Genomic DNA, 71,299 nt, shown 5'->3' on the forward strand with positions numbered 1-71,299 from the left:
TGTGTAGTCCTTGTCACATCTGAGGATTAATGCAAACATATATAATTTTTGTTTGTTTGCTGAATTCCATGCAGCACAGCTCTTTGGTGGTTACAGTACAGCATTGCAGGTGATCCAAAAATCAAAGCATTTCTACGTGTTTTTTTTAAATATACTTTAATCCTCTTAATGCCCCACAGTCTGAGGCATACCAGCCCATATCAGCTCGTAGTAAAGCCAGTATGTTTTACACATGCGTGCCAGACCTCACACGATCGCTTTCAAATTTACACTTATTACTTATGACAGCCGCACACTGCAGACACCCTGTCAATAAGGAAGCCTTGTCTTCAAAGTCATACCGCTAATCCCGCCGACAGTGAAAATCAGGCTGGAGTTCGGAGAAGCAAGAAGGGCGTAAGAAGAAGTGGCAGGTAAATAACCATCCAGAGCTGAGCAACTGTGTTTTTGTTTTTTTGGTTTATAGCTTCTTCCCTTCCTTTGTTTTCCTTAAGCCATTCAGTCTTCTTTTATCACTTATCTCTTATTCATTCATCTCAGGCAAATGTTTGCAGCAGCCAACACTGTCACAGAAATGCTCGGGAACTTTGAAAGAAATCATGTGCAGCAGCTAATCACACACAATAAGGAACATGTGACTGCAGCTTTCATTGATGATGTGTAGTAGAAAAGAATGGCTGCAAAAAAAGCATCACTTTTTCAGTCTTTCCAAAGCATTTAACAGCAGTCTGCTTCAGCGTTTGCTAAAACTGTTGCATGTCTTCGCTTGAGTGTCAGAAGTGTATACGACAGATCAAATAGCTTAAAGACTGCATAAAGGTGACACGGCAAACTCCTTTTTTGGATCTACAGTTTCACACTCTGTAAAAAGTTGTAAGCTGTAAATGACTTTCAAAACTGAAATCATACAATTTTGACAAATTTTGACATCAATGTAAACAATGTAATCAATCACATTATATAACAGAAAGCATTAAATCCAATTAAATATAGCTAACGATGAAAATGAGAATGATTAGATGGAGACCATAAATGGAGCTAAAATGAGAATTTGATTAAATAACAGTTATTTGAGTAAACAAACCCCTAATGCGTCAGGAGTCTTTAAAACTGTTTAACTTTAGCTGTCAGTTATTGCATAATCACTTGTTACCTGTTTATGTTTTTTAACAAGCGTGTAGGCTGATGCTTTACAGCTACCACATTAATCATTATCATAATCCGCTGCTTTAGAAACACCATGATTGGAACCTGCTTGGGAGCTTTGATTCAAAGTTTCTAATCCAGGTCCATAGCAACACTGCAGGAGGATCTGCGGTGTTCCAGAGAGGGCTTTGTCTCCCGGTATGTCAGTGGGCAAACCTGGGCATGTCACGGAGGAGCGTCCGGGCTCAGGCAAGGACAGCTTGGAACTGGAAAAAAAAAAAAAAAGATTGTGATGCTTCAAACGTAGAACAATGTGCTTCCACCCACACAGTACGCTGTTGGTGCTGCGGTCACATGTTGGACCACAAATGCAGATGCTTCCATGTCAGGAAACAGCGGTGCATTCAGGAGTGGTTCAACAGGAAATGGTGTGTCAGGAGCTTATAAGCTTTGCTTGTTTTTTGTTTGGTTTGGTGGACTTCCAGCTGCTCCATGTGCACAACACGGCAGAGAAAGATAGAGGCTCTCACTGATACCTTAATTTGGTAATTATAACATCTCAATGTTAAGCTCAGTGGAACAACATGTGTCCTGTTTCATCCAGTTCGCCTTCCCATTCAGCCTCGTCTGTCTGACTCCTGCTTTATGGGTGACAGCCCCCTCCCTGTCCTCACATCAATTATTCAAGCTCCTAGTAACCTGAGCATCATTGCAGTCCACCTGCTGCTGCAGTTATTTTGAACCTGATCTTGAAGGAAACCTGAGAGTGATCGACACACTTTGGGTGTAACTGAGCTGGTGACAGCATTTCAGCCTTTCAGTGGAGTACTGACATCATGTCATTTGAGCTTAGCTCACAAGAAAAATTATGAGCTTAAAAACACTCGTCCCATATTCCACTCCAGCTCTTTGTGCATTCTTTTAAAACTTTCTTACACTGATGAGTGATTAGTACTGTAGTCAGTGCATTTTTCAGAAGGTCCTATTGCCAGCCTCCAATGAAGACCTAATTATCCTTAATGAAATACATGATGTTGAATTACATATTTTAACATGCTTCATAATAATCGGTTCTCCCGGCACTTTATCATATTTAAAACCAACAGTTTGGCCACAGCCACTGACATGAAAACCATCTTCCAAATAATGCATATTGCAATGTAATATAGGTCCAAAAAAGACACAAATAAACAATGGGTCATTTGCATTGACTCAGCTGGATGTCAAGTGCCTACATCGTGTTTTATGTCTTTTTACTCAACAAATTAGAGAATTTCTTGTATTTTTTAAGTGCAATTTTAAAAATAACAAATAAAAACAACTACTATCTTTTTCTTCTTCTCATGACTACAAGCCTGCACTGAATTTAATTCCGCTTTGAAATATTTACTTGTTGAAAGTAACAAACAATGCTGTTACTGAAGAATACACTCAATGTGCCGGAAGCTGTTTGGGCGTTCATTAACCACAACACAGTCATTTCATCCTGTTTACGTAAATATGTTTGCGTCTGCGTTTCACCTGGTTCCCACCTGAGAAGTCTGAAAAATGAAACCCAACTTTTGGGATAACTGCTGCAGGGCCCCTGTTGTAAGCTTTCCGGTTTTGGAAAATCTGGTTTGTCATAGTTTCGATGCCAGAATAATTTATATGTTTAATTCCGGGGAAAGGCCACAGGAGCACAAAGCTTTTCAAACATGAAACAATGGTGCACTGTAAACACGTACTGTGGCCTATTTGAAATAACAGGGAGCTATGCGTCTGTTCAGAGTTTTAATATAGATTAAGTGACTTTAAAATTTAAAAGCAGTGAACCTATAGATTAATACAGCCATGGGAGAAAATTTTATATCGTGTGAATGGGACTAATGGGGGCAGATGGACGCATGAGTGGATATCCGCATATTCTTCTTTTCTGATAATCTGGGTTTGTCTCTGTTTCCCCACTTACAGCTCTCAGTGGTGGCACTCCCTTATCAGGAATGACCCGCCGTGTAGGCTCACACTGTACAGTGACGTCTTAATAACACCTTTATGTCTCATATAGCCGGCTGAATAAATGCTGACATACCTCTGCAGAGGCTCGCTGAGCAATCTGAGAAACTCAATCTGTCCTCATCAGGCTGCACGGCGATCTCATGTCCATCCGTCATAAACGTCTGCTTTGAAAGAAAAATAACAATAATATAAACAGTGATGATGTGTGTTTCTCTTTCCATTAAAACGAGCGCTGTTTTCACTCTATTTATTTGTACTGGTGATAGTTAGAGCGCCGCCCTGTCCCATCTGCCACACGCAGGTCCCCGAGGGGCCCCTGTACCGTACTGGACCCACATTGTCACAATCGTGCACCGCATCACGCTTTGAATTCGCTTTTTTGGAGAGAGAAACAGAGAGAGAGAGAGAGACAGACAGACAGACAGACAGACAGAGAGAGAGAGAGAGAGACACAGTATCTCCCACACACACTCGCTCACACTCGCGCCCTCCCCTTCCTCCGTGCGCAAAGGAGGACTCCAGAGTTCTGCTGAACTTCTCCAGAGTGACGGGCTCTTTCCGGAGTGACGGGCGGGAATCGTTCCAAGTGTGCGGCCGCGAAAGCCATGTAGCAATGTTAGATAAGGAACTATATTTTAATTTATTTTCAGTTTTTATTATCATAAGGTTTCTGAGTCTGGCGACATGGAGTCCGAGACGGGACGAAGCAATGGGATCCTGCGTGCGGTTTGAAGATCGAGGTTTGTTCTTTTGAAGTCATTATTTTCTTCTTCTTCTTCTTCTTCTTCTTCTTCTGCTTCTTCTTCTTCTTCTTCTTCTCAGCGGGTTTAGCTGACAAATTGGCTGCTTTACTGTACAGCCTACTAATTACAGCCATGAGCGGTCGCCTCTTTTACCGGATAGGATCGCACTTCACAGCTGATTATGCTACCGAACCCGGAGGAAGGCTTATTTTCTTTAAGCGATCTCGTACAGGTGTTTTATCCAATATTCAAATTTTTATAGCTCATAAACCATTGCTTTCTTCTTCACTTTATTTTAATGTTATCTGTTTCTCTTTTTTATTGGTGCTTCATTACAAAGCAGTGATGACACGCACGTTTCATGCAGTTTATGCTCTGTGCAAAGTCTGGACGGTATGGCTAAAATCAGATGAAATTTATCTGGACCCATACTAATGACATAATATTTTAATATGATGCTTGCATGGATCCACATGCAATCCTTGTATGTTATATCTACAGTATCTACTCTCATGATAATGACTAAATAATTAGGCTAATAACATAAGGTTTCTCTATAGTTTTTTCTTGGTAAAATTTAAACTGATACGCTGAGAACTCATCAGATTTTCTGCTTGTATAGTCAAATTACTTCCGTTCTCAGAGAAAATATACATTTTGATGAATTGATGTCTCTATAAAATATATAATCCAGAACCTCCAAAAAAAATGGATGATGTGCCCAGAAATGGCCTGAGGTGGGATTTTAGTGCCAGTAATTGCGTTCTAAATCAGCTTAGGGAATAAACTTATAAACGGATTACTGGCTATGAAGGAATGTTTCAATAATGGCCCCTGAACCAGGCTTTACATCTGATGGTTACAACACTCTAATCTTAAAAGATGAACAGAGTGATTGACAGAAAAATGAATGGGCTTTACTCCAATTTTTAATAAGAATTAAGAATTTAAGAAAATGTGTCCCAAAGGGAGGCACAGTGGTACACCCCTGTTACCAACATTTAAAGACACTCACTTTATTTTATTTGTTTATTTATTTTAAGGCAGCGAAACTGCGATGATTCTTAAATTATTTAACCTACGGCTCTATAGTGTCATTTACAGATTAAGCTTACAAATTAAACATTCCCGAGTCGATCCAGGAAGGAGATATAAATCCCTTTGGGGTTATCAGGAAGGGAATCTGGTGTAAAAAGAAATCTGCCAAATTAAACATGTGGAACTACTGGCTGTGGTTTTCTATTTAGTTTAAAATGCAAGAAGAATAAATATAATTGTAATAAATATAATTTTCAAACTTGTTGCTTTTTTTTAAATGGAGATGTCATAAAATACATTTAAAAAGGATTATCCTGTAACAACAAAAGACTTAGAAATAGTCCTCAACATAAAGTGAGGAATAATTTTTGAATTTCATTTTCTGTGGTGCATAAAACTATGAAACAATTCAGAGAATAGAGAGAAATCTTTTCACATAAAGGAAAAAGCCAAAAGTGATGATTGGGCTTTTGGACATTTGCATTAAACAAGAAAAAGAAATATGGTGGAAATCACTTCACAGCTCAGAAACACTGCTAACAACCACTGAGAGTGAGCACAGTTTTTGCTGCATTCAGAAATACAAGTGAAAGTTTTATTATGCAAAGACAATACCATAAACACTATATGCCTCTCTGGGTCTGAGTCATCTAAAACAGGCAGGTGCAGAGACTATCATTGCACAGATACAAGCCACAGTCTGTGAAACTTGCCATGAAGGAACCATTAATACTAAACAGCATATACAGTTTTTAGGTTCTGAGCAATATTTTCCAGCTAAATCCTTTCAACCACAGACCCTGTAAGAATCTGGGTGCTGAACTGGCCTGCCTGGAGTCCAGTGCTGTCAATCTCTGAAAACATTTTTGTCATGAAATTGGCTCTGAAATTTCAATCTGCTGGCATATCAAGCACACCTGGGGGGGAAATGCCATTCACAAGAGCAATTTGTCTCTGTAGTTCCCAAAGGTGAGAATGTTATGAAAAGAAGAGGTGACACAACACAGTGGGAAACATATCCCTGTTCCAACATCTTTGAAATGTGTTTTTGGCATCCATTTCAAACTGTCACGTCCCAAAATGTGCTGTTATTTTCCACAAAGCAATGTTTCTCAATATCTGATACGTTGTCTATGAAGCGAGTCAAATGCAGGGTTCAAATGATTTGCAAATCACTGCATACAGTTTTTTATTTATTTATTTATTTTTTAAGACAAACTTATAAGTACAAAAGTGAAAGCCCCGCTGCAGGCACATTAAGCCCATTAGGCCCATCCCATGTTTAAAGTAAGACAATCAAGGCTACAGGTAGCTCAGGTATTACTTGCGGTTTAGCCTTCAGGACTTCAAAAGACACTCCTCATGATTATTCTGAACTGTCAAAACATGTCCATAAAACCAAGCTCAGCTTGGAGTCTAGCACTGCTCTCCCTGCTTACACTGTGACCCCCTCACAGTTGGATGTTGACCTCTGCAGGGGGGTGGGTTTTGGCCTAAGCTGAAAGCTACAGAGGCAGGATTCTGAGAAAAAACTTGCGGAAATGCCTCTCGCTGACGGCTTTTCCTGCAGGAAGCAGAAGAACTGTGATCTAAACTTGGAAAGTGACAAAAGGATATGAACAGGAACTCCAGACATTTCCTAGATATATTGAAAAGATGGCTTCTTTGTTCAGAAAACACCCTTAATATTTGGAAATGCCTTATACTTTACATTACTGTCAGCCCTGCTTAATCATTTTCACTCAGGAGCTTGCAAATGGGATGTTTTTATGCCACACTGCTACACTACACTATTTCTGCACAATTCCCCCTTTCATTTTGATTGATCCCATAACTGAACAGCCCCAGAGCCTTTCAGGTTACCTTAGTCATTCTACAAAGGCGAGACGTGTGATGCCTAATAGCACTCTACTCACATAAACACCCACCGGTCTGCCAATTTGTATCGATACAAGTAGTCTTACATCGTCTTAGCAACATGTGGCTGAGTCACAGCAGCGATTACAACGATCAGACTCTCGTCTGTCCTAGTTACAGCTCACAGTATCATGTGAGACCATGCCGCATAATTAAACGTGCAACATGTCAGTGCAGCCCAGAGCAGCCTCATAAAAATTCCTGCGGCAAGAGTGACAAACTGTTGTTTGGCATTAAAGTTTACCTCTTCAGTTGCAGATGCTTTAAATTAAAGGTATAATTGTGAATTGTTTGGCTGTCGGGGAAATCTTAACCCTGAAATGTTAACTTTGATATGCTAAATTAGCTCTGCTGGTCCTTTTTCTTTTGCCTGGTCAATGTGAAAATGTGTGTTGTCACAGGCTGTGGTCCACTGTTTGCTAGTTTACCTCACAAGGTGATGGTAAAAATTGAGGATAAGCAGAAACAGAGTTCCTGTTGTACATGTTTATTATTTTAAAGTTGGAAATACCACTAATGCCTAATAACATCTCTTATTTATATTCTAGTAATTCTAATATTCTTGTCTGTTTAAAATGCCTGTTTCTGTTTGGGCTGCTATCTATGCAATGCACAATCACTGTCTCTGTCCCTGTCACTCCTCGTCTCAGAGGTTTCTGTCAGAGCACCACACTGTGGTGGCTTCAGGTCCTACAACTGTCAGGTGAATCATAAACCTGGAAACAGAAGCAAAATGCCACTACATGTGTTTTCTTGGTCTCTAGTATCTTGTGGAATTTAGTACATTGGTCCATTAGTAAGATAAATAATTATACAGTAAAAATGTTATCGCAAAACAGGAATAAGTGATTTTAGTGTTTTCGGGTTTTTTTCACAAAGAGCAGTGTGTTTCTTCTGTCCGTTTCATCACATCTATCACATCATCAAATCTATTGATTGCTTAACAGGATGTTTTTGTGATGGTGGACGGACTGGTGCCAATCATGGAGCCTGAGCTGAACTGCAGCTCCCAGTGTGAGTCCCCATTTTGCTTCATCCAATCTGGAGTCAGCAGGCAGGACAGCCTCGACGTTCTGCAGAGGCTATGCAGTCTCAGCACGGTAACCTCTCTCTGTCACTCTCTCATGTTAATATATATACTTATAATGAAAAATATAACAATGCCAAGCACATACTGTATACTCATGGGTGAGAAATTAAAGGAAAAGAAACTCAGAAACCTATACTTCCAAAAGATATCCCTTCATTCTTGGTTTTGATGATAGATGATTGAGTCTAAAATCTCCCATAGGTGTTCAGCTGGTTGAGAGCTCTTGACAGGAAGGCCATAGAATATGATTCATGTCGTTTTAATGTACATGCAGCCACTCAGCAAACCCTCAATGTTTCACCAGAGTATAAAGGTGAGGGTGAACAACTTTGTCCAGATTTACAATTACTCTTACAATGCCAGTAAATTACTCTTACAGCATAATAAATCAACAGGATTTTTCTTGTGGTCAGCTCAGCTGGCCAAGTTAGTTTTTCCTTTAATTTGTCACACATTTGTGTATCTAGACTATCCAGATGTCACATGCACATGTTCCTGCATTTACACAGTAAACAGATTCTTTTTACATCACAAAGTGCTGGCACACTGGCATGTCTTGTGCAGTTGACCTTGTGAAAGGGTGAAAAGGGTGAAACTACTTCTGATTAATTCGATTAGCAAATTACTTTTAATCGAGAGATGTTCACTCAAAGCCTAAAAAAAACTGTTTTTTCAAATTACTTTTAAATGCAGATTTTAAATGTTGGTCGGTTGGTCAGTGGAACAAGTGAGCCGTGTAAATAAACACACCAAGCAAGCTAGGAGTGTGCTACTATCCTACTCGAGGAGCTATTTGAATGGTACATATCCCGAAAGGTAATAGGGGTGGACTACCGAAGCTATGTTTAGTATCGTCTCAGTCACTGGTGCCCTTAAGAGACGAGTCAGCGGAGATCAGCACCGTGAGGCAGGCAAAGAAAGTCTAATAAGACTTTCCAAATAGAAGCTAAAGTAGCCGAGACGCTGTGTCAAAGGAACACAAACAAGCTTTTCTCTTCGTGCCGTGCCACAACGAGTTGAGGTGAGTTATCGCTTTGATTTCTTTCACTTTCGGATGTTAATTTATGCATGGGTGTGTCTCAGAGTGTATAGCATCCTCACCCAGGGGAGGGAAGAACAGCGAACTGCGGTTTTCTTTGTTATGGTAATTTTTAACATGACAAAATAGTATTGAAACATAGTATTATCCTTTAGTTCAGTGTCTTTATGGGCTCTCTTTATTATTTTCTAATGACCTCAACTGACATAAAAACTGCTCAGCTAAAGTGAAATACTCTTTGATGAAATCTAACACCATGCATTTGTTGCTATTTGTGGATGTGGACAGCCCACCAGGCACCAAGTGTTCCTATCCCTAGCGCTATAGTGGAAAGACAAAAATACAAGAAGCTGAGCCAACTTATTGCATAAAACACCACCTGTTTTTTCTCTCTCTGTGCTTCTAGATATGGCCACAGCTGGCAGTGTGCTGTCCAAGGAGCAGCTCCTTTGCCCCATTTGTCTGGATTTGTTCAACCAGCCAGTGTCCACTCCTTGTGGGCACAACTTCTGCAGGGAGTGTTTACAAAGATATTGGCAGACCTCTAACATGCCTCAGTGTCCCATGTGCAAGCACAAGCTGTACATGCGGCCTGACCTCAAAGTTAACACCTTCATATCGGAGGTGGCTTCTCATTTCAAGGAGTTGGTGGAAAAGAAAAATGAAAATGAGAGCAGTGCTATGGATCAGTCAGAGGGCCACAAAGGAGAGGTTTCATGTGATGTATGCATTGGAAAAACAGTCAAGGCTTTTAAATCCTGTCTGGACTGTTTGGCCTCATTTTGTGAGACTCATCTAGAGCCCCATCACGTTCTAGGCACCTTCAAGAAACACCGCTTGATTAAGCCCATGATAAACATGCAAGACAGGGTTTGTAAGCAGCACGAAAAGCTGCTCGACCTGTTCTGTAACACTGACCAGGTGTACGTGTGCCAGATCTGCATTACGAAAGACCACACGGCTCATCAGACTGTTCGTATAGAGGATGAGAGCCGGAACAGAAGGGCTCAGATCGGGAGCACAAAAAAAGAGGTGGGAGAAATGATCCATCGCCGACTGCAGAAAATCTGTGACATCAATAAAATCATTCAAATCAGCAGGAGAAACACAGAAAGGGAGACTGAAGAGAGTCTGCGCGTCTTCAGCAAGCTGTTCCAGCTTGTCCAGAGAGGCCAGGCTGAAGTGGCCGAGGTGATTGGCGCAAAGCAGAAGCAAGTAGAAAGCATGGCCAGCAGGGTTATCTTGGAGCTGGAGCAGGAGATTGATCAGCTGAGCTGCAGGAGAGATGAACTGGAGCAGCTCTCGTTCACCGACGATGATCTCTATCTTCTCCAATACTTTCCAGCTTTTGCCACAGTGCCAGCCACCAAAGACTGGTCCGACACCTGCTTAGAGAGTACTGAATATGTGGGCATAGTGAGGAGAGCGGTGAGGAGAGTAATGTGTCAGCTGGAGGAGACGGTAAAAGCTGAGGTGAAGAGGCTCTGCGAATCCGAATTTCAGAAAGCTCAGCGATATGCTGTGGATGTGCATTTGGATCCCGATACCGCTCATCCCAAGCTGGTGCTGTCTGAAAACAAGAAGCAGGTCTATCACGGTGACGTATCCCTCGGCCTTCCTGACAACCCAGAGCGATTTTACCCTTGTGTGAGCGTTTTGGGAAAGGAGGGCTTCTCTGCTGGAAGGTTCTACTATGAAGTCGAGGTGAAAGGAAAGACAGAATGGGATATTGGAGTTGCGCTTGAAACGGTGACCAGAAAAGGAGGGAATGTGCTAAACCCCGACAGGGGCTACTGGTCGCTGGGGATGCGAAAGGATGAGAGCTACTGGGCGCTCAGCAACAGCCCTGTGTGTGTCCCGCTGATTGAGAAGCCCCAGAGAATTGGGGTGTATGTGGATATGGGCTGGGGACAGGTTTCATTTTACAACGTGGACTCTCATTCTCACATCTACTCCTTCACTGGGTGCACCTTCAGTGGCAGACTTCTCCCCTACTTTAACCCACGGAGGAATCACGGCGGGGTCAACTCAGCACCTCTCATCATCGTGCCTGTTAACTAAAACTTCGTAACGTGCGATCTCTACTTGAATGCTTCGTTTAGTTTTCAATTTAACGTTTCAACTGTGCAAAAAAAAGTTCCAAGTCTGTAGGGTAATTCTTGCTGTTTAATAAAATCGTGTTTGTCCAAATGAATCGTGTTTCTTTTTTTATTATTATTGTTTTGTGTCTGTGATTTCAAAAAATGAGAGTTTCAGATGCACAAGAGCAGCATCTGAAATAATTTGGATGCATGTTTGCATGTTGCATGTATTCGTTTGCAGATGGTAGCAGAGCTCCCGAGGCGCTCTCTCTCATCGGTGCTAATTGCTGTGGTATGGACGCTCCTCTCCTGTGGAATCCTGTTGGCATTTTGCTTCCTCCTTTTCACCCTGCGCTTCAAAAACAACAGGTACAGTGAAGCATACGCAGTATATAAACACAAAGAGAGGCTTACAGAAGTCATTTAACATAATGTGTGTCATGTCATTAGGATAGTAAAGATGTCCAGCCCCAACCTCAATGCCCTGACTCTCTGTGGAAGTGTCCTCACCTATAGCAGCGGTTTCCTGTTTGCCGTCGAAGAAAGTGGAGCATCTATAGCTGTTCTACAAGTGAGTCCAACTTCCCTTCACCGCTCTGTATTAGCGTTGACATTGTTAGATTGAAGTAATCATACCATGCTCTCTACCGTAGACTCGCATGTGGATGCTTTGTGTAGGCAGTACCCTGGTGTTTGGCCCAATTTTGGGGAAGACATGGAGACTGTACAGGGTGTTCACGCAGCGCGTGCCGGACAAGAGAGTGGTAGGCATGCTCTTCAATTTTCCTGGTGGTTTCCTAGGGTTTGTTGTCAGCATCTAAAGATTTGGACTTTAGGATACATGAAGTATCTTATATAGTACACAAATATGAGTAGATACTTTGAGATGTGAACGAAAAAACAAAGACACTACATAGTCTACAGTCCATATATATATCTATATATCTATATATAGATATATAGATATATATATTTTTGTATATTTGCCTGTAGGTTTGGTGATAAATTTGATCCTCCTGGACTTGGAGGAAGTGCTTTTCACAGATGATTCTTTTCAGCTGCTCCTTGCTGGAGGAATTTTGTTGCTTGACCTTCTACTTTAAAACACTCCAGATGTAGTCTCTTTGAATTAGGGGACATAGTTTTCACTCTTTCCTCCTGTGTCCACTTTGTTAAGACCTCAGGGCAACCTTCCTTCAGTTTCTGGGCACAAACTTGCTATCTCCCCAACATTGTTTGCACTCGTGTTTCACAGCCAGCACTGTTGACCTCCTCTTACTTGAAGTATTATTCTTGCTTTTATTTGGTTGTAACTCTAACTAAAAGTGCTTTCACTAATGGTCACAATGCTTCTTTTCATGATCTTTGGCGAATCGTGCAGCACTGTGCTGTTTTTAAGCTGCTGTTTCCTTCTTTTCTTTCTTTCTGCAGAGGCTTAATTCATTCAGGGTTTTTTTTTTTATTGATGCATTAGTTTCTGCTGATACTCTGTCCACCATCAAACACGCCATCTGCTTTTCAGTCAAATTATATGTAGCAAAAAATAGCAAATTGTGTATTTGTGCTGTATTTAAGGCCGTCCACTGTGCCTGTTTGTGTTAACATGGATCTTCATTTACCTTTTTTACTTTTTAATCACTCCTGGCTCTTTGTTTTAACTTATGCCAAGTAGCCTACTTACACTCTTGGACCCTCTCTATCTTTATGACATCTCACAATCTGGTTTCTTACGTGCTCAGGCAATTGAGCCATGCCAGATTAGACACAGCCAAGGCCAACACATAACAATATAACCACTGTAATATGTTGGTATAGTAGTTTATGTTCAGATAACAGTTTGATTCTGGGATAAGATACAAAATTTGGGGGCTGGTCTGGGATTTGGACTCAGGGCCTCTCATGTTATGGTCCCTAAATCCATGGCTCAAAGAACCCTAACATATGAGATGCCACAACACTGCTGCAGTTCAACAAATGTTTAATATTGCAAAAACAGTTCTTTAAAAAAATAAAACAAATAGATATAACAAGGAATAGGAGCCCAACCATAAACAAACAAGAGAGAAAGAACATGAACAACTACACAATGAGCAATCAGATTCCAGCTTAAACTAATAGTCGTAAACTAAACTAATAAAACCAAGACTGAAAACATGATTTTCACTAACTCCCAACTCAACTATTGAATTGAATTGAACTAGGAATAAATTAAAAACAAACAAACAAACAAAAACAGCAAAAAAGAACAACTGAGCAATAATGCTGGTGCTGGTGAGGAAGAGCAGAGAGAACATCTTTAATAGGTGTGCAGCACTAGGGATAAAGAATAGATCAAGAAAGGGGGGAACAGGTTAATAAAGGATGACAGAAAAAACAATAACGGCCTGGCACATGTGCTGGTGCACAGAGAAGCATGTAACACCCTCAGTGGTCTTTACCATCGGTTTGTGGGATTATCGCCTTTCATCTTTAGTCACCATGGCCACCTCTTGGCTTCATCTCACTTTCAAACCTTGTTGATAAAAATTTCTTTAATAAAAATTTCATGTCCAATTACATTTGTTGCAGAAAGCAACAATATAAGTGATTTGATTTTTGCGCTTTGCTGCTTTTTACATAGTCAGTATGTATTATGTATTTTTCTTTCTTCCTCCTCTATTTACCAGATTCATCAAGCATGTTCTGCCCCAGGTATTTATATTGCTTAGGAGATATTCAGAGATGTTTCTGAAGCAATAACTAGCAGGTTAGGCCATGGATAAGAGACAAAGCTTGTTTTTGCTTAATATAAATTTCTTTACTGTGCATATCCAATCTGATAACTGTGCCACTTAATCAAGGTGTCGCTACATGAATGAAAATGCTCCACTGGTGAAATAATAACTGGGGACTGTGCTCTATGTGTCAGATAATCAGGGACATCCAGTTGATGGGTATGGTGGCTCTGTTGATCCTGGTGGACATGCTGATTCTCACCGCTTGGAACCTCACCGACCCCATCAGGTGCTCACGATCTGTGGGAGCTGTTGTCAAGGTAGGATTATTGGTGACTTCCTGAAGCTGAGCAAAAAGTTGTAAAATGACTTGGTTTCATTAAGAATGATGAAAACTGAAATGCATGGGACTTAAATGTTCACCTGAATGCTTTTTGCTGTCAAATTATGTAAAGTGAAATTGAATGAGATTGCAGGAAAAATTGAATTTGTGACTGGAAAATGACAAACTCATACATAATGATGACAGCTAAATAAATCAACTCTCTGATGGTGTGTTGTTTTCTTTGATGATGTAGGTGATGGAAAGAGATGTTTCCTACTCGTTGTCGCAGCTGGTTTCTTGTACTTCTTTGTACTCAAATCTGTGGATCATTATTGTTGCTGTCCAAAAGGTAACTAGTCTCTATTCAAACTTTATTATACATTTGTATCAGTAAAATGCACATTTTAAAGTTTTGCATTATTTTGATGGCATCATTTATCTTTCACGTGGTGTTTTCTGTGTTTTCTGTATGCTGTACAGTTTTCTCCAGTTTGCATTATGTAAACACACCATTGCAAGTGCTTTACTTAAGTGAATATATGTGAATAAAACTGCTGAATTTGAGAAATCAAATCAAAATGATAGTTTCAGACGTCAAGTGTTAAAGAACCTAACATCTGAAAGACTTTGGTCATTCATTTTTGTATAATATGAATAATTTTTAAACAATAATAATGGTTATTTATCCACCATGTTTCTTTTTTTTTCTCCTTTTTTTTTCTTTTAATGCCCTTTGTCTTTACTTTGTTTCTCTTTAGGGTTGTCTTCTCCTCTATGGCACTTATCTAGCTGGACTGACAAGTAATGTCAGCCATCCCCCAGTCAACCAGTCTCCTACAATCATTACATGCGTCACTTTGGTCACCTGCTCCTCCGCCGTTGCCACCCCCGTGTCCATCTTCCTGCAGACTTGGCCCAACCTGGTCTACAGTACTGTGGCTGGAGCCATCTTCATCTGCACGCTGGCTACAAACTGCATGCTGTTTGTGCCTCAGGTCAGACACTGATGTCATTTTCCATTTTTTAGCATCTGCGTAACAGAAAACTACTTGGAAAATAAACTTTATCGTGTCTAGAAGTATTATGTTTACTGATTGTCCATTTCACTTTTGCGAACACAATGATGCTTCAGTGTACAGAGGGTTTTTTTTTTTTCAAATATGGCAAACGTATTTACTTAAAGTGAAGGATAAACTGATTATATAATAATAGAATACTATGTTTAGAAACCAGCAGTAAATAAACAGACTCAATCAGACAGACAGAAACTAAATACAGACAGATGACAAATAGACACGCGAATGGTAGCTTTGGTTATGACTTTTTCTTTTTCATTTGAATAAAGTAGTAAATCTGTGAGTGATTGCGGTGCTCACACATGCAGTTTTATGTGTGCCAGGTTTCCATGTCTGTCAGTGGAGGGTGACTCACACACAAGGTGTTTATGAGTCAAAACTACGTAGGCTGTCGCAAACAGGTTTATGACTCTCTAAGAGTCTAGCAGAGGACTTTTGTTATGGTAAAGGAATGCATCTCCTCTGGAACGGAAGGAAATAGCTGAACAGTGAGCAGTTTGTGCAAATACACCTGGTGAATATTCCAGATCAAATGACCCTGATAATATATCTTCTTTTTTTGTTAAAAAAAAAACTACATTTTTTTCATATCTCTAAAATATCTCACTTGCCCCATACAGCTGACCCAGTGGCGACAGTTTGAAGAAGATCAGAACAACCCGAGTCAGATGGCCAAGTATTTCAGCAGCCCCAGTAAGAGTCAGCCATCTGTGTACAGTCAGGATGAAATCTTCTACCTGCTGGGGGAAAACAGCTCAATGAAGAAACTCCTTAATGAGGTAACGTTACTGTTTTCTTCTCAGAATTAGCCACTCGGTAAGAAATCATCTTTGTTTCATGTTAGAAATCATATAAAGCTGCAGTAGAACTTTCTCATTTAATTATAAGACACGTAATCTTTATTTTTTTTGCAGATGATTTAAGTTTTCCATTCCTCTCCTGTAGACGAAATGTGCTTTCTTTATAAAGGCCAGTAGGGGGTGACTCCTCTGGTTGCAAGAATATGGGGAACTGACACCACTTCTCTTATTTATGATCTCAGTAGAAACTTCCTTGATTAGTTTATGGTAACAATCACTGTCTTTTTTTAAATAGAGCATAAGGTTTGTGTAGTAAAGAATTGTAACCTTTAGAGTAAAATCAACACCAAAGTAGAGTATGCTTCGGGGCGTGGCTGCAAATATGTCACGTCGCTAAACTCAATTAGGATTTTAAACAATTTGTCATTTTTTGAGTATTGCGGTAGCACATATTGCAATTTAGTGGCCTTTTTTAAAGCGTTGCAAACTGATGCAGACACTTTGCTGTACTCAAATTGTCCTCGACTATATGCTTCACATCTCTCTATATTGTGGGTATGGATGTGAAAAAACTTGACATATCAGGATTCCAGGCTGTTTAACACGTAACAAAAATTTCAATTTCGGTCAATTTTATTTATACAGCATCAATAGTCCACTCAGTGTGCTTTATACAGTAAGGTAAAGACTCGGGTATTAGAAAGAAACCCTAACAATCATATGATCCCCTATGAGCAAACGCAGGAGGACAGGGAAAAAGGCAAAGTGTGGGAGAGAGAGTCAGATTTTAATAAAGGCTCTTGTTATCTGAGAAAAAGGGTTTTGTAAATAAAGTACCGGTAGGTAATGGATTGTGTTACTTCAAACTAAGTGTGTCTAGTCTTTTTTATTTTATTTTAGTTTCTATTTTATACCTAATAAACTTACATGGAAATGGAGCAGCAGAGCACAGTTCTGATAGCGTACAAGGCACTTATAATGTCCCCCCAGCTTCTGTGTTGGACACATCTTTGTTCCTCATCTATAATAATGTGTGTGATGCACTGTCCAAGTACTGGTCTCTATATTAAACACAAAAACAAATTTCAAGAGTTTACATCCTGAAGCTGCAGGTAGTCCTCTTAACAGACTAGTTTACTGTCAAAATTAGGTGACAAACACATTCAGTACAACATATAAAACTGACACCTTCATATTACTTCATTAGTGGTGTAGATGAAACAGGGCTGAGTCAGTGCTGAATCAAAGTGGCACCAGCTGCTTAACCATATGTTTACGACTTTCTGTCACTGCTTGACTGTTCTGTTTATATTGATTCAAAAGGCAGGAAACTGATGCGTGCCAAGTTTTCATAGTGGCAGATTTTTCTAGCAACATTTTCTCAGTATGTGTCAAAATGTTTTCACTTCTCTGTATCACCACAATTTTCAGAAGAACGCCGTGATCGACAGTCTCCAGGAGCAGGTGAACAACGCCAAGGATAAACTCCTGAGACTCATGTCAGCGAGCCAGCACCCTGAGGACCAAGACATGGACTCCTCTGCCACTAACCTCAACTCATCCTCCACTCAGACGACCGAGCTCCAGTCGGAAGGCCCCTCTACTTGTTCTCAATCTCAGAAAGACACTAAATCAACACTCTCGCCCTCTGCTCTCTCGCCTCACCTCACTGCTGCTCATGGTTCATTATCTGCTGTTACACCGTCCTCTGCTCCTTCCTCTATTTCAAACTACTCCGCTCCCATTTCTGTTTCCTCCCCTCTTCCCACCAAAATCCCTGCTTGTGAAACTCAAAACAATGCATCTGCTCTCAAACGGGACGCATCCCTCCCGTTTATGGGTTTACTCAGGACACCAGAGGAGACAGTTCAATTTGTGACCTCTCTACAGTACCGACGAGGGTTGAACCCCTCTATGGCTGAAACCTTTGGTAGTTATAGTGGCCTAAATATTCAGGTGGGACCAAATACTAAACCAGCTGGTTTTGTTAGTAGCGAACAGTTGCAGGAGATCCTACAGGAACTCAGCGTGGATGCAATCACGGAAACCACGCTTCGATCTCCCGATCAGGCGCCCAGGATACCTTCTCAGCAAAAACTGACCAGAGACTCTACACTCTCCCCTCTCTCCCCACGGACACCCTGCTCCCTTCCCTCTCCTGCACTCTTTCGCTACCCTAGCATCTCGCCTTATACCATGAGAAAAAGGCGGCGGCCCTTTCACTCCTCCAGAGGAGGTTTAGCTCCTCCCTGCTTCTACACAGGCTCTGAGGTTCCTGGCTGTGCAAGAGCAAGAGACACATGTGCGCTCCCAAGTCCAGAAGATATTACTGTGGATGATAACTGTATCCCACATCACAACAGTGACCTTGAAGAGGGAAAGGAGGAGGAGGACACGAAAGTGCGTGAAGTAGTGAGAACATGTCAGGGGTGTGTTTCAAGGCTCCCGAGATGTTCGGTCGTGCATTGTGAAGAACAAAACCGTAAAGCTCCAGAGGATGTGGGAGCAGGCGGTGATAACGAGCAGCACCGCAGACACATTCGAGACTCATGTGGGTACTCGGACTCAGACTCCAGCAGCTCAACCGATTACTGCTACTACCACCGTCCTTACTGTGACTCCTGCCTGCAGCGAGGCTCCCTCCTGTACTCAGACAGCTCCTCAGACTCCTCTGACAGCGAGTATGATGACTACTTGAGCCTCTACCGCTCACCACGCCCTGTGGTATTCAAAGAAGACCTCAAACCCACCTTCGTATGAACACGTTTACTGCACTTTACACATTTATCCAGTTCCAAAACTTGAATGAATATTCTCAGAAAGGTTGCTAAAACGGATGTACTTCTGTGATGGGGGACATTCGACAGTAGCTTACAGTATAGGAACTTTACATCCCAGAGATTGTTGTTTTTCTGTGTTGCACCATAGGTCACAGTGACTGATTTATGAGACTAAAACTTTTGTAGCTTAAAAACACATAATGCTGTTTACTTTTTAGTTACTTGTGGCATTATTTGGATTATTTGGATTACTATTTCTACTGTCTGATGAAAACCTTTGACACTTACAGTACTGTGCAAAAGCCTTGAGTTACTCATTTATTTATATTTAGTTTCTTTTAATTCTTTGAGTGGTTCTGAAGGACATTTGTCTTTGGACATTGGCTGCTTTTTCTTTCTTTTTCACATGAGACGCATGTTTTTTTCTGTGTTTGTTTTTTGTTAATCTTTTTAACACTTACCTTTGAATAATTCAAACATAAAAAGTGTTTGATGACAATGATAACAGACAACTTATCAAAAAATTTTTTAAATTGTATGTTTAGGCACTTTGTTACTAGCAGCCGTTCCAAAATGCATAATTTGTTTCCATTTCCTTAATCCATAAAAATAAATGCCGAAGATAACACATTTTCACAGATATAAAACACAGTTTTTGCACCACGAATTGATTCTCAAGGTGCTATCAGCCCACGATATTTCTTATGAATTATAGTTTCAGTTTTCCTCAACATATATGTGGGAGACCAGGAGAGAGGTGCAACAATGAGTGCCTACAGCCATCTGTAAAACACCGCGGAGGCTCTGTCATGGTTTGGGATTTCCTTTCAAGTAGTGGTTTTGGAGATCTTGTCAAAATTGATGGAATTATAAATGCAGAGCCCCAGCTCGGACAGTCTTGGTTGTTGTGTCCTTGTTGTGTCCTTGGGCAAGACACTTCACCTACCGCCTACTGGTGATGGCCAGAGGGGCCGATGGCGCAATATGGCAGCCTCGCTTCTGTCAGTCTGCCCCAGGGCAGCTGTGGCTACAACTGTAGCTTGCCTCCACCAGTGTGTGAGAGTGAATGAATAGTGGAATTGTAAAGCGCTTTGAGGGCCCCAAAAAGCGCTATATAAATGCACTCTATTATTATTATTAAAAAACATCCAAAGAAGAGTTTTTTTGTCCTTCAAGAAGCCCGGAGAACTATTACTGAAGACTACTTAAAGAAATTACAAGAAAGCTTGCCTAAGAGAGTTCAGCATGTGTTAAAGAATAAAGGTGGTCATACTTGTACAAACTCTGTTTCTTTCCTTATATACTGTATTTCTATTTATATTTATGCATCTATTTCATATTTTCCTGGCAAAATATTGTGAACTGAGGAAATCAGGACTTTTGCACAGCACTGTAGACAGGTGCTTTGTTAGTTAACTCATGTAAGTTCTCAAAATATACTGACAGAAGAGACACAATAATGAAAAATGACATAAACAGATGCAACATAAAAGGTTTTCACAGAACAAATGTGCGCTCTATTATCAATTGTGCAATTCTGTATTTATTTCTGTATTTATTTGTTGATGTTTTGGTGCCCAGAATTACTTTATGTTTCTTTTATTATAAACATTCCTTAAAATGTTGTTATGTTCCTTTGCTGACTCTGAGTTTGAATTTACAATGTGCATTCTGTGAATGTGAGTGCTGACTTGATGTTAAATACTAAACCTCACCTTTATATGATTTCCATGTTAAATGCAACATTTTCCCTGAGTTAAAATATTTGCCAGGCTTCCCATCACTTAAATCTCCACCATGATTTCACCACATTTTCATGGGTTTTCCTGAAACACAGACAAAAGCCTTTTCTCCCTCGTATCTTTCATGTCTCTTTTATAGCTTGCCCTTCACTTCCACTCCCTTCTGCTATCTACTCTCTGTCTTTCTCGTATTTTATCCCTCCACTAATGGGAAAATGTATGTTTGCCGGGGGAGGTGTTGCTATGAAGGCAAAACAGTGTCTTGCGTTACTTCTGCTCAGCTGCCTGCTTTTAAGATGCTGCTGCTCTCTGTTCAGCATATGAACCATTGAAGGCCAGCCTGGGAGAAACTCCCTTTGATACGGAGAATAAAACCCACACGCATACACACACACCTGCATAAAAGATACACTAGCAACTGTATCACTGTGAACAGGGAAAGACTTTCCTGCCCTTCTGGATTCTGCATACGATAGACTTTATTGCCATTTCATGAAATGCAGCACACATATAATTAGAGTTCAGTACAGTTAGTGACACTCACATGCATTTGCAGAAAAGAACAAGATACACCTTCAGCGATTTTAGATCACCAGACAAACATAAACTGCACAAATTCCAACCTTTTCGGTGGTTTGTTAACAATAACTGCTTTATAGATCAGTAATAAATCACAGTTCTAGATTATTTAGAATATTTTTGACTCAGTGATACAGCATTCAATTATTAACACCTCATTTAAAATTTATATTAATGGTTTCTTCTTCTTCTTTTGCATGCTCCACGATGGATCATCTGCCTCATTCTCACACTATCCCTAAATCCTCCTCTGTCACATCAGCCATCTGCATGTCCTCTGTCACCACAGCCATGAACCTTCTCTGTGATCTTCCTCTTTTTCCTCCAGCCTCGCAGCTCCATTTTTAAAATATATCTATTATCCCTCCTCTGCAAGTCCTCTCATCCTTGTCTCTCTGACTTTGTCTCCAAACCTACCATCAGCTATCATCTTGTAAACCTTCCCTTTCACTCATGCTGCTTTTGTCACAAATCACCCCTGACACTCATCTCCACCCAGTCCACCCTGCCTGCACTCTCTTCTGCACTTCTCTTCTTCACTGTCCGTTGCTTTGGATTTTTGACTCAGTGTAGTTAAACTCATCCACCTTCACTACCTCTGCTCCTTGCAGCTTCACTATTATTAATTAAAATCGTTCATAAATATTATGTCAGTGGAAATCAACAGCCCTCTCAAGGGTAAGACGAAAGAGAACAGACAAAGAAGATCATCGAGAGACAAGGACAAAACACAATGGCAGAGAGAAGAAAAAAGTTAATGCCATGCTGGAGTGGTATGTAAATGCAGCTGTAGCATAAAGCCATAAGAGGAGAAGAAATGCTCATTGCATCTTAGCAAGTCCCCCAGCAATATTGCATCATAATCAAGACATGGTTCGGGGTCACCTGATCTAGTCCTACCTATAAGCTTAAAAGAAAAAAGGAGTTTTAACCCAAGAGTAAAGAGGGTATCTGTCTCCTCAAACTGGGAGCTGAGTCCACAGGGGAGATTGCTAGCTGAAGGTTTTGCCTATTATTCTCCTTTTAGAAACTATATACATCAAAATATCACCAAAAATTAAGCGAAAAAAAAAAAACATCAGTCAAAGGAATCTTCAGAACCAACTGATCCATTAGGTACCTTTATTAAATAAATAATAACAAAAGCTTTGTTTATCTTGCATCTTTAAAACACACAAAGAGACAGCAGTTTAAATGTGAAATCAGGACGTACGATGCTAAACATGTAAGATAAGGTTATAATAGAAGGATGAGACGCGTGCACGCGCACATTATTACATTACTAAGCAGGATGACACTAATTAAAAGGATGTGCCCGAGGGCCGCGTGTGGTAAAAAGTGTTGGGGAGCGATAAAGGAGAGGCTTTTGTAACTAACATAGCAACAGTGCTGCATGACCACCGGTGCTCCGTGTCCGTGACAGCTGGGTCCATTTGAACTGACAGCCCGGCTTCGGCTCTCCATTGGTGGAAGAAGTCATCCATCCCGGGAACGGGCCCGCCCCTTGTCCCCGACGCGGCACAGGAAAAAAGCCTTTGAAGTCGCGAGGGCGGTGCCGAGCAAATTATGCCATGTGGTGCTCGAGAGCGGGGTTTTCATTGGACGGCGGTGAAATGGTCGCCGCCCATTTTTGTAGGATACCCTCTCTGATTGGCTCAATCGGCCACCCCAGATTCGCCGTGCGCGCGTTCACGGTTTTCCTATTCTCCCTCGCGAGTTACGTCAGCAGCGTGAACGTCTTTCCGTGACGCCGGAGCAATCCCTCGAACAATTTGCGGAAACGGCGTACCTACCATGCGCAGCGACAAAGACTGCGAGCCTGAAACCTATGGGGAAGGAATAAAAAAAGAAATTTCGTATCGTCGCACTCTGTGCTTAAAGACCAGTATTTTCTGAGGAGCTCGCCGGCCTGGGGTCTCGGTAAAGACACCGAAATTTAACCGAGGCAAGGCTGGATTTAGAGTCGGCGTACGGCTAGTGAATTCGCTGAAGAAGACTGTAGCAGCTGGCAGATTTTCCGTTGGACCGTCTGTAGGCTAGGGTAGCGAGGGAGCCGCCATGGCAGTCGGATCATTGAGCCTCCACATCGGGATATGAAGTGGAACTGCATGTGTCCCGAATCGTTAAGAAAACGCCGCATTTGTCACCGATCCGCACCGGATCAGCATCTGAACTAACCCTTCTTCATCTCCGTGAAATCGATTCCGCACCCCGAAAGAAATTACCGCTGGTTTTTAACCGTGGGGCGAGGGAGGGAGAGGCCAGATTCATGACTATTTTAGTCGGATACGTGTCTTCAAAGGCCCGCTGAAAGAAATCCTGGAGCACAAGGAGGAAACGATGCTCTGATAGACCGTCGGTGGAAAAGAAAAGGGTCATTTAGTGGCGATACGAAGTAGTGTGAAGGATTCCTGGGATAAGGGGATCTCTTTCTAGCTGACCTCCCCGTGAATTACAGTGATATTAATTTACTGTCATCCCCCCCTCCTTTTTGGAATTTTTTTTTTATTATTTTTTATTTTTGATGAGAAGGTTCGGCGAATCGATCAGCTCCGCCGTTTAAGCAAGTCACAGTCGAGAGAATCAAGGGGATCGTCGGATCATGTCGGGTCGGCCCAGGACCACATCTTTCGCCGAGAGCTGCAAGCCAGTGCCGCAGCCTTCAGCTTTCGGCAGCATGAAAGTCAGCAGTAAGTACACCCGTGTAATTCTAGAGTGGCAGACTTTTCCTGCACGCACCAGGCCCACCGTGGGCTGCATATGCTCGCTTAAGTGTCCTCTCACTAACTAGACTGGAAATGTGTCAAGTTAGCATACGGTTAGCTCCGGGAAGCTTATCTCTGTCATATATGTGTGTCACAGAGCGAGACAGTGGATGGTGCTGAGCGGCACACACTGCTGCTCGCCCCGATGTTGGCACACAGCGTTACGCGCTCTGTCGCGCCGCCCCGGGGCCGGTCAGCCGGAGCAGGGTTAGCAGGCCGCGCCGGGAAGGGCCGGGCCAGGCCATAGGAAGGTAGTGTTGGCACAGGCCCAGGTCAAAACCAAGCCTCCTTCTTCCACCGCAGATCCGGCCTGATTATTGTCCATTTGAATGTAGATTAGATCGCGTAGAGATATTGCCACACAGCACCAATCACATGCGTAATGAAGTTAAAGCGATAGGTCCGGTCTATTACGCAACTGTCAGAACGGAAGGTGCGCCCGTAGTTGAGTCGGGCAAAACTGACGCGATCCTACGGGGGGTGGTTTATTAGCCCTGTTTCCACTACTTCCACGGGCCGTGTCGCGACGACCGGAGGGAGTGTGACATCGAGTATCCTGTTCATGAAGCCACGGTGGCACGGTGCCGGAGACCGCTTATAGACTGGCTGCAGAGAGGAAGCCATGCGACTGACTAGGCCTGTCAGCTGAGCAAGTGGCGGGGTGGGGGGCTGGCAAAGTGGGTGCTAGACGCCTCTCTTTCGTCTAGTCTATCCATCACCACGACGATCTCAAGGCAAGGCGCACTCGCTCCCATGCTGAATATACTACTGCTGTGTTGGTTATATTTAATGGCCCAGTTAGAGCTCAGTCAGTTTAAATAACATCAAATTAACACTTTACATATCTAAAAGTCTTTTCATTGAAATTAATTTATAAGTATAGCATCTTTATTATTAATGAGTATCGACTGTCATAGATGGACACTTGCACAGTTCCTAGTTACACCCCTGTCTTATCTGACACACAGATGGGTGGGGTGGAGTGGAGTGGGGTGTGAGGGCACGTACCTGTTAAGGAATGCTGATGGAGCCTTAAGGCTGTGATGTGAGCATGATGTATCTCAGGCGGGTGAGGCCTGAGCTCAGGCTCATGTCTGGGCCTTGGTGCTGGAAACCGATTAGTGCACTGTGACACACACACACACACACACTCTCCAAACCCAAGCCTAATTCTTGTCTCGCCCCAGGTGCATGTATGGGTCAGGTCTGCTAAATGTGAGAATTAATTTTTTCAGACAAAAGTTTTGGATCCTCAACTTGATTTCTTTTTCTCTCATAGAGACTCATCTGGTGACTCAGTACTTTTTTTATCAACTAAAATAATAAGCTGAACCTCTAGTTGCTCAATTAAATAGGTGTTTGATAATCTGATGTCTAACAGCAGGTGGTGTTCATCTCCATGGAGGAAAGTAGAGTGGCTGATTGCTCAGATGTCCCCTGTTGTAAAATTTTTCAGTATTTTGTCTAGTGTCAGTTATATCGTTATCGCAAATTTTCAGATGTATAACGTGATAAATATTTTTGGTCATATCGCCCTGCTCTAGTTCCCAATCTTTAACGATCAAGGATGATAGCAAATCTAAATCACTGAGTTTTATTTTTTCTTGTAACAAGCAGCTACATATAATTTAACTTTCTTTTTAGTTATTGTTTTAATCTAAGGTAGGCTCTGTCACACAGAGGTATGTGGTACGCAGTTTCAGTTGTATAAAAACTGTACTTTGGACTGTGTCACTTAACTGGAATCTACCTAGACTTGTTTTTTCATCCGGTCCAGGATGTCATCCACTATTATCCTTTCCTCCACCATCCTATAACACACACACACTTGGATAGATATATGCACTCAAATGTGTGTGTAATAACTTGGCTGATGGTCCTAAACAGCTGTAGCCACTGCGTATGATCCTGGAGAGAATGCTCTTACCCCTCCTACACAGGCAGACGGAAACACACATGCATATACATACATACAGTACATTCACACACCCACTCGAGCACCCTCAGGTTTTGTTTTTTGGGGGGTGAGGCAGCTGGCCAGGAACAATGAGCAGCTTGTTTAGCATCTCAAAGCAGCAGCTCTCTCTTCTTCTTTTCTCCTTTTTCCTGTCTGTCCCCCTCTCACGTTTTACAAGTGATGACGAGAACAAAATGAACTAATTATACTCTTTGATTCCAAACGAAACAGCAGGGCTTACAGACGAGACGAGGACCACCGGAATCGCTCAGGGTTTAGAAGAAAGATGAGATCTATTTTTTTTTTTTTTTTTTTTTTTGTGAGTGAGAGAAAGAGAGAGCGAGAAAGCTAAATAAGATGAGTGTAGTAGTGCAGCAATGGCTCTGCAGGCTGCACGCTACCCTGACATCTACAATCCATGCACCAATATTATGTCTCCATCTCAGTGGTTCTTGGCCAAGTTTGCTTTGCATTAGCTGTAACACTCGTTCCAGTAATGCAGTAAATTATCGTGTCAGCTTTACAACGGGGGGGATTCTGCAAAATTGTTTGTACCTGTGTCTGCATTACAGGAGCTGAGGACTGCGAAGCAGCAGATGCGCGTCTGTCATGAAAGACACGTGAATGCAGCATCAGTGGGGAAAAAAATAAAGAGAAATCTATTAATATTAATAAAAAAATGAAGCATAGCAAGGGAAAAATGACAGTGAAATATATACGGTATATACCGGAACTGAGCCAGAATGCCAAAATTTTGGATCTTAATTGCTTTCAACTTGCTTCTAGGCAGCCACTACACTTTAAAGCAATGTAGACTGAAAAAGAGGAGGCTGGAGAGGTGTAGAAGAAAATGCAAGAGCTGTCACTGCCACTTCCTGTTACCTGTGTGAATGCAAACAAAAAAAGGTATTGAAAAGTAGTAGCGACTCCTTAGAACTGTTTGATCCAATGCGTGGATGCTTCTGCTTGCCAGGTTCAGGCATGACGAGGCCTAAATGTTCTCCTGACTCGGCAGCGTAAAATATGGCACACATATCTTGAGCTAGGTTTAAAATCTAAGCTTAGTGATAAGCCCGTCAGGTTTTAGTTACCCTAAAGGTTATAAAAATATCTCTGCGTGCACTCTTCAGGGCTTGCACCTATGTTTAGTTGGGTGTTGATGCTTGGACCTAAGGTTTCCCAGCAGAACACTGCCTTGTAACGAGTCGTCCACAAATCCCCTGTCAGTAGTTCCCTTGCGTAGCTGATTGGTGTGTGAGCAAGTTATTGTGTGCAATTCTTTGCCAAAATTCAGAAAGCGATGGACACATGGGCTGTTTGGCAGGCTTTGCATTCTTTGACATTCACTTGTAGTGATGCAACATGAATGGTGTGAAAATTATTATTCGCACTGCAATAAATACATGACTAATTTTATGACTGCAGCTTGATTACTGCTGCATATTTATACCCCTGTAGTACTTGGAAAGAGTGTGGCTGATCATGCTGTGGGAGTCGAGTGTAAAACTACAAAGAAAATTTCTTTGTTTAGACTTCCGTGTCAGACAAAATACTAATGCATTAACTTTAGAAGGGGTAAAACTGCTATTGCATTAATAAAAAGAAGCATCTTGTCCAGAACTTGGACCATGGAATAGTGAGCGTGGAGGATTTGTCTTTAGAATTATGCCATGTTATTCTGTTCATCATCAGTGCCAAGGCACTGCTGTATATTAATAGCTAATAACTTATTGAATTATCGTGTACATGCCGCAATGTGAGTGTGGTTATTTTGTGGCTAATCTTCTGTTTTGAGGAGGGACTGACAGATAATTTCAGTGGCAATACAATCTTCTTTTTTAGGGGTAAAATTCTGTTGGGCTGTGATTAAAAGAGAGTTTAATGAAACAATAAAGATGTGATTAATATTTGCCAGCCACAGGAAGACTTGAGAGTCAGAACTCAAAGTTCCTTTACTGACTGTGACTGTGGGGAGACGTCCACACAGGGAGCAATTTGTTGTCACGAGGCGTTTAGAGGCCGTAGAAAGTCAGTGACACTCAACATGACTACGGGCAAAAAAGATCCCACTGGTGACGCGTTGAAGCGACTGCCAGTGAGAGGACAGGATACCGGTGGTTGACATGACCTGGTAGGAAATGCCTTAAAGGGTAACCTCGGCAACTGGAACCTAGAATATCTTCTGTCGACCAACTGTCAGCATCAGACCAGTGATCGCTTCCCTGTGCGGATGCAACCTAACCTGAAAGGGCTACCCTGTCAATCAACACGTCCTTCCCTCTCATTGGTAGCTGCTTCATTTTCTCACCTCGGGTAGATGAAAATTTAACTCAGGATCCGCCCACCTTGCATTGCCAGCAGTTATTTTGCTCCACATCACCTGAAGTTGCTGAATATTGTTGACTATTTATGGTCTCTTGTTGCCAAGATGCTGCTGGTTGCTTCCTTTGTGGATGCCCCTTAAAAGTACTTCATTGCCCTCCACCAGAGAAAAATAAATGACAAAAAGACAGAATAAAAGTGTTGCTTTTAGGCAACACTTTACAAACTTAATCATGTTACTTATCCCATAATAAGCTTCAAATAACTGCAAGTCCTTATTTATTATTCATGTCAGGAAAATTAAGATGATCCACAAGGCTGTTAGTTAAAAAGTTGTTTTTTCCCCCCTTGATTTGATTAAGATGAACACAGATGAATTTATGACATTTGCTCAGGTAGTTTTTCAGCAGCTTTGATAGAAATACAGGGTTACACGTTTTTAACAGCAGCAGCCGCACACGTGTCCTGTGACTGCTCAGCAGCAGTGTTGTTGTGCGCACGCGTTAGCCATATTCAGCCGTGGCCTGAACTAGTCTGCTGACCTGAATCGAATATTGATGCCGCTGGCTAAACGTCGCATTGCAACAACCGTCTCTGCTCTGTCACTTTGTAGATATGTAATACAGCATACGTACATGGAGTGATGCACTGCGATTTATGTATTAACTAGTGTACTTGTTGCAAGCTGACTGATAAGTTAACAATTCCCGCGCATGCTTGAAGATGTTTGTTGTTGCACTGATTTCTCTGTTATTGGTGCAAAATTCATGTTTGGTTATATTTAAAGAACTCTTTACATGTAATAGAAGTTTTTACCAGATGCTTTTGCTTGTTGGGGATAGTTTATTATAGGGATGGACAGATTATTGGTTAAACCAATATTGGCCTTTTTTTACTGTAGAAATATTGGTAGAAATGATTGTTTATCAATGCCTGGATCCATTTTTTTGTCTCCCCAATGTTTTTTAGTTTTCTAAAAGTTAAATGACAAAGTGATTAAGAACTAAACTGCAGTTAAAGCTTTTAGGATTTTTTTTTAAAATTTATTGTAGTAAAGATTTGCTTGTTTTCCTGGTTTATTGTTTACTTATTAGAATAAATAGGTGCCCTTTGCTTTATAGGAAGTTACATTTCTTTTCACATGTGAACTGAAGGTAATTCCTAATTGTGTGCAATTGTAATAGTTTCTCTAGTCTGTGTGAAAAGTCCTGCTTCATGCGCGTCCAGTTAGTCACTCAAATGACATTTGATCGCTTGGTCATTCCTTCCTTACGGCAGTGTGGGTTCCCAGTATGTGTTTGTGAGCAGGCACAGACTTTTCTCACGGTTTGAGGAAGTGCAGAGGCGTCATAGAAATGGCCCTGTTGGAATATATGTAGGCAGAGTCGTATTCCTCTCTCTGTCCACAGTCCTGGAAAGTCTATTTCTGTTGGTACAGAATCCATCTTTAGTTTCCCTTTCTAGACTTGGTCCTGGAGAGAGAAGCTGTCTCTTTTTTCTTTTTTGGTTTCTCAGACCCCTCCACTGTTTTCTCCCATTCCTTCACTATTCTTTGATTGTAATTGCATCTTTGGTAATGGAGCCTCTCGCTGGCCACACAGCAGCAGAATAAGGCTTGCAAACGCACATTAATAATTTTATGTCTGGATTGAGCCCGTGTGTGCGCCGGCGTCTGTGGGGGGACTATTTGCATTGAAATCAATGGTGGTGTTGGAAAATAAACTCAGCAAACCAGTGAAAGTAAGAAATAGGACTGGTTAACCTCCACACCCTCGGTTATAGTTTGAGGTCAAATGTTGATTTGTGGATTAGCAGTGCGGGGTTAATCAGCCCGAGGAAATTGTTGATTCAAAACACACATGCAAACAACCCATGACCTGGTACTTTACTAGAAATCAGCATGACATGCACACCCACTCAATATGGGTGGACGCAGCGGCCTTCCAGAGTCCATCCAACCAGTTGTGTTTGCTGCCTACCGCTGTGAGAAATTCAAAGAAGAATGCATTTGATATTTTTGACTTGTTTAGGCTCCTCCTCTGAAGTCTGGGTTAAGTTCAGACCTGCCCAGTCATCCTTTTTACTGCCAGCTAATGTAGAGTTTCCTCAATTTTACAGCTCTTTCCACTTGTGCTTTTTTTTTGTCTGTCTGAGGCTAAAGCTGATAGGCATGACAGTAACACGGTTCAAATGTTCATCAGTAATACACGGTCCTTGCCTGCGTTGTATGACTTGTGAATCGAGGACCAATTTGACGCTTTGATGACCAAAGACAGCCTGCAGCAGAATTCAGAAACGGTGTCAGAGAACGAGTTCTCACAGTGTGACCCACATTTAAAAGCCAGTCCATCACACATGAATCAATACACCAGTCAACTGTCGTTCTGAATAAAGTTCAGTTTGAAGATTTTTTTTTTTAAATTCTTTTATTTTTTAAATGCTTGGAAGCACTGCTGCAGTGGTCACACAGTGGTCTGGTTTTCTGTGAACTATCTTTGGATTTTCAGACAGGGAGCTCTGAGACTCACCTGAAACTCTCAGGATCATGAGCATTTTTACTCTTCTTTCGTGTATTTCAGACAAAATGATTCGGAAAGAATATAATAAATGGGAAAATCAATGTTTTGATCTAATGTACTCTGATCTGAACGCTTGTGTGTTGCTTGTGTCTTTGTCTGTATCTGCAGGGGACAAAGATGGCAGCAAGGTAACGACAGTTGTGGCCACCCCAGGCCAAGGCCCCGACCGGCCACAGGAAGTCAGCTACACGGACACCAAGGTCATCGGCAATGGCTCTTTTGGCGTCGTCTACCAAGCTAAACTCTGCGACTCTGGAGAGCTGGTGGCCATCAAGAAGGTCCTGCAAGACAAGAGGTTTAAGGTAAAACTTGTTCTGACTGAGAACAGCTGCAGGCGTAATTGATGAGTGTGCATATAAACACAAACTCAATGTTTACCCTCCAAATCACCCTTTTTTCCCTTTTCTTTCTTTCTTTTTTCTTTTTTTTAAAACAAAAAATCCATGCTATCAGAGTCGAGATGTGTGGCATTAATGAATGTTACGGGGTAACCGTGAAAGAGACATGAATGGAGAGATCTTTCACACGAACGGGGAGATCAGAGAAGCTGTGAAACAAAAGAAGAGCAGGAAAGTTTGTCATTCAACACATTCCTACTTTAAAGCGTGTCTTTTCTTCTTCTTGCAGAGAATGTGCGTGTTTGTGTAGTAGTGGAGCGGAGGTCTTTTCTCACACCGACAAACTCAAACACATAAATACTCCGTCATCCGTCAGCTTGCAAATGTCATGTTTCTTTCCAAGTAGAGCTCTGCTGGAAATCTCCTCCTGTGCTTTGAATAGATTTGACTGATGGCTTGTTGTTCCTTCATTTGGGCAACATTGTCTTAGCTCCACTGGTTCATGGCCTCCGCTGAGTGTATATGGGTGGAAATAAGTGTCCCGAGGATCATGTGGATAGGATGTTTACATGAAAGACACAAACTTGATAATAAGATGTATATAAGCAACATTAGCTGGGATTATTTTTGAGTGCTTAGGATAGCATATTTGGGTCTCTCTGACTGGTTAAGGGCTTGTCCTTGTTTCAGAAATCAGGATATGATGATTATGTGGCAAAGACAAAATGGGATGCTTCAAAAACTCATGTTCATATAAACAAACTCATTGTCCCTGCCACTAGACCTCAGAAAGCAACGCTTGCAGAAGAGCTGTTTAGAGTTTCATCAAGTTTAAAGGCTTTAAAAAATGAGCTTCCACAGTATTTTAAGTGTGTGATCAGGCTGGGGTTAAACTGGGTAACAGCTCAAAGTGTTAATCTTGCAGTTGGTTATTTTATACATATGTATAATGTTTGTTAAATGGTTTAAATTCAAACCAGCGCTTCTTAACCTATTTCTGGGATGCTTCACTTCAAAAGCAGCCATAAACTCTAACACTGGGATCAAAGTTTTATTTATTAAAATATACATTACCAGGATACCATCAGTCAACTCGTGTTTGTTTCACTTTCACCAGAAAAATTATATCTGTTAACTTAGCTGGACTCCACATTTTTACCCAGGTCACCTACACTGGTTCTCTTCCTCACCACTGAAGCCAGTGCAGTCTAATTAGGGATGTTATTGGATTTAGTGATACCAATACTATTATTGAGTCTGCTTAAAGGGCTTATTCTTTATCGATTCTCTTATTGATTGTTGATCAATTTTCTGAAAAAAGGAGGCCCATTCTTGTTTTCAGCAGCCAGTATAGCAACAAAATATAAAAATAGCTTATGTTATTAAGTTATTAAGCTTGCAGGTGTGTGATTATGGTGTACTGGACAGTTTAGTAGTGGTTCTTAACTGGAACTTGGTTCTTGAAATATAAATCTATAGTAGTCACATGTTTCAGTTTCTTTAGGCTCCAGTCACACAGGATAGAAATCGGTCGGCAACCAAATGCAAACTTCAATTCAATTCCATTTTATTTATATAGCGCCAAATCACAACAACAGTGGCCTCAAGGCGCTTTATTTTGTAAGGTATACCCTACAATAATACATACAGAGAAAAACGCAACAATTATATGACCCCCTATGAGCAAGCACTTTGACAGTGGCAGTGGGAAGGAAAAACTCTTTTAACAGGAAGAAACCGCCAGCAGAACCAGGCTCAGGGAGGGGTGGGGCCATCTACCGTGATCGGTTGGGGTAAGAGAAGGAAAACAGGATAAAAGACATGCTGTGGAAGAAAGCCAGAGATTAATAACAAGTATGATTCAGTGCAGAGAGGTCTATTAACACATAGTGAGTGAGAAAGGTGACTGAAGAAGAACTACTCAATGCATCTTGGGAATCCCCCAGCAGTCTACACCTATTGCAGCATAACTAAAGGAAGAATCAAGGTCACCTGGTCCAGCCCTAACTATATGCTTTAGCAAAAAGGAAAGTTTTAAGCCTAATCTTAAAAGTAGAGATAGTGTCTGTCTCCCGAATCCAAATTGGAAGCTGGTTCCACAGAAGAGGGGCCTGAAAACTGAAGGCTCTGCCTCCCATTCTACTTTTAAATACAGTGCGAGAGCAAAGTGCTCTAATAGGGTGATATGGTACTATAAGGTCATTAAAATAAGATGGGGCCTAATTATTTAAGACCTTGTATGTGAGGAGCAGGGTTTTGAATTCAATTCTGGATTTAGCAGGGAGCCAGTGAAGGGAAGCCAATATGGGAGAAATATGCTCTCTCTTTCTAGCCTTTTTTTGATTAACTGAAACCACTGTAAGCTACGGGAAATGCTGGTGAGTGGTTGCTACCTCCTTGGAATTCTCTTGGTTACAATAAGACAGCTTGTAGTTTGCAAGGGAGACGCAAACGTGTCCACAAACAGTGCCGCTGTGCACAGACTGGTGGTGAAACAGTGAAAAGTACAATACAAATGGAAACAAATATGCTTAGCCTTGAAAGTAGAAGCTACACCTTTATGAAACATGTCAGCAGTAAAGCTTAATTTAGGCTTCTGCAGGAAATTTACGTCTTAACTTACATAGTAACTCCTTTTATCTCCACACTGCAACCTTTCACACCACTCGAGTGGTTGTGGTCGTCGACCCAACGTGTAGTTACGTTTCTCAGGAGGTGCCTGTCTGGCGTAGAGTTAAAATAGGATTCCGGTTATTGCGTACGTTACAATGTAGATCTGACGCAGGAGTATAATTTACACGTTAGGCTTAAACTTGAACTTTGTGTTTGTGTCAATGCAAACTAAGGGTGACCATGGCTGCCTGCTAGCCACGCAAGGAGGATTTTTTTGGTTTTGTTTTTTGGTGCAGCGCTGTCTTCGCAATCGACAACCCCTAGCGACAGCCAGCAACCTCCAACAACTTGTCAGCCAGGCAGGGAATACACATTTTTCCCGGCAACTGAAGGTTACCAGGGGCTCACCAGCCGACCTCTAGAGTTGCTGCCATTCCAACCACAACTGAAAGTCACACCTTAAAACAAAACGAGTGCACTATTGTCGTGTGAGACTATATATTTGTCATACACACAGACACTCAATACAGTAACAACTACCAGCTGAGTTGGGGTTGGTTTGACTGGGCTATTCCAGCCTAAGCACAGCAATTACTTTGCAGCTCTGAATGGACTCAGACACTTAATTTCTAACCTCACAGGCAAAAATAAGAAGTTTTTGCGATGATTAAAGGAGATACATTTCAACTGTAAAATTACTGGAAAAAACAATTTATACCTCACATCTCTGACCTTGTGATGCTGTAAAGTTTGTGTACGTTCTACCCATAAGCTTTTATTTCACTGTGTGACAAGAGATGCTTTAATTGTAGACATTTGACTAGAGGAAAGGGGGGAAAAAAGCACAGACGTTACTAAAAATAGCAGGGGCTATGTCGTCAGACTATGGTTCCAGTAAACAATGGCTGCAAACCAGGAGAAGCAGTTCACATTTACATGCATTTAAAGTAAAACTGAAAATACAAAATGAAATCTGGCATGAAGAAAAGAGGAAAAAAACGAACTAAAACTGTATTGACAATGATAAATGGGTAGGTTATGTGTCATACTACATACATGCCCCTGTTATAAATAAATAAATGAGTAGTATGTCTAATGGGAATTAAGTCTGTTAATATTTGATTTAAGCTTGGAAGGCAGAGCTATTCCCTTCTCGCTCATCATTTTATGTCCGTTATTCCCAGGAGGAGAACACTCACTGTTGTCTTGTAGACTCCCATCCCGCTGCTCTTTTTCTTTTTACCCATAACTGTGAGAACTGCTCACAAAGTTCAGTCAAATCTATTTGCCTGTAGCGTTTTCACCCAACTGGTTCAGCTAAATGCTTGAGCAACTCAAAACCCTGGGTTTAACCTGTTGGAGATTCAGCACAGTTTTTCTTTTCCTCAGGATGTGCTAGTCCTTTGCTCTGTGAAGCCAGACAAGATGAATGATGTCACTTAATGGTGTAGGGGGTCGGACATCTGCCACCAAATTCGCGGTGCTCGTTGCGGACGCTCACACTGTCTTTTTGTGGCTCTGCGTGCCGGCCCCGGTGAAGTCACATCCTGCTCTTCCTGTTAGCCTGTGGTTAGCATGACGTGCTAGCAGGCCGCCTCCTCTTTTAAACAGCTCAGTGAAGCTCACGCTGGTTTGATTGTTCAGTTTCCTCTTTAGAGAAGACCCTCTGCCTCAGCTGGCTGTCGCTCTTTCCGCCTCGTCTTTCTCGCTGCTTCATCTGCACGTCCTCCTCATGAACAGCTTGTTAGGAAAAATGAAGCAAATGAGGGCTAAGACTCTTCACATGACTGTCAAGCATGCAGCGCACACACACACACACACACACACACACACACACACACACACACACACCTGCGTTCTATTTTCTTCTCCCCCACTTCAAAAGCCTTTTGTCCACACTTCTGCTTTTTTCCTGTCTGATTTAGTGCTCATCTGTGAAGTGAGCGTGGGTTGAGTAAACCATGCCAGTCAACATGTGTGAATGTTTTATTTTCTCTCACTGGCACACACACACACACACACACACACACACACACACACACCACACACACACACCACACAAACAACACACCACACACACACACACACACACACACACACACACACACACACACACACACACAATTCAAGTCAAACAGGGTAATCATGTGAATAGGCTTCTGGTTTAACTGTGAGGCTGCTTTGGTGGGCTCACAGTGTTCTTGTTGTCCATTATGGGATGGGTCCTTCTCCCATCCCAACTGAGGGATCACATATCAGCCTATCGGAAAATGGATGCTCGCATTAGACCTCGCTGTCACACAGACCGAGAGCACGCCTGATGGCAGATACTTGTAAATATTATTAACGAATAAAGAAAAATAACAAATCCTGTAAATACTCTGTAGCTGAAACCTGATCAATTTAACCCCGTAGGTTTTTTTTTTAATTCATAAGTGTCTGTTTGACAGTTTTGAGTAATACACTTAGAGAAACCCCTTTGTTCTTTTATTTTGGATGATTTACAGTTTGAGTGGGCTTGAGAGGGACCGCAGGTCTATTTTAATTGCATTTAACTTATACATAAACAACATTTCTTCTCATTATTTATATTTAAACCACATCAGATTGATCATTTTTTTCATTTGTTTGATTGTACAAGTACATTACAGTATTTATAATCAACTTATGTTCTCCCACAATGACAGCTCCGTATAATTCCCAAACACAATCCAAAATCTACATTGGTGCTGTAGGAAGCCATTTAAAACGACAAAACCAAGGAGCTGGTTGACTCATCTGGAAGTATGAGATGGGAATAACTAGAGTAGGACAGGGCTCGTGTTTGCGAAGGTTGTATTGTTCTGTGGCTTTGGCGTTCTTAATCTTTTTGGGATGCGGTTTGGTTTTGGCAGCATCAGCTGCGCGAGGCGCTCAGGTGTAGTCCTTGCAGCCGCCGCAAATCAAGTCATTTTTCTCTCTTTCCTCTCGGTCTCTGCTGTCTGTGGCGCTCACACTCTGGGGGATGATAGGTCAGCAGGATGGACTGCAGTATAACTGGAGCTGGGTTGGGCTTTACTCGACAGCCTTCCCACTCCTCCTCCATATGCTACTGTCTCTCTCTCTGTCTCTCACACAGAGACACACCCTCGGACACTCCAGCACAAAAAAGACGAGGGCGTTGCCTGCGGCCGGTCTTTGACCCCGTGTGCAGTGATGTCACTCGGTGATGTGGGGGGTTGTGTGTGTGTGTGTGTGTGTGTGTGTGTGTTTGTGGTTGTCGTGGCTGCATAAAGGGTAAAAAAGCAGGGGGAAGACTGTGGGGATGATTTGCATCAGCTTAAGTGAATTAGACTGGGGGGTTGTCTGCAGGAGGCTATTGAGCTACCAGATGCTCTGTTGTGCTGCTGTTGTTTAGGTGGAGAGGACCTAACCCTGCTAACATGGGTTTAAAGCCTTATAAAGACAAGGACAGCTGCAAGCATCATCCCGACCCACGTAAGGGACTTTTCATGAGTCACAGCTTCAGACAGACAGTTCAAACCACGCAGTGTTTTGTCAACCACGTTTATCCATATTTCTTTTTACGAAAACCACTGATTTACAGGCAAAACTATGAGCTTAAAATCTTTTGGTTTGAGGAATTGGCATTTTTTTGTGTGCTGTTGCATATAATGAACAAACTTACCCATTCTGCTATTTTACACTGAGCTGCAAAACCAGTTGATGCCAGTCGGGAGGCTTTTAGAGGCTTTTGTAATGATCGTCTTGACTTGGACTTAAGGAGTTAAACAGTTATCAAAGCCACTGTTAAATAATACTATAAATTTTAGTTAATCATTAGATTAGTCAAAGATTAAATCTCTAGCTGCTGTGTTATATACTAAATAGTAGCACTTATGTTAAGCCTCTTTATTACAGAAGAGCAAAGAGAAGAACCTTCAATAAGTAGTTGTGTATTCCTACATAATGTGTTTTTACTCACAATGATACTAGACAATTTGTGGATGGATAAGTTGCTTAAAAGCACAACAGTCTCTTAACTTCGTAGTTTCAATTGCTCACTCTCTGTTTAAAGTCCAAAGCTCACAAAGTAGTTTCTTTTGCCATCACATGTGCATCCAATTTAAACAACACAAAGATGATTTGCGTGCGGTGCTTCTAAGCCAATCCTGAAACCTGTCTTTAGACAAGTTCAGACATGATGTTGAGTGGTTGACACTTGGTCTGGTAGCTTGTTAGTCAGCTGGACAGTCATGCAATTCTGTGCTTCCTTAATAACTTTGTCTGTGAATTAACTCTGTAACCAGTCTGGTTACAGGGGAATTAGACAGGAAGCTGCTGAGTTTCTTTGAGTGGAAATGTACATCTGATTTTTTTTTTTCATTAAAAGCATGCTGCATACTGATCATTGTGGCTATATTTGCCATCTTTATGTCACCAAAGTCACAGCGCTTGGTTTCTGAATGTAATCATATTTTTCCCAGAAGCTGCTAGCCTTCATCAAATACAAAAAGAAAGTAAATGTGGGCTGCAGTTCTTTTGTACATCTACAAGTGGACAGCTTCACTGAAAACCCACATCACAGCTATAGAATATGCTGCTCTAATACGTTTCTAATTGAAAATATTAAAATGTACTCATTCAAATTGCAGGACTTCTAACCAAAAGTCAGAATATTACGTAAGGAGTCTGCTTCACTGCTACACACTGATGGTGCGTTTCTTTTCCACTTTGTCCCTGTACTGAGCTTTCTTCTCTGATCTCTGTGTTAGTTCTCCATATGCTTGTTACCCTCCATTTCTTTCTCGACACCGGGGCCACACAATGTTACACAAGCACTTTAGTCAACACCGAGCACTGTGGAAAAGAGGAGGAAGGAAAATGGAGAATGGGAGCAAATGTGGACTATAATGGAGCTGTTAAAGCTTTTTGTAATGCTTGAATTCCTGCCCAACCTTTGAGAAAATCCATACGCCCAACCTTTTTATGTATGGAAACACTGTATATGAATACAGATGGAGTGGTCTGACATTTTTTTCTCGGCCTCTGGATTGTCTGACTACAGGGCCCAGAGCTTTACTTGAACCCTTCTGAACATCTTTTTTTTTTTTTTTGGACAACTCTTTTTCTGGGGCCATTTTCTGTAGGTGCTGGTGCTTTAAATGGGAATGGATGGCATGCAACCTTTTTTTTTGTTTGCTTTCTTCCCCTCCCTGTGGAAGTGTTTGTCTTGGTAACGCACTGACCTGCCACAGTGATGTTATTGTGAAACCAGTTGACTAACAGAATGCGTTTTCTGTCATAAGACAGTCATAAGCAATATAAGGTTGATGGTTTATGCTAAACGTTTGGCTTGTCCAAACTGCACTCGTTGCTGTTGAACCCACTGAGGCTGACACGTAACGCTTCTGACATCTAGTTGGTTAAAAAAAGCTCAAAAGGAACTCTCCACAGTGTGCTAAAGGTTCAGTGGAAAGCTTTCATGATCTCCTGACCCTCTTTAGACCAACTGTGTTATGAAAGCTGTCTGAAGCATAAACATGAAGTATCTCTCACGCTTTTTCTGTTTTGTTTTCTTCTTTTGTTCAGAATCGTGAGCTGCAGATCATGAGGAAACTGGACCACTGCAACATAGTCCGCCTGCGCTACTTCTTCTATTCCAGTGGAGACAAGGTGAGTCGGCTCGGTGTGCTTCTTCTAATTCTTCATCTGACCGTGGGAGGATGCATATTTAATTCTGCACAAATATACAGGAAAAAATATTAACAACCATCTGTTTAAATTGACTGTTCAGCATAATCTATTTTTTCCATCCTTGGAAAAGTATTGCAGCTTGTGGCTGAGGAAGCGTATTCAAGGACGAGTGAAGTAATGCATAAAGAAGTCCTTGCTTAGATTCCTCTTTTATGGGCCTTTTTAAGGTATCTTGGGGTCTTCTAAACAAAATAAAAGAAGATCTAAAATTCAGTTTATTGACTCTGATTGCAGTAGCATAACACCAGCCTCTTCTACAGAGTATACACTAAATTTGCTCTGTGGACGCTGTACTTTCAGAAGCAGTTGAGCATTTTCTAGCTCAATCAACTTGTTCTGTGTTTAAAGGGACTGGACTCATAGCTTATTTCACTGAGTCCCATTCACAGGTCGTTTTGTTGTATTTTGGAATCTGTTGTTTTCCTGTTTTTTTTTATTTTTTTTATTTTTTAATGTTTTCTCCTGGCCAGCTTAGCTGTAATAAATACAATAGTACATATCTTGCCTGGAAAGTCCCTCTCTGTGCCCTGCTGTCGGTCTTCGCCGAACATCAGAGGTCCCCTGGAGACTACACGGCTGTGCTATGTCATTCAGCTAGCTTACAACGGGCAAAGGTCTGTGTGTCAAATATAGAACCACGTGGACTTGGCTCACATGCTGTCGGGACTATACCCATGACACGGCAGTTAGGAATGCTTTCCTGTTGCTCACCTAGCGACACCAAGGAAAGCTGTTAAGGTTTGAAGGGAGGGGAGTGGACGGTGAGATGGTCAGAGGGCATCGGCTAATTATAGATCCACTCGAGCTCTCCCTTCCGCGCCGTGCAAGCTCCAAGCCTGTCCCAGGCTCTCGTCACACACCCACTGACCTCTGGGAATCACCTCTAATTCTTGGTATACTGACACAACGCCCGAGGCGACATGTTACCCAAATCACCTTACACGCTGCCAACTTTTTTTTTATATTGCACAAGTTTCATGTGACTGTACCATTGCATCCACCTTTACATCACTTTCTTGTATAAGTCCCCCCCACCACCCCTTCTCTTCGCCCTCTCCTCACCATGTCTAATTATGGAGACCGGCACCATGTTTTTGGTATGGGATTTTACCACCCATAGAGCTGCTGAGAGGTAGTGAAGTAGCCAAAAGGCAATGTGAAAGGGATGGAGAGTTTCAGGCATGTTGATGGATTGATGGCAGATGGGTTTAAAATAAGTACGGGAAGAAAAAAGACATAGACAAAGAGATGACATGAGAAGAGGTCAGGTGTGTAGGTGCCACTGGTGTCCTGAAATGAGGGTTCATGTTGGGTGCAGCTGTGAGACAGGCAGGGACTGTTGCTACAGTAGCTGTCAGTGTGTGCACAGGTAGTCTTATATAAGTGCTGGCATGTGGCGTGCCTGATGCACACAGTGTGCTTTTGCTTTTACCCTTTAACCACTTGTATAATGCTGTGTTTAAACAGAAGGCCACCGGTCCAAACAGCGTAGGCAGGGAAGCAAATAGTCGCTTGACTTTTAACTATGAAATCGCTCAGAGGGTGCATGGAACGTACTCTGCTGACATGTAGCTGCCCTGTGCTGCATTTCTTCTTAAAATCACATATATTTACACACTGATTGCTTTCAGTAACATGAAAAAAATTAAGATAACATTCTTGGCAGCAGATTGACACTACAGTTTTTTTTTCTGTTGTAACAGACTTGAAGACAAAGTTCAGTTCATTTTCAGGTTACTGACTGAACAGTGATTAGAAATATGAGAGGCAGAGTTCAAAAACCAGCTAATTAATTGTTCATAGGTGACGAATCTGCATTAACTTGCACTCTCACTTGCAACTTCCACTGGCACATCTAGCACTAGGACCACCTTTGGTCTTCAGAACTACCCTAATTCTCTGTGTCTTAGAATAAATAAGCCACTTGAAACATTCCTCATTGACTTTGGTCCATGTTGACATGCTGTGGTGTTTTAACAATGCTCAGCTGGTACTAAGGGGCCCAAAGTGGGCCAAGAAAACACCCCCCTCATCTTTACACCATCATCAAGCCAAAACCACTGATAGCAAGCAGGATGGATCCACAGAAGAATCCACTGAGACCTCTCAACAGAAAGTGAGGAATCTTAGACCATCCAGTATTTTTTCCCCAATCTTCTGTTGGCCAGTTTTGTTGAGCCTTTGTCAGCTGTAGCTTTAGTTTTCTGTTCTCAGCTGACACGAGCAGCTCCCAGCGTGCTCTTTTGCTGCTGTAGCCCATTTCCTTCCAGATTTAATGTGTTGTGCATTCAGAGACGCTCTTCTGCTTTTGTTATTTGAGTTACTGTTGCCTTCCTATGAACTCGAAGAAGTCTGGCCATTCTCCTCTGGCGAGGATCAGGATATTTTCGCCCAGAGAACTGCCGCTCACAGAATATTCTCTTTTTTTTTTTTTTTTTCTTCAGACCATTTTCTATAAACCCTAGAGATGGCTGTGCGGGAATATCCCAGGACATCAGCAGTTTCTGAAAAACTCAGCCTGTCTGGCACCAACAACAACGCCACATTGAAAGACACTTTAATCAGTGTTCTCCCCATTCTGATACTCAGTTTAAGTTGGTGCCATATCATTGACTGATTAGAAAAGGTGAAAAGGTGTAACTCTAAAAAGTGTAGGAGTTTATTGAGGACTATGAAATGCAGACAATTTGGTCTAGGCGTATAATTCTCGCTTGGGGTGCGAGAGGTCCTGGGTTCAAATCCCGGACGAGCCCCCAATTATGCCCCCAATTAAACATAAGAATAGACTTGTACATTACAGTGGTGTAAAGAAATGGTAACTTAATGATAGAGCTGTGACTTTGATTAATGTCATACATTAGTGTTGGAAATCACTTTGATCATGTCCAGTTAATTTAACGATGTGCAACAGATGCACTTTTCTAACGTGGGCATTGTAACTTTCCTGACTTCAACAGTGTCTTAAAACTGACATCATTATGTGATTCAGACAGGATTCAGGAGGGATGTGTAACGATGATGAGTTTTGTTAACATGGAACTCATCTGTACCCACTTTAGACTTTAGTTAATACATCTTTTTTTATACTGCAGCTTACAAAGTGAGCAAATCAAAGTACGCTGTGTCACATCCTATTAGATTTTGATTCATGTCGGAAAAATGTTTCCATGTTGGGGAAAATATATTGTACGTAATTAATAAAGCTATTGTTGTGCCACGTGCATAAGTGACGCTGATGGATGAATCCTGCTGCTCTGTGATGTTGCAGATATATAATAAACTCAGAGGAACGACTCCAGCACACACAAAGCTTAAAACTAAATTTCACCCCCTGTTATTATTTTGTCAAAAACCCAAATCATATTTATTGCTCCCACTGAGTTTTGTTAATCTGTTATACTGAATGATACTGAATTGGAGGCCCTAATCTTTGGTGTCCACTATTTCTTCTCCACATTTATAATCAGTCTGGGTGATTAAGAATGTAACCCTGACTAGTTGTTGGAGGCATACATTCTTCTTCTTCTTGTTATTGTGATTCTTGTTGAGGGCATTCCTCACATCAGTCTTTCCTTTTTCTTTTTTTTTGTGGGCTCAGAAACTGGCGACAAGAGAAACCACAGTCTAGTGCGTGCCTCTCCATTAATACTGCAACAAGTTACTTCAGATATGAAGCAGACGCTTTCAGATGCTGTCTGATAAGCAGAAAGACGTGCACGTCACAAACAGATTTAAGTGACGTGAATGACTCAACAACCTTGCGTGCTTGGTGAATTAGCTGGAAAGGAAAAGGGAACTGCACTGGTTTTTTGTGGTATTTGTTGCTGGTGCCTTTAAAGGACTTTTAACAACTGATTTTTAAAAGACAAAATAAAAAATGTGTATTTTCTGTATGAGAAATAAATCTACATCAAGTTTTCAGTTATTTATTATGTTAGATTATGTTGCGCTTGGATGGTGCATATTTTTAAATGAAGTGCAGTGAACTTATGAACTGATGGGTTGACAATGACCCTGTGTGGCTATTTATGAGTTCAGCTGAAGGATGGTTGTGTAAACATACAAAACGAATAGGCCCAGGGGCACCTCTTCTGCCTCCGGTCCTCCTGACTGGTTGATCCGGCTGTTGATAACATACCAGTGTAGCTTTCTGTTTCTTTCTGGCTTTTTTTTGAGCTATTAAATCAGTGATTCCAGATTTTAATAGAGACACTGTGGTTGAATAGCCTTGCATCTAGATAATGAATCTGGTAGAGCTGCCACTGGATTTCCCAGGAGCCAGTGAGAGACAGGTGAGAGTTTATGGCTGTGGCTGACATATCTGGCATTGCTCCTGCACATATTAAAGACTTATTCTTAGATTCGTAGTGCCATGTTGCAGTCTTCATTAGCGTGGGCCAAAATAAGGACTCAGTTAACGTCCCTCACATCTTGCTCGAGCTCCGTCTGTGCCGCTGTCTGCCTTCCTTGATTTCACAGACTCATTTGCGCTCACAGTTGTGTAATTTCCTCCCATAATATGCATTTAAATATGCTTCATAATGTCAACACAGAAGCGCAAACACACATGCTAATAAAATCTTTGCTTGTGAAGACTGACATGCAAACTGTGTGTTACATACTGAAGACTGCTAAGCTTACTGACAGATAGCGTAGCCAGGTTTTCTGGTTTTCTCACCAAATTAGAGGCTGGGTTGCTTAGCTGGGAGTGAACAAGGAGCCAATCGGATCCTGCCTGGCTAACCTCCGGGAACAAGCCAAGGAAGTGGCTTTGTAGTGAGGCAGGAAGTGAGTCATCGCTGTTGCTAGGCTAAATATAGCTTTAGTGGCACCAGAAGGAGGTGTAATGGGCTCTCCAGACGTCACAATTCTTATCAATGGGAGTTTTGCTGGTGAACGAGGGATGGCTGTGTGCTATGATTGGTAGAAGAGAAAGGCACGCAGAGATCACGTGCTAAGGAGTGAACGCGATGCCGGTGATGGATCAGTTTGTAAATGAAGCTATACTCGCCAGTATCGGAAACCCTGTGCGTGCCTGTCCATCTGTCTTCCAGGAGTCAAGGCCCTGTACTTCGCTCGCTGTCTGTGTATGTGTCCAGTCATCTGAGTGTGAACAGGAGAGAGCTGTCAGGACAAAGCAGGACACTGAGCTGACAGAAGTGTACCGCACAGTCTGTCTGGAGGCTCTTCACAGGCCCAGCTCACTCATTTTGCTTTGCAGACCTGCAGGGAGCCAGCGCCTAAGCTGCATGTTGGGCAGCGTTGCTAACAGATGGGGGAGAGGAGGCAAAAGGAATCCAGACACTCAGTCCCAGACTAGATAGAAGGGAGAGAAGAAAGCAAGGAATAATTTAATTAAAGTGTAATTTAAAACTTCAGATTTATTTATTTATTTTTTTTACTCAAAGAGGGATGTCTCATGGGTGTCTGTGCAGATACTGTTCAATACCAGTCAGTGCTATATGATTACATGTAGCAGTATGCGCTCACCGCCCACTGATCCTCTCAAAGATGTCATGATGAGGGAACACATGAGGTATATAGCTTTGCAGATGCAGTTGCAGTGTGGGCGATGGGTCGCTGTTATCAAAAATGCAGTTTATCACAGTATTACATGCGCCTACACAGAAGACACACCCATGTGAAGTCCATTTACACTTTATCTTACATTTATGTTTGAAACGAGTGAAGGAGCCTTCTGCCAGTGATAAACGGTGAACGCACACAACTTATATTTTGGAGGCGAGTCAGTTGTGTTGCAAAGATTAAAGACTGCATCAGCAAATCCCTTGAAAGAAAAGCAACACCATCAATAAAGCGATGGCCAGGTTTAGCTTCTCGCTCTGCTTCATATACCTCAGCTGTATTTAAAACACATCAGTGGCCCGCAGTGTTGCATGGCTGCCATGTTTCTTCACTACAACATGGCCTGTGTAGTTTATTTTGGGTTAGTCCCGCCTCACCATTTTGGTGCTATGAATACTTACTAGAGCATCAAATGTGTACCAATACCCTGGTGAGAAAAGTCCCCTCCACTAAAGCTCAGCTTGCTCTAGTTTGAGCAATATTAGATCAAATTTGCTCTGTCCAGTGGTTTGGGCATTTTTCATAAGACCACAATTTGTGATTAAGTGGCTGTTGAATGATTTATGCAGTTGGGAGGGAAGTCAAAGTATTAAGAGAGACAGCAGGACTGTGGTTGTGCTAATATTTTGTAGAGAATGCATGAAAAATATATAAATTCCAGGTTTGTCTTCTAGAAAAGTGCTCAGTTTGTTACGTTGTTACTACTACTGGTATTCTGTTACTGGTTTTATTGTTAGCATTAAATGCTTAGAAGAAGACACTTCTTCTGATGATGGACATTTTCCAAAAAACACCACTGATCACTCAGTGCTGATTTATTCACATCACCCTCAACATGGGCATAGTGTTTTATGCAGAGGCCTCTGCTGTTCCTCCTAGCATGCAATCAGAGCCTGAGCAGGCTAGTTGTCAATGCGTCACGTATGCGTTTGTGAGTAACCTTCCTCCTGAATTTTTAAAGTATTTCTTAACTCTTGCATTTTAGCCCTACACGATTTACAGCCTCCCAAGCTTGAGTTCCTCAAGACACTCTAATGGCTAACTTTGGGCTCATTCTGGCCATATTTAAAGGAAATGGGAAGTCTAAGAATAATTGGGTGGAGAACCCCCCAGATACAGCATCCTTTCATGGTCAGTGCGCTCCAGAGTTCAATGTACACAACCCCGCCCTCCAGCACTGGTCTCGTCCAACCAGGAAACAAGGAAATGATATCACTGTCTGCGGCCACTGTCGGGGCAACGGCCGTTATGACGCACGGTTGTGTGCTTCCTGCCCACAGGGAGAGATACAATGGATTCCCAGTTAGGCTGCAAGAAAGCATCAATTACATCAGCATGAATACGGCTTCTTTCTTAGGAAAAGATGCATCACAGCTAAGAGGAGAGAGACAGGGTAATAGGATGGGGATACATATTTAGATCACAAGTTTTGAGTTAAATTCATGCATTTTCCAAGATTGTGTTGTTTTTCTTAACATGTTTAGATTACAAGTGTCTTTTCTATACAGTTTACATGATTTTTGTCAGTGTAACCATGTTTTTTTCTTTTCTATTGTTGCTTCTCACCGACAGAAAGATGAAGTGTATCTGAATTTGGTTCTGGATTACGTGCCTGAGACCGTCTACAGAGTGGCCAGACACTACAGCCGAGCCAAACAGACTCTGCCTATGGTTTATGTGAAGGTAAAAGCTTTGTCTGTTTAACAAGGCTGAAAAACACAGTTTAAAGTGAACTTGACGGACATGTTTCCAATCTCATATTTTTTATTCTTGGAGTCTACTATAGTAACTTTCAAAACAATCCTCATTGGTGGAGCTCCTTGGTTTATCCACTGACTGAAACAGTTCGCTTTAGCAAGCCTTCCTTTAATCCTGCTTACTTCTGATTGGTATCTCTTTGTAAACAGAAGGTTAAAACGGAGCATGGGCGGATGTACTATGAGATGACCATGTAACAATTCTGAAATACATAATAGTTAATCGAATATCTCTGGTAATTCTTACCGGTAGTTACAGAAACTTAGTTAAATCTGAGTTAGTCTGGTGAAAGCTGCAAGTATAAAGACTGTAGATATATCAGTAAAATGGGGTGTGGGCTTTTTGTGTGTGAATCAGTCGTGATAAATTTGGGCTTGGAGAATTGTTATACTTTTAATATGAGACACGCTGCTTGTAGGTCCACTTTAACCACACTACCCCACTATGTGTCCTTTATCTTCACATTTCTTAAAGTACGTATTTTTCTTTTTTCTACAGAAAGAATATTATCAAATCAAAACATTTTTTTATTAAACAGCTGTGTTGGTATAAAATGTGGCTTAACTCTTCTAGTTGATTATGGGGCTCAGTTTTCATCCAGCATCATAAGATCCAGATTTCACTGAGCTGTGTTATCAGCTTGTTTTTGATAAAAGCTAATTTATCATATTTTGAGAGCTTCACTGCTAAACACTAAATATAAACAGCTCAACAAATGAAAATTTTTGTCCTTGCACATCCCATCTATTTTTGCCCGTAGACGACTTTTACTAACTTCTTAACGTTGTGTTTTGTACAGATCTTAGATTTAGCTAAAAATCATAAAAAATCTCAGAAACAATCTCTGTCTTCAGATTTCTTTTACACAATGTGAAACTTTACTGCTTTGTTGGTTTGCATCGTGTGTGCACACATGAGATGCTACTTTTTAGGACTTACTTAGATGACAGATGTGCGAAACAAATTGGGAATAATTAGCAGAGGCACAAAAAAACCTCCATCTGAAGGACTTTTCTGTATCAATGAAGCAATTAAAAATAAAGCACACCTACTGTTTACTACACCTGCTGTTCCACTGAGCAAATTCTCTGCTCAGTTCTCTTTGAAAGTAAATCCACCATTGTAATATTAATTAGGATTAAACAACTAGTTCACTGTGTTAACAAGTAAAAAAATTTTTGATCTTATTTGTAAGAATAGATTGACCTGAGGCGGCAAATTTGAAACAAGAAATGAGTTTGGATTTAAAAATTTGCTTTAGTTTTAAAACGTGTGTGTCTATAAAAACACTTCATATACTTAATTTTATCTCTACAAAAGCTTAGTGACAATGTTTAGGAGTTAAAAGAAACAGTGTGTGAAACTGGAGTCTAAACATTTGCTGTAAAACTCATTCTCTGGAGCTGAAATACAGCCCAGAGTTTCTATATTTTAGTGCTGTAATGGAAGTTTGCTGTTTCTCTAACCTCTGTGTGTGTGTATTTGTGTGTGTGTTTTCCTGTGTAGTTGTATATGTACCAGCTCTTCAGGAGCCTGGCCTACATTCACTCGTTTGGTATCTGCCATCGGGACATCAAACCCCAGAATCTGCTGCTGGATCCAGAGACTGCTGTTCTCAAGCTCTGTGACTTTGGCAGGTGAGGGACAGTCATGTTTTACACTGATCTGAGTTTTTTCTTTTCTTGGCATTTACAAAAGATGTTCACATTGGTACCGCTGTGATGTCCGATAACATAAAAAGTGAGCGCCAGCAACCAGTTAGCTTGGCTTAGCATGGACAGTGGAAATAAAGGAATGGGTCTTCTGGATCTGTGTGAAGGTTTCAGAAGGCTTCTAAGTAACATTGCTGCTCATCCTCAGTATTTAGCAGTGTCCTGAAGACAGCAAATCACACACTGTAACTATGCACAACCAAGAAAAAGGCCCTGTAACACTGCTGTACATCATTCTTACAGCAGATCATGTTGGAATTAAGCAAACGAGACTGACCCCTGTTTACATCTCTTCTCATATGACTTTATATTTATGAGCATGAGAATGAAATCAGTCTCCAGCTCTAAACATACCTAGTCAGTCTGTTTCCCCAAATGTTACTCTCTTCCTTTTGAAGAGTTTCACCCTTAAGCTGATGCACACTGTGTGGCTGCCTGGTTGAACTGAGAAAATAGGTGAGGCCATAGTTAAAGTCACGTGGTGCCATGAGTCTAGGTTTACTCTGTTCCTGGGAGATGAGCACACTGTACCCTGAAGAGAGGTAGATAAAAGTGATGCAGCCACCATCATTGTCATCATACCTGTACCTGCCCTACAAGCCTGTGGAAGCAGTGTTATGAACCGGTGGTTACTTCAGTGTCTCAGGTCTAGGTTCAGCAATATTATCTGCCCAAACATGAGGACAGCGGCTACCTGAACGTGCCGAATAATCAGGTTTTTTCCTTGTTTAATGGAACGGGCACATTCCAAGATGACAATGTCAGGATTCACTGGGTTTAAATTGTGAAAAGAGTAGTTGAGAGAGCACGAGACATCATTTTCACACAGAGTCCAGACTGTATCTCCACTGAGAAGCTTTAGGATGTGCTGTAGAAGACTTTCAACTAACTGTCCAATTTGTTCAGTTTGTTAGTGGAAAAACGTGAACCACCTCTGGAGTGAAAATGTCGTAATAAATGTTGCTTAAACGTATCAAAACAATGCCATGGAGAATGCAACGCCTAAATCCAGCAACATAATAATGTGGGAGCTGTTTTCAGGCGCATTATACAGGCTCTGGAAAGTGTGCAAAAGTCAAACTGAGATCAGCGTGCGTTGTCGAAAACAGATGATTTATTTACTTTTCATTCGTTAGCATAAATGCTGATTATATTTGTAGCAGAAATGTAGAAATCTTCCTTTTAGCTGTGTGTTTGATTGGATATGAAGTCCACTGAGGTTTTATCACACGTGTAAATCCTCAGTACTGGGTGTTTCTTCAGGTTCATTTTTTCCCTTTTTTTGAAGTATGCAGATGGTGGTGATGATGATTATTTGCTATGATTTTGTGTGCAGCGCTAAGCAGCTGGTCCGTGGAGAGCCTAACGTGTCCTACATCTGCTCTCGCTACTATCGAGCCCCTGAGCTGATCTTTGGTGCCACTGACTACACTTCCAGCATAGGTAGGCTAACTCGAGCAACAACTCTCGCTGCCTGACACATGCACATTCATCAGGAAATTATGAGATCGTGTGTTACTTATGATAAATGGACTGGTTCTTATATAGTGCTTTTCTACTCTGGTTCAGCACTCAAAGGAGTTTATAAGCTTTACAGCAAGTCGTCATTGCTCCTCTTCTGCTTTTACAATCGGACTCCTACCTTGTCCTTTAGATGTGTGGTCAGCCGGCTGTGTACTGGCAGAGCTGCTCCTGGGACAGCCGATCTTCCCTGGTGACAGCGGAGTGGACCAGTTGGTGGAAATCATCAAGGTAATGACCGTACTAACCGAGAGTATTCCAATATTCCCAAACAAATACAGCTTCAAGTTGGATGTAATATTACTCGGGCTAATGGTTCCACCCGTGTGTTTCAGGTTCTCGGCACCCCGACCCGAGAGCAGATCCGTGAGATGAACCCCAACTACACTGAATTCAAATTCCCCCAGATCAAGGCACATCCATGGACTAAGGTGAGTCAACAGGTACAGGAGCCCTTTTACTTCTTTAAGATCCACCGCAAAAGCATTCTGCCATTCCTGTTTTGCCTGCATGCTTCCCAACCATCCAACATCATCATCTTCATCTAACAGACCTGCATGTGAAATAATTAATGCCATAAATGCACAGAGTTCTAAAAAATAAAAGATGCAAAGAATTTGCATTTACTGAAAATTTACTGAACTCAGCTCACACTTATCTCCCTCAGATCGAGATTATGGAATCAGCAGCACTCGTGCTCAGAGCAGATGTGCTGACTGGTAGCTAGCAGCAATGTGCGGATGTGCAAATCAAATATTGAGCACCAGGCAATGAATCTGAGGCGTCGTGTACTTTTTTGCATCAACTGTTTCAAACTCGGGGGGAATGGGAATGAAGGCCTTGAAATCCTTCTCAGTGTTCCCGAATGTGCCATGCAGTTGTGTGATTTCTTGGTGTTGATGCTGCCAAAGATGCTTTTGTTTTAATGTTAAAGGAGAGTCTTGACCAAATCACATCAGCCAGACAACTGGCATCCTTAACTGAGAGTAAGGGTTTTTTTATTTCTCCAATTTTGAATAAGTCAGTCCTGAATTTTATATTAAATTTATACAGTGGGGCAAAAAAGTATTTAGTCAGCCACCGATTGTGCAAGTTCCCCCACCTAAAATGATGACAGAGGTCAGTAATTTGCACCAGAGGTACACTTCAACTGTGAGAGACAGAATGTGAAAAAAAAATCCATGAATCCACATGGTAGGATTTGTAAAGAATTTATTCGTAAATCAGGGTGGAAAATAAGTATTTGGTCAATAACAAAAATACAACTCAATACTTTGTAACATAACCTTTGTTGGCAATAACAGAGGTCAAACGTTTACTATAGGTCTTTACCAGGTTTGCACACACAGTAGCTGGTATTTTGGCCCATTCCTCCATGCAGATCTTCTCGAGAGCAGTGATGTTTTGGGGCTGTCGCCGAGCAACACGGACTTTCAACTCCCGCCACAGATTTTCTATGGGGTTGAGGTCTGGAGACTGGCTAGGCCACTCCAGGACTTTCAAATGCTTCTTACGGAGCCACTCCTTTGTTGCCCGGGCGGTGTGTTTTGGATCATTGTCATGTTGGAAGACCCAGCCTCGTTTCATCTTCAAAGTTCTCACTGATGGAAGGAGGTTTTGGCTCAAAATCTCACGATACATGGCCCCATTCATTCTGTCCTTAACACGGATCAGTCGTCCTGTCCCCTTGGCAGAAAAACAGCCCCATAGCATGATGTTTCCACCCCCATGCTTCACAGTAGGTATGGTGTTCTTGGGATGCAACTCAGTATTCTTCTTCCTCCAAACACGACGAGTTGAGTTTATACCAAAAAGTTCTACTTTGGTTTCATCTGACCACATGACATTCTCCCAATCCTCTGCTGTATCATCCATGTGCTCTCTGGCAAACTTCAGACGGGCCTGGACATGCACTGGCTTCAGCAGCGGAACACGTCTGGCACTGCGGGATTTGATTCCCTGCCGTTGTAGTGTGTTACTGATGGTGACCTTTGTTACTTTGGTCCCAGCTCTCTGCAGGTCATTCACCAGGTCCCCCCGTGTGGTTCTGGGATCTTTGCTCACCGTTCTCATGATCATTTTGACCCCACGGGATGAGATCTTGCGTGGAGCCCCAGATCGAGGGAGATTATCAGTGGTCTTGTATGTCTTCCATTTTCTGATGATTGCTCCCACAGTTGATTTTTTCACACCAAGCTGCTTGCCTATTGTAGATTCACTCTTCCCAGTCTGGTGCAGGTCTACAATACTTTTCCTGGTGTCCTTCGAAAGCTCTTTGGTCTTGGCCATGGCGGAGTTTGGAGTCTGACTGTTTGAGGCTGTGGACAGGTGTCTCAGTATAGTCAACATGCATTCATGGTAACGAGTGGGGGACAGAAAAGCTTCTTACAGAAGACGTTACAGGTCTGTGAGAGCCAGAGATTTTCCTTGTTTGAGGTGACCAAATACTTATTTTCCACCCTAATTTACAAATAAATTCTTTACAAATCCTACCATGTGATTCATGGATTTTTTTTTCACATTCTGTCTCTCACAGTTGAAGTGTACCTCTGGTGCAAATTACTGACCTCTGTCATCATTTTAAGTGGGGGAACTTGCACAATCGGTGGCTGACTAAATACTCTTTTGCCCCACTGTATGCAACAGTGATTAGAAAAACAAAGACTTGAGATTTTACAAGAGAGTAGTAAAATACCATTCATAAATATCTTTACGCTATAAATCTAAGAAACAGCTGCAAGGAGGTATAATACAGAAACATGTGATGGTTTTAGGTGGGGGAACTTGCACAATCGGTGGCTGACTAAATACTTTTTTGCCCCACTGTAAGTCACTGTAGGAAGTGTGTGGTATTATAAAAGGTGCACCCATCAGTTTCTATATTTTATTGGTTTTTAAGTTTTTTCAGTCCCAATAATTATTTGAACAAAGAAAAAAATATCAGACTTTATAAGAGCAAGAAGGGAGAAGGATGCAACACCATCGCTGGTAGAACTCTACATTTTAAGCACTTGTTACCGGATCTGACTGGTGATTCAGAACATGCCGTTTTAAAGTAGCAGTTAACCCTGAAATGAAAGTTGACTTACCCGATGCTTCAAAACAACTGAAGCATTTAACCACGACTTCCGAGTTGCAAGACTTGCTTCAGGGAGGAGTTTGATAATGACGCACTGGTTCATCGAGCTGAAAACAACCACTTTCTTTGTTCTTGACCACCTGTAGCACAACGTCTGGGCCTATTATCAGCAGCATCAGAGCTTTGGCACAGGCTCAAAGCAAATATAAGATCTGCCTGATGTTTTAGAGTGGACTGATGTTAAACCTGCGCTCTCCTGCTTCAGTCAGTTACTTCATCAACTGCCACCCTACCTCCCAACATCACGATGTTGCCTCGTTGCTTGTTTTAACTCATCTTGAGAACTAAACAGGTTTTAAAATCTAAAGGACAGTCTCTCTTTCTTAGCTAAGCACAGCTCTTCTATTTGAAAAAGCAATTAGCCAATCAGGAGGGAGCAGGGCTATCAGGCCCTCCTGTTCACCTCCGACGTGCCTCGCTGTGGTCGCTCTCTGCAGTTGCATTTCATTTGCTACTCACTGCTACAGCAGTCATATGCTTCCACTGATTCATTCATAGCACGCCATAAAAAATGCATTGGTCAAAGTGCATTAGCTTTCATAGGATATTAGTAAAGATTCATTTTTCATCCAGTCATATGCTCTGTGTGTGTGTGTGTGTGTGTGTGTGTGTTGTATATGCCTTTGTGCTAAAAATACTGAAATGTCTCTTTTCTTTGGAAACTCGTGATGTTCTCATTGTTGATTCGAATTGACGTTCAGGTGTTCCGACCACGTACGCCTCCGGAGGCCATCGCCTTGTGCTCCCGCCTGCTGGAGTACACGCCCACGGCCCGCCTAACACCCCTAGAGGCATGCGCACACTCATTCTTTGACGAGCTGCGCGACCCCAGCATCAAACTGCCCAACGGGCGAGAGAAGCCCTCGCTCTTCAACTTCACTACCCAGGGTAGGCGCACTCACAAAGCATTCCTCGGAAGAGAAACCATTCATTTAAAAAAATAACACCTCTCCCAAAGTCCCATTTGCATTGTAAATACGGTTTAAACACGAATATTAAAATAACAAATTCAGGGGGATCCAAAGCCCTGAGGGTTTAAAGTTTTTCTGTTTTGAATAATTCACTTTACTTTATTTAGATACTCCAATCTAACAGATTTTTTAGAAGAATTTAAAGTACATTTAAATTTTTTTTTTTTTTTTGTCTGGGACATAACGGTTATCTCGTATTCACAGTAGCATTTATCCGTAAGGAAATCTAAGCACATCTTAAAACGCCACTTTTATGTTATCGCTGGTCTGCAGGTAACTTTGTAACAGCATAATGTGGTAATGCATTGTGTGTTCTTCTTCTTTTAGAACTATCTAGTAATCCTTCTTTGGCCTCCATACTCATCCCTGCCCACGCCCGCAGCCAGGCTGCCGCCTCTACCCCAACCAATGCATCTGCCACCACAGGTTAGAGCCACGCTACCTCCGTCAGACCCTTGTTTTATGTGGTTAGCTGCTCTATATTTATTACTTTGAAGTACTGGTTGTGGCTTTGTTTTTCAAATTAGCAGTAAGCAATTTCATCCCCTAAAGGTCAGCCTCTTTAGTTCAATTTAAGTTCAATTTAACTTAAGCCAGAAGTTGTTTTGCACTCATGTCTCCAAGCACTAAACGCTGCAAACAACAACACATGCTGTTTTCGTCGAAGGGTTGACTTTACTTAACATGCCACCTCAGTTTGGCAGTATCTTAGGTGTTTTCAGCTGTGCGTTTGGCTTTTAATTATTAATAAAACAAGATAATTGAGTTTTTTTTAAAAAAAATTGTGACACCCTTGCTTTGTTTTTTGCTATAAATTCTTCGCACTGTGCTCTATTACAGCAGCGGCTTTTGCCCGACACCATAGGCCCAAACTCACTCCCAGTCATGTGACATGCTTAGCATACTTCACATTCATTAATTATTGCGTTTCCACTTCAAAGAACTGCTAAAAAAAAGTTTAGTGTTTTTTCCCATCAATCCATGGGGTTTCTAATTGTTTTTAACTTGTGTGTTTTTCCAGAATTTCAAATTCCTTTCTTCTCATGTATGCTTATGTTTAACCTGCGTAGCATTATCGATTCACATTTGCTGCTTATATTGTTCAGTGTAGTTTGTATACACAGATTTGTATCCTTCGCTCTCATTGTGTCTCTGTAACTCTTTTTCTACCTTTATCTCTAAACCAGCTGTTCAACTGAGCACTTCCTCTTCCTGTTCATAGATGGCAGCAGCACAGAGCGAGGTCCCACCACCACCACCGCCTCTGCCTCAGCTTCCAACTCCACCTCCTGAGCCCACAGAGCACCTGCCCCACCCCGGTCTCAGCCCCAGCCCTCAGCCTCTCCATTGCCCTGGCCAGGGGGTGAGCTCTGCTCAGCTCAGCTCTGCCCTGCTCCTCTTCCCCGGCAGCAGCGGAGCGATGCTGAAGCAGGCCGGGTTCGACAGCTAACTGACCACAAACCTAGCATCCCCAGTCTGCCTCTCTTACCCCCAAACCCGGCCTCAACATAAAGCTGTTTGAACTCTTCTCCATCCTCCGTCAAAGATGCCTCTCCGTGCCCTCTCGACAGGGAAGTGAAGCGCAGGGCCGAAGATGTTATCGACTGTACTGTTGATTTAAAAAGTACACTGTACACGTATACACAATGCTAGCCTGCTAAGAGGACAATCTGTAGAAAAGTCCTGAGCTCTCCCCCTTTTTTGCCCTGTCTCTATCTGGCCTCCCTCTCCATTGTTCCATTTTTCTGCATCCTTTGACCTCTGACCCCTCCGTCCCCTGGCCAACCCCTCCTCCTCGAAAAAAACAAAAACGAGCCCCGCCCCCCTTTTGGTTCTTTCTGTAGTGCATGGCCTGAGTATGGTAGGATCACCTGGGGGCCACCAAGCCCTCTCACATCCACTTCCGCAGACAAGGCATGAGGCTCACGCACGCGTATACACACACACACAGACACACACCTACACCCTCAAACACACACATCCTCACACACATGGATGCATGATGATCCTGGTGTATGTGGGAAGAAACAGTCCTGTTTGGAAGGACATGTTTGGACAGTGTTGTTTTTTGTTTTTTTTTCTTTGCCCGGGGTTATTTTTAAAAATTGTTGGCGATCTGTTTTATTCAACTTTGTTTTTAATTATTTTCTTTTTTGTTGTTTTTTTTTTTTTGTACTCCTGGGCAGACGTCTTTTGGATTGCCACGTGTGATGGATGTGACATGTATCTGGTCCTGTGTGCGCTTGTATAATATATACATACAATACAAAACAGACATGCATACACACACAGTTTATATATTACTTTTCCTTATGTATAAAAAGTATATATAGATATATGTATATTAACTACAATGGTTCAGAAATCATTTATGGTGAGCTCATATCTGGCAGAGCAGTGGCAATATTTGCCGCTGCCTAAAGACAATAGATTTAGATAAGGTGGTGTTTTGTTATTATTTTATTTCTGTTTTTGTTGTTGTTCTCTTCTTTGCTGGAGTGTGGTTAGATTCCAGCAGCCACTTCCCTGTGTCGTCTGTATTAAGGCTGTAGATGGATTTAGGGCATCGCTCTATTCCCCGTCTTTGTACCGGCTCTGTCTGTAACAGTGTTTCTGTGACAGTGCAGCGTCTAGACAAACGTGTCCCCCACCCTTTTCCCTCTCTCCCTCTCTCTTTCTCTCGCCGTTTCTGTGAAGAATTCGAGGTTCGTTTTCACGCTCGACTCTCGGCCCGCCTGTCTTCGGCGCACCACCGGCTGCCTCGTGCGCTACGACCACCGACCGGAGCGCCCCTTTCTTTTTGTCCCCCTCCACCCCCGCAGCACATAGAGCCACTCGGTACAGTCTGACGAATAGTCTTATTTACGGAGAATACTCACTACATTTAAACAAAAAAATTAAAAAGATAAAACCAACAAAAAAAAAAAAATTCAGAAAACAAAAAAAAAATCACACACACACAAGAAAGAAAAACTGAATTTGTACATACAGTATAAATGCTCCTCACCAAAATTCTGACTTGTATGACTTGTATGTTGTTTTTTTTTTATGTTGTTATGTTGATTTTTTTTTTCTTCCATGTTGTGTTCAAGGTATGTATATATGCAGACCCATGTACTGTTTATGAGCAAAAACAAAGATGACAAAGGGTGAGGGAACGGATGAAAAAGATTCAAAAACAAACAAAAAAATGAAACAAAAACAAAAAAAAAAACCAGAATCAGGGCAAAACTGATGTTGTGTATGGATATTGTAGATGACGACAACGATGATCAGCTTTATCCAGCCATATGTTCAATCTTACCTGTACAGTACAGTAGATTACAGCTGTATTATTGTAACAAGAACTAGTCATGTATAGTGTAACTATAGTTTGGAGTGCCTTTGCTTTCATACACCTTCGCCTTGTTTCCACCCTCACCCAGCCCACGCCATCAACCCCCTCACCCCCACTGTCACCGCCCCCCTCTGATATTGTGACTCTCCCTTTTGGTGCTGTTGAATGTCCTGCTGTCCGCGTGCTCACTCACGCGCCCCCTCTTCCACCCGATGCACATGCTCTCCCTCCTGCTCTTTTCATTGCACACTAAATGTAATATACAGACATTGTTAATTGTAAGGATATTTTTTTTTCTTTAACTGAAGATATAGTAGACAGGTGTTTATTTTAATAGATGTTTTATCTTGGGGGGGCACACACACACACACGCACACATACACGTGTACTGCAGTCCTGGCACAGATTTGGGGTATGAAGTGGGTGGGTGGTGTGCTGTGGACGGCAGCAGGGTTTTAAACAAAAAAAAAAATCAAACAAAAAAAAGGCCTCATATATTATATACGATACAGTGCAGTTTCTGTATTACTCGCAGTGTTGGTTCTGTTACCAAAGCCAAACCATCATGTTGTGATGAGCCATCCTCAGAGGCAATAACTCTTCTTCTTCTCTTCTCTTTGGATGTTTCGTTGTTTCTCCTCCTGCTCTTGAGTAATCAGGGGGGTGAAATTCAGTAGCACCTAAGGGGTCAAGTCATGTAGCCTTTCTCCTGTCTCTCCCGCTTGCTGTAATTTTGCATTCATGAACGTGTTGCTACCCTCCACCAGAAGGTTGGACCACTTCACCCCTGCCCTCTTACTCCAGTTCAATTAAAGCACCACAATGGCTACCAAAAAAAGAATAAAAGTGTATAAGCTAGTATAATATCTTATACTGACATATACACTAGTGTCATATGCTGACTGGGTTAAACTGGGGTAATAGAAAAGAAGAATCTTAAGAAAATACTACAAAAACATCCTGTATAACAGTACTACTACTTGAATGCCTCTGTTTGTGACTGAAATTTCGATTTCTTTTTTTGTTTGTTTGTTTTTGTTTGTTTGTTTTTTCCTTTTGTTCTGTGAAGGTATGCTAAATGTGCGCCTCTGTAAATATTCCCTCTGCGTGCTCCGAGGAATAGTTCCCTGGTACTGTAATTTGCATTAAATAAAGAGTAGGATAGCCTGGAAATGATCATGAAATTTGTCTGTTTGAGATTCTTTTACTGTGTTTGTTCCCGTCACTTTGTAGACATCGGATCGATTTTGTTAAAGAAAATTCAAACCAAAGTAGTGGCAGCTTAAATATATCTGACATTTATGTACATTGCTGAAGTGGCAGGGACATATATTATATATTGTAAATGGCAATTTATTAGGTAGACCTGCTCAACTAATCATTAATGCAAATATGTATTCGGCTGATCGCATGGCTCTAGCTCAGTGCATTTAGGTGTGTAGACATGGTCGAGAGACCTGATGAAGTTCAAACAGAGCATCAGAATGGGGCAAAAAGGGGACTCTGAATGTGGTGTGGTTGTTGGTGCCAGACTGGATTATCTGAATATTACAGAAACTGATTTCTACCACACAACCATCTCTAGAGTTCACAGAGAATTATCTTAGAATTATTAAGAGAGAGAGAAAACATCCAGTGGATATAACCAGGATACATAAGACCATCTCTGAATGCACGCGCATCGAACCTTGCAACAGAAGACCACACTGGATGTCACTCCTTTCAGCTAAGAACAGAAAACTGAGGCTACAGTTTACACAGGCTTATCAAAAATGGACTGGAAAAACACATCTGCCCTGACGTCTCAAGTTCTGCTGCTGTGTTCGGACTGTAGGGTTAAAAAATTTTGTTAACAACTTAAAAGCGTGGATCCCTCCTGCGTTGTATCAACAGTTCAGGTTGTTGGTGGTGTAAAGTTTTCAGGGATATTTTCTTTGCGAACTGGTTTTTTGAACATGACAATGAAGTCACTGTAGCTAATTGGCCTCCGCAGTCACCAGATGTGTAATGCTGTCATGTCAATCAAGTCTCCAGCACTTCAGCCTGTGCCACAAAGAATTAGGTCAACTCTGAAGAACAAACCATGACCAGCCTGATACTTTCACAACATATCTGTTAAAGTGTTTAGTGAGTGTCTTTTTGTGTATATTACAAAACCAGCATGGCAAAACTCATATGATCATATAGATTCACACAGATTTATGTTTACATATTAAGAGTCTGAAACCTTGCTAATGGTTCAATGATGCACTGGCTTAAAATAAATGTGTTTGAAAAAAGAATATCTTTATTACAACATGATGCACAGAGATAACAGAAGCATCAACAGTGAATCACAAAGTCTATAGTAAATAAAAGTAAACAAATGTGGAGGTATTCTGTGCCAGGTAAATCCAAGGATTTCAGTTAGAGTGCCAGTTTCAAGTTCAATCCAAACCCATTAAAAGTTGCCCTTTAATGATGATCTGAAGGCAATAGCTGATAATCGCTTTGGATGTTCTTAGTTCTTGAAAGAAAAATAGTAAAAAACTGTGTCCTTTTGCTTAATCTGAATCAAATGGAACAACTGCCGGGTACTGTACACAGAAATCTTGAAGAACAAAACTCTCAACTCTCAAAGTCACATAATGAAAAAAGTTCTCCTTAGTGCAAAGAGAAGACTCGAGTCTGCCATCACAAATTAAGGTGGACAAAGAACTGACAAAATAAAAAGTTCCTCCCTTGGGGCGTGTTTATTTAATCCATTAGATCAAAAGTGATCAACAAAACTTCAGGACAGTCCAGATGTTTGCAGTGCAGATCAGCCTCACAGAGAATCTGTTTTTCTGTGTGTGGCCAGAGGGGGGCAATGTTTGTCTTTATATGCCATCAGAAACGCTCATGTCAAGCATTTTTCATTCATCACGGTTTACAATAAATGAACATTAAGGCACCAAAAGCACAAAACTAGACCAACAACAAAATTCTACATTTAAAAAGCAGCTTTTTCGGAGTCACAACACTGACAACACTCGTTCACTCCCTCTCACCTATATATTTTTGTCCTGTCAATATTTAAGACAATTCAATTCCATTCAATTTTATTTATATAATCACAACAAAAATCGCCTCGAGGCACTTTATATTGTACAGTAGATCGCACAATAATAGATACAGAGAAAAACCCAACAATCATATGACCCCCTATGAGCAAGCACTTTGGCGACAGTGGGAAGGAAAAACTCCCTTTTAACAGGAAGAAACCTCCGGCAGAACCAGGCTCAGGGAGGGGCGGCCATCTGCTGCGACCGGTTGGGGTGAGAGAAGGAAGACAGGATCAAATATGATTCGATGCAGAGAGGTCTGTTAACCAGAGATGGGCAGTAACGCGTTACTTGTAACGCGTTACTTGTAACGCGTTACTGTAATCTGATTACTTTTTTCAAGGAACGAGTAAAGTAAGGGATTACTATTGCAAAATCGGTAATTAGATTACCGTTACTTTCCCGTAGGAACGCTGCGTTACTGCGTTACTAAAACCGTGATTTTTTGCGAGAATGTCTCACGACAGTGACGTAAGCGAGTGTGCCGTTAGTGACAACAGCTGTGTGCAGATCAACAATGGATCACATATCGAGTGTGGGAGAGAGTATGAGTGTGCAGCGTTTAAAGCGTGGAAGTACTGACCTTACTTTGAGTTTGATTCCATAAAAAGTGACAAAAACATTAGCGTCCATCGTGCGTGGGAAGAAAACTTTTTACAGCGAAAAAACCCCTAAACTTCTGAGCAAGCACCGAGTGCGCAACGACGTAATGGGAAACTCACAGAGAAACTCGCGGATTCTTCAACTGACCGTGGCACACCACCTGAACCAGGGCAAACCTCCACCTGCTTTACAGGTGAAAATAGAGCAACAGGACCGCTAGTCTTTAATTTTATTTATTTTCTGCTGTGTTTTACTTGCATCTATTTGAAAGAGTGAGTGTAAACAAAAAAAATATTTTATTTTATGTGCTAGAATGTGCAGAAAATAGGTTTAAATGTTAAACTAATTTATTCAAGTCAGAGAACGTTGCATATAATAAAATTTTTGCTTGATGCATAAAGTTAAAAGATTAAAACTGATAAAACAAGTTAAAAAAAAGAGACTTTTCCATTTGATTACATTTTGTATGATGGATTATGCAGAAAAAGTAGAACTGGGCTGAAAGATCTATCGCTTTATCACCTACTCAGGTTGTAAACCGTGTTTTTAAAAAGTAACTAAGTAACTAAGTAATTAATTACTTTTGAAAATAAGTAATCAGTAAAGTAACGGGATTACTTTTTGGGGAAGTAATCAGTAATTAGTTACTGATTATTTTTTTCAAGTAACTTGACCAACACTGCTGTTAACACATAGTGAGTGAGAAAGGTGACTGGAAAGGAAAAACTCAATGCATCATGGGAATCCCCGGCAGCCTACATCTATTGCAGCATAATTAAGGGAGGATTCAGGGTCACCTGGTCCAGCCCTAACTATATGCTTTAGCAAAAAGGAAAGTTTTAAGCCTAATCTTAAAAGTAGAGATAGTGTCTGTCTCCCGAGTCCAGTCTTCACTCTTTCGACACATGTAAAATAACAATAGGATACTTTCATTTAAGCGTCCCCATTAACAGTGCTTGTGCTGCTCATGTACAGCACACTCTTCATAAGTCATTACAGGAGCCTTTACTGACCATCTCCATTATGAGAGGACTGATGGTGTCAGGCTGGATGTCCTGGATCTGTAGAATCTGTTTGCTGTATTCCTCAGTCATTGTTCTCATCTCTGTAAAGCAGGCTATCACTTTGGGATACAGCAGGCTGAAATACAATAGAAAAGTCAATAACTGCAGTATGTAAAAACATTTCACACTGACTGGAAAGGGGCGAGAATTTGACATTTCACTCACTGTTTCTCTGGACCTGTTCTCTTGCAGTCAATCCAGGTTTTTAGCGTCAGCGCCAAGTTTTCATGAACTTTGTCAATCAAGCTGTGCTGCTGCACGCCTGGACGGTCTGGCAATTCAAGTAAAAAACAAATTTCTTTTAATTTGAAGCCACTTCGCCCTGAGGAAAATCTGAGAATGCATTTTTATTTTGGGCTGGGTACAAATGCACACTGTTTGTAGGGTTTAAATATTTACAGGGTTGGTTAATTATTGATTTGGTCCTAGCAAGGACTGGGATGAACTGCTGAAGAACGACCATCACCTGGAGAAAACAGAGACATGGCTTGCATGAGAACGTATTCTTCCTCCTGTAGGCCCAGTGTGCGCAGGGTGTGGTGAAATCTGAACAGAGGCTCCAGCAGACATGGCTGAAATCCCGCTGGAAAACACAGGAAAACGGGTCAGGAGCAGGACAGATACGGAAGGACAGTCTGAGGGCCACTGAGGTCTGATCTGTTCCCACTTTTCTCCACACTCCAAGAAACGGATTCAAATGGATATGTTTAGTTCCCACTTTCGAGTGAGCTACCATCAAGGTGATTCTGGCAGGGATTTATGTGTGAAAATGTGCAACACATGTACAGGCAAACCACAATCTAAAAGCTCATTCATGCAGAATTATCCACAATTAGGAAGGAAAAAAAAATCAGGGAGAACGATGAGCTCAAAACTACCAGCTACACAGTAAATATTCACCAAATACACAAAACACGTATGCCAGTCAGATATGCGCTCCAAGAACATGCTGCAGGATTTTCCAGACATTCTTGCAAAACTATTTTTGCACAAGTTCTAAAAAAAGCAGGGGTGGTGATTTGCCACAACTTCCCTACAGTTTTTCCAACACACAAGGCTTATAAATGTAACTGACATGCTGTTAGCCTAGGAGCACTGAAACGGTGAAAGGAATTTGCACCAATAAAGACAACTAAAAGCCAGCGGAATAGTCGGGATATCCTTGGTGTGTTGACTGGAATCAGTCAGACATCATTTTATACTGATTTCTGTTGTTGTGGATGAAATAAAGGTACAGTTATTCCACTTGGCTTTGCCAGACAGATTGCACCAGTCCCAAAAAAATAATATCTAACAGATTATAAACAAAATACAAAGTATTTATAAAAGCATTTATACCAAAGACCCCTGTAGTTCAAATGTCATTTATGGTTTATGTGTATTTTCATTCCTTTAAAAAAACAAAACAAGGAAGTGCTATTTTTAGTATTTGTTCTCTGTGTGACCTACTTATAGGTCAGTCTAAGCAGTTAACTCGCAAGTAAAGTAGCATGAAGAGCAAACACCTTTGTGATGGATATTTGTAGCTGCACACCTCATCCAGTGTGAAAACCGCAGGTCAGCACCTTGAAAATTAAACAGAGTTGTATTCCCTGTAATCTCAACTTTCACCTAGTGCTCAGTGTGAATTCCTTATTCCTAAGAGCTGTTTGTCTAATAGTAAAAGGAAACCTTCAGACAGCGCGTTTGTGAAGCACTTTAGATCGAAAGAAGTAAAAACCAGTTTGACAGCGTTGCAGTGAGTGTTTCTTAAGGAGTCATATTACACCACCGTGTGAGAACATGTGACAAGAGTGATAACAGACTGGACATGTTACTGACTGACTGTTGTCTGACTGCTTCAAAAATAAAAGTGCAACATGTGCATGCATGTTAGGAGCGTCAAATTTCTTTTTGTTCATTTTACTCCTGTTTAATAACAGTTTGCAACGTTACATATAGTTTAAAAGCAAAAAAACTAGCGAGATCAGAGAATAACGACTCAACGTGTTCATCAAGTGAAAAAACATTTTGCGGGGGCAAAGGTCATTCAGTACACGTTACATGTTATTTAATCAGGTGTGCAGAATTTGTGATCAGGGACGTTACTTTGAGTCCTCAGACAACACACACCTCAGAGTTACTCCAATTCAATCAACAACAGACCATAATTGTCTCCATTACTGAATGCATTTTGTATTTTTGTATACTGACTTGGTTATAAGCACTAAGTCCGTCTCTATGAACAGTGAAACACAGTGAGAACTCAAAGAATTTGCACCTACATTTGCAGTTTCTCACACTCTTTGGAGTACGTCAGCATTTTAAACTGCACAGCCACTCATTGTCACACTTTTTTCAGCAAAAGCTTTCATACACTGCTGCAGTCTTTACCAGCACCAAAGAGCACCTCGAGATTGCTAACACAGCAGATGATTAGGGAGCTAATTAGGCCTAATCCTCCACTATCCTCTGGTAAGCAGCGTCAAATGTAGAGACAAATGAAGAAAACAAGTGTCAAAAACTAAACTGCAGTTCCTCTAATGACCACTTGAGGCTTCATTCATTCATCATGCTTATCCAACTCAGGCTCACCCCGGGGCTGCAGCCTATACCAGGTGCCAATGAAATAGTGGACGGTTACACCAAACATCGCAAGGCTAACAGACAGAGAGCAACAACCATTCACACCTATTTAGATTCACTAATAAGCCTAACATTGGATTTTCCTGAGTGTGTAGAGTCAGTTGCTCGTTTTAGGCCATATTGTATAAAACATGAAGTATAACTTTTCTAATTTACATGTCAGAAAGGAGGATTATCCAGGACATGCTCTTCTCTTCTGGGATGGTTTGAAACACACAGCAAGCCATAATAATTGTCAGATAAACTATTAAAAATGCTCCAGATGATACAACATCACAATTAGCTACTGCAAGTAGTATCAAGCCTAGCAGACACCTATCACTGCCAGGACAGGTATCAATCAACTCAACAAACTCAACTATTAAGGTGAGTCAGTGGTTAAAACCTCTCACCTCAGAACACACGAAGCAGGAAACTATCCACAGAAGCCAAAACTTTTTTTTTGTACCAGGTTGTAAACTTGCTAAACTGGTTGGCAGTTTTAACGTGGGAGTCTGGAAACTGACTTGCTTTTTGAGCCAGCCTCAAGTGGCACCTAGAGGAACTGCAGTTTTTGCCACTTGTGCATGGGTCTCATTTTTCAGGTCTGGAGGTCAAGTCCCACTGACTGACTTTGTTCAGAAATTTTTTTTTAAATCTCTCTTTAAATGATGCTTTGTCACAAGTGTTCAGGAAAGTGGCCACTCTAAGTGACAGTCTGACTTCACCTAATCTAATCTAATCTAATCTAATCTAATCTAATCTAATCTAATCTAATCTAATCCATCCAACTGTAAGAAGTCTTACCTCGTACAGCGTCATCTATGCAGTATGTAATATGGCCACATTCCCATGTGCTCGTTTTTGAGTTGAACACCATGTTGAAGCGGATCTGCATTATTTCAAACGTGGCTCCCTTCAGCAGAGATATTTGGTCTCCCATGGTAAGAAACCTGTAAGACACCAGTTTGACATCAAGTGTCGAAAACGTGCCGACTGAATATAAATATCCGTTGATGTACACATTTACCGGAAGTCTTGGAGACTTTTGGAAAAGCTAATGACGTTCTGGATCATGTAAGTCGTGAGGTCGGCCACATGCGGAAGAGCAGTGAAAACACATCTGTTTTCGACGTCATTCCGTATGTGGTGTTCTTGTTTTTTAATGGAACTGTGGAAACAGAAGGAGGATGAAGAGCATGAGGTGGCAGATGGCGATGATGTGGGCTCGGTGGTAGATTTACTCGCAGTGCTGCAGCCGTTTCTAGGGCACTCGGTCAGAGGGTTAAAGAGCTTGCTTGCCGTCTGCTTGTGCGTATTCACAGGAAGGATGTTTCGGTCCATAGGCTGAAAAAAATCAAAGACCAATTACACAAGTTAAAACAAAGATGATGATGAAGAGCTGAAACTGCATGCATTCACTCACACACCCTGAAGCTGCTGAAGCGGGAAAATGCTGAGTCAAATGTGCTGCGGTGACCAAAGAGCAGTTCCTGAATACGTTTTTCTTGTTGGAATGAAAGCTCCACTGGGGAGTTAAGCATCTTATTCTTCTTGATTTGGACCCTCCTCTCCTGCACCTTTTCATCAGACATGACCACTGAGCAAGCACAAAAATACAAGCATTTACTATGTCAAGCATGTCAGCATAAAACAACCTGATCTGATTCATAATTTCTTCTCAAGGCATGAAAATTATGTGTATCAATTTATTGTATGACATGATGTAAACATGCAAAATGATAACAAGCATTCTAGAAACTGATGGGTGCACCTTTTATAATACCACACACTTCCTACAGTGACTTAAACATTAAGTATAAAAGCCTTTAGATGTTACTTACTGTCTTTGCACATGCCAATGGCCTGACATTTGCGCATGCGGCAGGCTTGACAAGACCGGCGGCTGTTTTTCGTTATAACACATTTATTCAGGAATAGACAGCGGAGCTGGTTTGACCTCTTTATGTTACGTCTGAAATGAAAAACATCCACTCACAAAATAACAGCTTCATGCCTTAGGTTTAACTGCTTGTTAATGCAAATATCTAATGAGTCACAATTTGCACAAGTTTACTGAAATTGCACAACAAATGTGCAGTCTCAAGTTCTGCCGCAACATTTGTTTGATAGGGTCAGAATTTGGTGTAAACAACATGAATGCATGGATCTCCACTCCATTTAGGCTGGTAGTGGTGGTGTAATGGGGTGGAAGATATATTCTTGGCACACTTTGGGGCCCTTAGTACCAACTGAGCATCATTTAAACATGACAGCCTACCTGAGTAATGTGCCTGACCATGTCCACAGTGCACCCATCTTCTGATGGCTGCTTCCAACAGGACAATGCACCATATCATAAAACTCAAATCATCTCAACCTGATTTCCTAAACATGATAACAAGTTCCCTGTAATCAAATGCCCTCAATAAAAAGCTCTCAGTAAAATAGAGCACCTTTGGGATGAGGTGGTCTGGGAGATCATGGATGTGCTATCATGTGTGATGCTATCATGTCAAAATTGACCAAAATCTCTGGGGAATGTTTCCAGCACCTTGTTAAATCTATACCACCAAGAAATAAATCAGTTCTGAAGGCAAAAGGAGACCAGCCTGGTACTAGCAACCTGTACCTAATGAACTGTCTGTACTGTGTGCACTGTGTGGATTTAATTTGGGAATGTGTTGAAATTAGAGAAGGTCACCTGAAAATGTGATTAGTGTTAAAGTTAATAGTCATATCTGTTACGTAGTTACAACACATTTCAAACATAACAAGCTTCTGACTCAGAGTAAATCATGTTTTCTTTTATCACGAGCAGACTACACCACTGTCATTTCCTGTTTGTGAGCCTTCCTAGTAAAAGAGTTCAACTTATTCAGAACACAACTACACCAGTCCTAACTAGGTCAACAAGTCACAATCTAGTCTTCTGAAACCTGCATGTGCCACAGAAAGAATACAATTCAACATCCTACAACCTCCTACAACTTCATGGTTACTCAGGTCACAGTGAACTGAGGTGGCCTTCAAATTGCAGAGCAGACGGTGTCGAGCTTATTTCACATTTTGAGCCTATGAAAGCAAGATAGTCACTGTATCTGTGTATATATCTATGTATATAGATACTGTGCAAGATGTTGTATATGTATAAATGTAGTATAGAGAATGTGCTTGTGTGTATATCCGGTCCTCACGATCGCGTGTCTGTTTATTTGGTTGACAGGGTGCTAAAAGTACAGAGGTGCTGAATTCAGGTGAACTGAATTCAAATTAACTTATAAATACTACTTAAAAATACTTTTTGGGCATGAAAAAAAAAGATCCGAAATGTGGTTTCACTTTATATGATATTAAAAATTTACAATATAAGCAGCCAACAAAATGACGTGAACATCCCCCACCCCACCAAAAAAAAAGGTATTAATGACTGCCTGTACTCTTTATTACATTACAGTGTGTTTGGCATCACTGTGTTGAAAAATGAAGCGGGTGCCAATCAGATGCTTTCCAGATGGTAAAAGCAATCTGATGGTATTTTTCTGTGTTCATAATTATATTAATTTTGACAAGATTCCCAACACCACTGGATGTTTTACTAATGACTGTGGTATGAAGGTAAATATGTTGCACTTGCTGTGTACCTCTCTCCTGACCTATTAACAGAGATTTGAGCCACAAATTTCAAGACCAGTTGCCACTGATGTTTAGTCCAGTTCTTGTGTAATTTGGAATACCTCCACCTTTTCTGTATGTTTTCTTCCCTTAAGAGCAGATGGATGAACTGAAGGGCCAGATGCATCTCTCTGTGTCTCTCTGTGTCAGGTCTTTGCTGGATTTTTTCCTCTTTCTCAAGGACATGACTTTTAGAAACTGTTCATCTGCTGGAGATGATGGAGTTTTTCTAACCCTGCCACTTCTTCTTTTGTCTTCTACTTCTACTGAAAATTCTTAAGGACACACTGCTGAGATATGCCAAATTTTCATCTAATATTTCTTATTAGATGAACTAAGTTATTAGTTATGTATGGACAAAACACTGGTTTGAGTTCAACCAGGAGCCTTTTATGCTCATCAGGTACAACAACTGAGTGAGTGAAAATGACTGAGAAAGCAGCAAATGTCAAAAGAAAATTTTTGGAAGACCTTCTGGAAGACTGGAGAACTATTGCTCAAGACCACTTTAAAAGATTACAAGAAAGTTTGGCTCCTCGGAAGGAAAATCACTAATTTGTCATTTCACATTCACAAGGGATTCTTTTCATGACAAAAAATTTCTAAATATAATTAAAAACATGAGAGAAACTCTAGATACAGCAAACATAAAAGCTGGACTATTTGTTTTCTAAAAGCCCTTAAACAGCCATTTATTGCTTGATTCATGATGTTATTAAATGTTGAAGAGCTTTACCTGAAGAAGCCCTTGCAGCCTTCACAGGTCAAGGCATTGAAGTGGTAACCATTAGCCAGATCTCCACAGACACCACACACTCTGGACTCCTCATCATCTGTCAGCTTCTCCTCCTCATCCTCTTTATTCTGCCTTGCGAGCACTTCACTGATGATCTGCACTCCAGCGGCCTTCTTGCTCATTCTCAACCGAGAGATAATCAGATTAGTCTGGCGTCACTGCCTTCACATCTGTTCTGGGCAAGATTGATTCAGTAAGAAATGGAAAGGTTCCCTGTGAGATCAGGCTTAGGTTTAACTACTATCAGCACTACTACGTCACAGTTAATGTACAGGATACACACTGTATATTCTACGTTATTGTGCTATGATACTCTTAAATGAAAGGATATGACCACAATACTGTGGCTGAACCATTTTCTTCCAGCAGTGACCCATACCTGGATATGACTAAAGGCTCCTTGTGGAGTCATTTACGTCTATTACAACCCCCTATTCATTGTGGCTAAATGGTCACAGTAGGAGATCACCTTGATTTTCATCAAAGAGCAAGAGCAATTTTCTGAAGTGCACAGAACAGCTCACAATGTTCAAGTGCAAAGAACAATGTGGACTCTTCAATTTTTTTTTTAATACTTTCCAGTGGAAAAACGGTAAGTTGCACAAAAAACAAGCACAGGCTACTGTTGATTAATGATTTAGCAACATACATTTCAGGTATTTTCTGCCAGTAAACAATGCTTAATGCAACCTTTTTAATTTTAACACTCAAATCCCTCCGAATTACTGACACACTGAAATCACAACTTTAACGTAAGTCGTTGTGTTTCTTTAAAGCATACACAACTCCACACACTCCACTGAAGCAGCGTGTAAAACATGCTTGTTTGGGAGTGCTCCTACTTCACTCCCACCCTGCAGGTAGGCAGGTTTGTAACTGAAGCCTGACCTGTCTAACAGGTGTGCACAGGTCCACACAGGTTGTCATACAGTAAACTCTTTTCCTTCCTTTACCTGATTAAATGTCTGGCTTAGGTCATTCAAATCACTCACCTGACGATTCCAGATGTCAAAACAGCTGTGCGTGGTCCACAGGTGCCCGCCTCACTTCGCTTAATCAGGGGGAATTTTGAGCATGACCAACAGGGGAGAGAATCGTTAACAGGTCGTCGTGCAAGCTTTCGACCAGCTTAATGTTTAATACTGGCAGTTTGCCACAACTACAACCGGCTGTAGCCGAAGAAACTGTGTAAAATCCAGCACCGCCTACTGATGTCGTACTTCGTAGACGCGGATCACGGACGCAGGGGCGTTTCCAGGATGGAGCGACACAGGACGAATCCAAATATTTAATCGGAAATGGAATCAGCATAGAAAAAAAGGACACGATTTTCTTGCAAAAGTGATGAAACATAATTTTTCGTTGAATAATTGTGGAAACGTGAAAAAAAAGAACTTTTAATGTAAGTTATAATCCTGTTTAAGAGTCTTCATGCTGCACGTTGTAAAATCAAAATATATAATAAGTACCAAAAGTCATTATGGAAAATGGCACCATTTAATGTTGAGCTGCGATTATTTTAATTGCTTGTGTGTTGCTGGGTATCTAAATCTGTAATAATCCAATCAATTAAAAACAAACAAAAAGCAAACACTGGATTATCATGTTTGAATTCGTTTTCGAGGCTTTATCATCATCAGAGTGATTTTCCCCTCAAAAACTGAAATAAATTGCACAATGCATTTTAAAGAAATACATAGCTAAATATAAATAAATTAAAAAAACAGATGTAGCAAATATGACATAAATTAAAACACCTACAATAATAAAGATTTTTTTTTAAATTCATCACAAGGTTCAATCATCCCCTTTTTCAAAATAAATAAATAAAATATATAATTTCTGGCAATTAATTCATGCCTATGCTTCAAAGGGTTCAAATACATCATCTCCCGCATAAAACACAACATTTGTTCCCAAAACGTGGTGGAGTAAAAGCAGAAAGACTTCTTCAAACATTTCATGTCAAATTAAATTAAATTAATTACTGCTTAGAGTAAAAAAAAACAACCCAGAATGATTATTAAACCATCACTTTAATAATATCACAACAAGTTTTAGACATTATAGAT

The 71,299-nt window shown here is 41.3% G+C and overlaps 4 protein-coding genes across 7 annotated transcripts in view; 2 read left to right on the plus strand and 2 right to left on the minus strand.

The window, feature by feature from the left end:
* Positions 1-3,425: 3,425 nt before the first annotated feature.
* Positions 3,426-20,372, plus strand: gpr156 (G protein-coupled receptor 156). 2 transcript variants are annotated; one of them, XM_005944880.3, is made up of 10 exons: positions 3,426-3,884; positions 7,790-7,942; positions 11,294-11,421; positions 11,503-11,623; positions 11,706-11,816; positions 13,961-14,086; positions 14,345-14,440; positions 14,850-15,086; positions 15,788-15,946; positions 17,399-20,372. In XM_005944880.3, the coding sequence occupies exons 2-10, from the start codon at positions 7,802-7,804 to the stop codon at positions 18,725-18,727; spliced, it is 2,448 nt and encodes an 815-aa protein (XP_005944942.1). In that variant the 5' UTR covers positions 3,426-3,884; positions 7,790-7,801; the 3' UTR covers positions 18,728-20,372. The 2 variants fall into 2 exon arrangements, with proteins under 2 accessions (XP_005944942.1, XP_042083825.1); XM_042227891.1 differs by having other exon boundaries at positions 3,426-7,942.
* Positions 20,373-22,824: 2,452 nt separating this feature from the next.
* On the plus strand, positions 22,825-58,586 carry gsk3ba (glycogen synthase kinase 3 beta, genome duplicate a). Of its 3 annotated transcripts, none has more exons than XM_042227886.1 (11): positions 22,825-23,758; positions 30,800-30,993; positions 39,214-39,297; positions 46,537-46,647; positions 48,229-48,359; positions 49,771-49,877; positions 50,089-50,186; positions 50,291-50,398; positions 53,796-53,982; positions 54,393-54,491; positions 55,253-58,586. In XM_042227886.1, the coding sequence occupies exons 1-11, from the start codon at positions 23,671-23,673 to the stop codon at positions 55,285-55,287; spliced, it is 1,242 nt and encodes a 413-aa protein (XP_042083820.1). In that variant the 5' UTR covers positions 22,825-23,670; the 3' UTR covers positions 55,288-58,586. The 3 variants fall into 3 exon arrangements, with proteins under 3 accessions (XP_042083820.1, XP_005944943.1, XP_005944944.1); XM_005944881.3 differs by having other exon boundaries at positions 22,826-23,758; positions 55,288-58,586; XM_005944882.3 differs by having other exon boundaries at positions 22,826-23,758; positions 50,291-50,386; positions 55,288-58,586.
* A 3,287-nt stretch (positions 58,587-61,873) lies between these two features.
* Positions 61,874-70,438, minus strand: nr1i2 (nuclear receptor subfamily 1, group I, member 2). The gene is made up of 9 exons (XM_005944883.3): positions 70,220-70,438; positions 69,168-69,397; positions 66,601-66,731; positions 66,187-66,356; positions 65,787-66,103; positions 65,564-65,709; positions 62,619-62,735; positions 62,318-62,423; positions 61,874-62,228 (listed from the first exon to the last, which is right to left on the minus strand). Exons 2-9 carry the CDS (start codon positions 69,347-69,349, stop codon positions 62,072-62,074), a joined length of 1,326 nt encoding a protein of 441 aa, XP_005944945.1. The 5' UTR covers positions 69,350-69,397; positions 70,220-70,438; the 3' UTR covers positions 61,874-62,071.
* Positions 70,439-71,120: 682 nt separating this feature from the next.
* The window catches only part of cfap91 (cilia and flagella associated protein 91), a 10,940-nt gene continuing 10,761 nt past the window's right edge, over positions 71,121-71,299 (minus strand). Inside the window, exon 17 of the mRNA XM_005944888.3 lies at positions 71,121-71,299. This exon is cut by the window's right edge and continues 245 nt beyond it. The gene's annotated coding sequence lies outside the window, so the exon portion shown is untranslated.

The sequence above is a fragment of the Haplochromis burtoni genome, unplaced genomic scaffold (assembly GCF_018398535.1).
Source record: "Haplochromis burtoni strain Fernald_Lab_line unplaced genomic scaffold, NCSU_Asbu1 Contig_289, whole genome shotgun sequence".
Lineage (NCBI taxonomy): Eukaryota > Metazoa > Chordata > Actinopteri > Cichliformes > Cichlidae > Haplochromis > Haplochromis burtoni.

Bases quoted from the DNA above. Each gene is read 5' to 3' on its own strand.
- gsk3ba (XM_005944881.3), top strand. From the start codon at position 23,671: ATGTCGGGTCGGCCCAGGACCACATCTTTCGCCGAGAGCTGCAAGCCA. The intron at 30,994-39,213 runs GTAAAACTTGTT...TCTTTTGTTCAG, and splicing joins TGCAAGACAAGAGGTTTAAG to AATCGTGAGCTGCAGATCAT. The intron at 53,983-54,392 runs GTAGGCGCACTC...TTCTTCTTTTAG, and splicing joins CTTCAACTTCACTACCCAGG to AACTATCTAGTAATCCTTCT.
- gpr156 (XM_042227891.1), top strand. From the start codon at position 7,802: ATGGTGGACGGACTGGTGCCAATCATGGAGCCTGAGCTGAACTGCAGC. The intron at 7,943-11,293 runs GTAACCTCTCTC...ATTCGTTTGCAG, and splicing joins GGCTATGCAGTCTCAGCACG to ATGGTAGCAGAGCTCCCGAG. The intron at 14,087-14,344 runs GTAGGATTATTG...TTGATGATGTAG, and splicing joins CTGTGGGAGCTGTTGTCAAG to GTGATGGAAAGAGATGTTTC.
- nr1i2 (XM_005944883.3), bottom strand. From the start codon at position 69,349: ATGAGCAAGAAGGCCGCTGGAGTGCAGATCATCAGTGAAGTGCTCGCA. The intron at 66,357-66,600 runs GTAAGTAACATC...GTGCTTGCTCAG, and splicing joins CATTGGCATGTGCAAAGACA to TGGTCATGTCTGATGAAAAG. The intron at 66,104-66,186 runs GTGTGTGAGTGA...GATTTTTTTCAG, and splicing joins CCCGCTTCAGCAGCTTCAGG to CCTATGGACCGAAACATCCT.